A 71,416-nucleotide genomic window follows, 5' to 3' on the forward strand; every position below is an offset into this window, starting at 1 on the left:
GGAGACCGTGTAGTGGTGGGAAGTGGGTAGTCATCTTGCGTGACGCTGTTCTCCAGAGAGGAGTCTGAAAGGCTGTTCTGAACATTTGGGGCACCTGCGGCATCAAAATCCTCATTGTCCCCCATAATGTGTGAATCTGAAAGAGAGGGAGGAAGAAAACGTAAAGGCTTTTCCTCAGCCAGACTAGATCCAACCACATAGTTAATTGGCTACAGTTTAGGAAATGGATTCTCCCCCCCCCAAATTCGGGTACCGTGTTTGATACACATCAGAAACATCCCCCAGATTCAATCCTGCCATCCATCTCCTATCTTTTCCCTTATTTGAAACATGCACTTTCCCCTTATATTTTGGGGTTGCTTTCCGACTTTAGAGCATCACTGTCAGAGAGGGATTAGCATGTACAGGAAAATAAATAAAGTGTTATTTTAAAGCAAGCCATATCTGCTTCCAGGAAATTCATTTCTAAATATGCGAAATGATGGCTTTAGGCCATAAAGATGACAATTAGAGGCCAGGAATTAATACTCCTCTGTGAAATGAGGGCTTTTGTGGGAAAGCCTGACCCGTTAAATTGTCACCATAAATTGCTTGGGGATATTTGCAACATTCATGAACAGACACCAGGAGAGTCATTTTGATATGACTGAAATGATTAGGCTGGAATTGGACGAGTCCATCAAAGTTGGGCAGCCATAATAAATGAAATTAAATGAAATAAATGGAACTTCCAGGGCAGTAAAGGGTTGACAAAGGGTGCAGACTGGACCCCAGCTGGCCATCTTAAGAGGGGCCTCTTCGCGTGTGGCATCTTCTGAAAAGTCCTCAGGTCGTTTCCACTGCAATCACAGCTTGAGCTAAGCCACGGTTTGTTTTAATCCTGGGTTGCTGGCTCATCCGCAACTGGCTGGCTTCCCCTATCCTGAAGCATAAACCATGGTTTGCAAAGGCGACAGGCCTCACAGGAGACCAAAACCAAAGGCCCCAGGGCTTCACACAACGGGCGAGAGCCCCATGTGGGAAGCAGGGTCCCACAACAAGCAGGGATGCAGCTGCACCCCAAGGAGCCCCACGGGCGCCCCCCTCCCCACGTCTTGGCGAGGCAGAAAGAGATCTGCAGAGCCTGCAAGGCAAACAGGCCTTTATTTTTTTTTAAAGGTACTTTCAGCTTTTCAATCAGGAGGAAAAAAAAGATTTAGAAGGGTCGACCTCAACCAGGATGGTTGTGAGGCAACAAAGGGATCTTCGACCTCTCTGATTAGTCACTCTCGGGGACTAGGCAGCAACGTGCAGCGTTATCCTGCCCCTCGGGAGCAAATCTTGCAATAATAAGGGTTATTTGGCTGGGGAGCACCGGGACAGAGAGGAACTCCAAATAAGAATTAAATCTGCATTTCTGAAACCTCTCTACTATAAACGGTCCCTGCAACAGCTCGCCGCCAAGCAGCCAATAGCAGCTTTCCTAACATCCTCCCCGGGCACGGCGAGCCAATCAAGGTCGGGCTGTTATTTCCCCTCAACTCCAACGACCAATCAAAATCCTCCTGATTTGCCTGCTTTAAACTGTCGCTTTTTCAGTGAATACAAAAAAAGGCCAAGGGACTGACGCTCGCGCCGGCGTTTGGGGGGGGGGGGCAGCCCCCCACGGACATTTGGGGAGGAGGGAACGAGCAACAGTTGGGCCGAACCATTGCAAAACCATGGGGGGGGGAGAAGGGAGCGTCAAAGAGAGTCCAAAAGGGGGGGTGTCGCCTCTTTTATATAAAGCAGCAAAAAAAAAAGTTTCCTTAAAAGGGACATAAGAAATATACATTTTATTATCCAGCGCACGTGGAGGGAAAACGAGGTTATGATAAATTGTGACTGGATTTGCCCGACATATCCAAAGTGGCATTTGAATTAACTCTCGGTGTGTTTGCACCAACAATACCCCTGAAATTCTAAACTAGCCTGAGTTTGATACATCCATTTAACTAATCCAGGTTATAACTAATCGAGCACGGCATTTTGGAGAAATGCAAAAAGCCATTTTTCTCCTCAAGAATGGGGTTGGTAGCTTTAACATACCATCTCTCTTCTTTCCTCTTTTGTTACTTTGTTCACTGAAAATCTCAACTAAGCCTAAACATTAATCAAGGGATTAACTGTGTATGCTGGCTAGTTGGGTCCCCAGCAGATGGTGGTGAGCAAAGAAGAGCAATAACTTATTCCTTTTTTTGGGATGGATACCCAGCTTCCCATTAGACACACGGAATACACATATTTATCCTTTCAGCGGAAATTGTTATCTCTCTCTCTCTCACCATTAACATTTGTAAATCCTAGTGAATATTGATATCAGCTTATCTTTCAAGGTTTATCTAAACAGGAAAGCATTAATCGTCTTTAGTCAATATTGTATAAATACCACTGTACTCAAATAAATATAAGGTACTACTTGTGTTTTTATAAAAGTACAGATAGTTCTCAACCTACAACCACACTCGAGCTCAATGTAATCGTGGCAAAATTGAGCATGAATCACTTAACAATCATCTTGGTAAACAATGGAATTTTTTATTTATTACATTTATATCCCGCCCTTCTCCGAAGACTCGGCGGCTTACAAGCTTAGCAGTAGCCTTCATTCTATGTATATGCCTGCTTATTAGGGCTTGTAAGTCGAGCACCGCCTGTGTTGGCAAACCATGCAGAACCACGTCAATTAAAATCGTAGGGGACTTTCCCCACTACTTAAAAGGGCAGGAGACGGGTTTTTTTTAAAAAAAAATGCATTACACCAGGCCTCAATTCTGATCCAACCCTCAGTGCGTCTCTTCCAAGTCCTGGCTGGAGTTTGGGGTCCTTATTCACAAGGGTGCCCCTAGTTAGAGGCAAAGGGATAGGATTTCTCTTTGGACTTCAACTGGACTGTCCTTTCACCGTCCCCCCCTCTAAGTGGGGGAGGCACAGCCACCAATTACTTCTGGGCGGCTTAAGGGGGGGGAGACACTGCAGGATCTCTCTGGGTTTTGCAGATTGACTTCACTGGTCCTCCACCCACACCCATTCGGACATCCAGAAAAATAAAATAATGATAACTCATAGGATTATAGAGCGGGAAGGGACTCGAAAGACCCTCTACCGTTCTGAACAAATGGATATCCAATCTCTTCTTTAAAAACCTCCAGTGATGGAGCACCCACAACTTCTGGTGGCAAGCTGTTCCACAGATTAATGGTTCTCACTATCGGGAAATTTCTCCTTAATTCTAGCTTGGGTCTCCCTCTGAGGAACTTCCACCCATTGCTTCTTGTCCTGGCCTCGGGTGCTTTGGAGAATAAATCGACCCCGTCTTCCCAGTGACAGTCCTTAAAAGTATTGGAAAACTGCTAATAGTTTTCTCCCCTACGTGTTTAGGCTAGAAACATACGTGTTTAGGCTAGAAACATACGTGTTTAGGCTACGTGTTTAGGCTAGAAACATACCTAGTTCCCCGAAGCAACGTGCAAAAACATCCAGGCCAGGGAGGAAAAAATATAAAGAACCAGACCTCACAACTTTTGCTACCGAAGCAGGACTGTAACTACAGCAACTAACTTCTGGGAAATCGCCTGGATTTTTTCCCACGCGGAAAAAGGCGGGAAAGTGAGAGCAAAAGTGAAACCGGAAGATGTGCGCAATGAGCGCACGCATGCTTTTCTCCTAGATCAGGGGTAGGCAACCTCGGCTCTTTTATGACTCATGGACTTCAACTGGCTCAGGAATTCTGGGAGTTGAAGTCCATGAGTCATAAAAGAGCCGAGGTTGCCTACCCCTGTCCTAGATGGAAGAGCGGAGATCGGCTCTCGCGTCGCCTGTTGAAGCGGGTGCCCAAAATAGGAAATCTGAGAAAGGAGTAAAAATAGGAAGGGGGCTGGAAGCGAAACGCTCCGGTCTGGGGACCTGCGGGAGGGGCTGGGCTTCTGAACCCCCCCCCTCCTCAAAAGAGACCTCCCTTATATAAAGAACGGTTGCACAATTGGGTGTATCGAGTCTAGTGAAAAGAAGGACTGGCCGGTTATTCATTCTCAGCCAAACCTACATGCATTCTTGTCCCCCCCCCAACTCCCCGGAATTAATATAATAACGAAGGGAAAGACAACAAAGCAAGGGCTGCAAATGCAGAAAAACCAGACCTGGCACGAACAGAAGGGGAAACAAAGTTTTCCACTATTACCTGTCCCTATAGTCCCCTCCTCTTTATCTTTTCCGGGATAAAGCTGTCAGCTAGATTGGTCAGGAACCTGCTCAATCTCCGACTTGATGCATCTCCCAGTTGACGTCAGGATGAAGTCCCCCCATCACTACTGTGGTGTGTTTCTTGCATACATTTGCTAACTGGTTAGCAAAAAGTTAACTCCCAGTTGACGTCAGGATGAAGTCCCCCCCATCACTACTGTGGTGTGTTTCTTGCATACATTTGCTAACTGGTTAGCAAAAAGTTAACTCCCAGTTGACGTCAGGATGAAGTCCCCCCATCACTACTGTGGTATGTTTCTTGCATACATTTGCTAACTGGTTAGCAAAAAAGTTAACTCCCAGTTGACGTCAGGATGAAGTCCCCCCATCACTACTGTGGTATGTTTCTTGCATACATTTGCTAACTGGTTAGCAAAAAGTTAACTCCCAGTTGACGTCAGGATGAAGTCCCCTCATCACTACTGTGGTGTGTTTCTTGCATACATTTGCTAACTGGTTAGCAAAAAGTTAACTCTTTATTTTTTTTTTCTGCTTTTCCCAGGCATATACAACACTAATGGGTACCAGTGGGCGGGGAGAACAAAAAGGGTAATCGGTGCAAAGTGCAAGATATTTGCAACAGATCCGAGCAAGGCTTGAGGTTGTTATGCCCAGAAGGTCTTTTGCTAGCTAGAATGCAGATCAGAAACCGAACGTGGCCAGATAATCTCGCTCGCTACAAAGCTGCCGAGAGATTTGTGTTTTCTGCCCATGCTCTGAATGAACCTGGTTCCTTTCAGCTGAGCTGAGAAGCCTCCAGATTAGTGGGGCCACCAGGATCCAGCGGTTCATTTCTTGGAAGGCTGCGGGCGCGCGCGCGCGTGCGTGCATATTTATGGACTTTGCGGGCATCACTCCAAGGATCGCAGCCAACCGCAGTTGGAGGCAAGTCTCGCCATATGATGCAACTTATAAATTCCCTCCCTCCCTCCCTGCAGCATTTAAAAAAAAACACAAAAGTCTTTAAATGACTTAGATCAGGGGTCTTCAAACTTGGCCCTTTTATGACTTGTGGACTTCAACTCCCAGAATTCCTCAGCCAGCCATGCTGGCTGAGGAATTCTGGGAGTTGAAGTCCACAAGTCATAAAAGGGCCAAGTTTGAAGACCCCTGACTTAGATCAAATACCGGGGGCCACGCAACCCCTATATCAAATGCTCGCGTCGTCTATATCCACAAAAAGGGGTGGCACGCGCGGGTATGTAGAAGCCCGGAAACCTCTACGCGTGCAAAGCACGGTGCAAAAGATCAGACTCTCGGGGTCGTGAAGACGTCTCTATCCGATAGCCGTCCGGGGGGGGGGGGGTCATCATCCTGGCAGGGACCCTGCGCCCTTCAGAGGTGCTTAACTCGCTTGCGGCGAAGTCAGCCGCTTTCCGGGAAGCGAAGAGCCCGGCCAGCTTTCTTTGCTTTCGCTTTCGCTTTCGGTTGTGGCTGCTGCAGCTCTATAAAACCCCCGAGGCGAGCGCAGGGGGGGGGGGAGAGAGAGAGAGAGAGAGAGAGAGAGTTCTTAAATGAATCACTTGTTAAATTAGTAGCATGTTTATTGTTTGAATTTGGCCTCCCCCCCTGTTGACTTTGCTTGTCAGAAGGTCAACAAAAGGTGATCACATGACCCCAGGATACTGCAACCATCATAAATAGGAGGCGGTTGCCAAACATCTGAACTTTGATCATGTGACCATTGGGAATGCTGCAACGGGACGTTAGGTGTCAAAAATTGTCAGTGTCTCCTTTTTCAGTGCTGTTGTAACTTTCAGTGGTCACTAAATGAATTGTTGTAAGTCGAGGACTACCTCGAAGCTTTCTTCAAAGAGGGTTTTCAGCAGGAAACAAGCCAACTGAAAGAGGAGATCCAGCAGCTCAAAAAGAAAAGTGAAGCCATGGAAGAATCAAGTTGGATCACCTCAGCTTTGGAAACTCTGGGAAAGGCACTCACTGACGCAATGCCCATAATTTTGGATAAAGCTGTTGCGGCACTTTCTAAATCGATCAAGCCTTTCTAATCAAAACAGATTTCAAGAAGTTCTCCTAGGAAGTGCCTCTTGCTTCCTAGGTTCTCTTCCAGGAAGTGCCTCTTACTTCCTAGTTTCTCTCCCAGGAAGTGCCTCTATTTCCTAGTTTCCCAGGAAGTGCCTCTACTTCCTAATTTCTCTCGCAGGAAGTGCCTCTACTTCCTAGATTCTCTCCCAGGAAGCACCTATACTTCCTAGAAATGACCTGGTTGCATTCTTGCTACACTTATTTTAGACCCGTTCTGTAAATTTAAATTCATGCCATTCAAAAATCATTCTCAGACTTTAGGGACATTTCTTAAGAAGCTTGAGATTTGATTCCAAAGCTTCATCGGCTTCTTGAGATGCCACAAGTTAAGTTCAGGTTTTATGTTGAGCTCCTGTTTGTTTTAATCTTGATGTTTTAAATCAGGTCTGGAGGGGTTTGTTTATGTCACAAAGCCCAAATTGAGCCAATCAAATGCTAACAGACCGGCTCTTTCAACACCCACCCAATTTAGCTTCTACATCTGAATGCTCTTTGCCTAATTTATTTTACTTTCCCTGGCAATATTGATCAACCTGGGCAACATTAAGACATCTGGACTTCCACTGCCAGAATTTCCTGGGCACTGATAACGGATTTTGAAATATTTTCTTTAATAACAGTTTTATTGTGTTCATTAACCAGAACTTCCAAACTCCTAGAGTTCTGATTTTTTTATTTTCACTGTTAACCTGTGCATTTAACCTTGTTCTTCTATTTTTAACTGTTCTCATCCCACTGAAGCATGGGATAACTCAGTATCCATGTTTTTGCATTGCAGCTGAGCCACATTAAGAAAGTACTTGCTTTAGCATATGACACCAGTGAGATTAGCAAAAATGTTTAAAAAATACTTCAAATAACTGTTGGAAATGCAAACAAAAACCAGGTACTTATTATCATATCTGGTGGACATGCCCTAAAGCAAAAAAGATTTTGGGCTAAAATACATTTAGGGTTGGAGAAAATGACTAAAAAACAAATAGAGTTTAAACCAGAATTATTTTTGTTAGGAATAATAGGAGCTAATTATGAGAAAGATTGCAGATATTTAATATTACACGTACTAACAGCAGCAAGAATTGTATTTGCCCAACATTGGAAAAATGAAAACTTACTAGTTGAAGAAGTACTAATTAAGAAAATTCTAGAGTGTGCAGAAATAGATAGATTGACTTTAAAGATAAAAGAGAAAGAAAACTTAAGTGTACTTTAGAACATGGGATAATTTCTATCAATGGCTAGAAAGACGAATTAGAAAGGAATGTGATATGTAATTTTGAACATATATTAGCAAGAAGGCTATTGAGTGATTATTTAATGTATTGTTTATGATAATTATTATCTGCTATTGTTTGTTCAATACATGAACCCAGACATTATGCTGTTAACTAAATATTGAGAATGTTATTTGGAAAAAACCCAATCCTAACCCCAATCCCAACCCCAACCATGACCCCACCTTATTCCTAACCCTATAATAACTAATAAAATCTATACCCAAAAAAAGTTGCTTTAGAACTACAGTTCCAATATATATTTGAAAGACAGGTGGACATTTTTGACAACCCATCATAGTGTTTTCAACACCTGCTCAACCTCCTAGTCTGCATCTAGGCAGAAAACCCAAAGGTCTGCCATCCGGATTGATGGGAACCACAACACCATGGAAGGATCTGGTTGAAATCAATATTCCCACGTGGGTCAAACCATGAATTGATCCATCAAATGCTGGATTAGTTTTTTCCTGGTGCGATAATAGCCAGTGATCACACAAGGGAGGAAACTGCAACCTGTTTATTCTGTACAGGGCAAAGATTAAATCACATAAATTGAGAAAGCCCTAATTGGCATAGCTGTAAGCGCTTTTGAAAAGCCAGGGATCCTGATCATTAGCAAGCAAGGGGCGACAAGCAATAAAGTATTAACATATTGAGGGTGGCCCTCCCAGAACTGGGTTCAGTACTAAAATACTACAGTCTTTGCCCTGTACAGTATAAAGTCCGCATAAGTTGCCTGCCTTAGTTTTTAAATTCTTGTTTTACATTTCAGAAACAAAAGTAGAACAAAAATAGCAGTTTCAAAAGCGATTCAGTTATTTCTCAAAGCAAGGCACCCATTTTTCCAAGGCTTCTGCATGGATTTTTTTAAAGACGTCTCTGCTTTTAAGAGTTGTTACTAAAGGAGTCTTAGTTACTAAAAGGGCTGGAAGAGCAAAACAAGATAATTAGGACAAAGTCCCAGACATTTGCAATAAATTCACAAATCAGCTTGGGTTGGGTTGCCCAAGAATCATTTAGAATATAGATAAGAGATAGAACATGCCCAGATAATGATCTAACACCCCCCCCAAGAGATTTATGTTTCCTGCTTGTACTCTGAATCAAGCTGGTTCCTTTTAGCTGAGCTGGGAAACCTTCAGATTAAGGGGGTCACCAACATGTAGCAATTCATTTCTTGGAGGCTGGATGGAGCATATATTTATAATAAATATATTATTTGCTCTTTGTTTATATATTAGTGGCTTGCTCTGTCAGTGATAGTGACAGTGTTGGTGGTGGCTCCACTCCTTTCTAGCACTGATGCTGTTACCTAGTTGGGTAATGAAACATCTGTAAGAAACAATGAAGCTCAGAGAGCAACAGGGACCACACCAGTTGTAGGTTGTTGGTGCAAACCCCATGTAGCTCATGGCTTTCCACAACTCTACCAGTAACATGCTTAAACATATAAAGGTAAGGTAAAGGTTCCCCCGCACATGCGTGCTAGTCGTTTCCGACTCTAGGGGCCGGTGCTCATCTCCGTTTCAAAGCCGAAGAGCCAGCGCTTGTCCGAGGATGTCTCCGTGGTCATGTGGCCGGCATGACTAGATGCCAAAGGTGCACGGAACGCTGTTACCTTCCCACCGTAGTGGTCCCTATTTTTCTACTTGCCTTTTTACGTGCTTTCGAACTGCTAGGTTGGCAGAAGCTGGGACGAGTAACAGGCGCTCACTCTTAAACATATAATGAGATCCAATAACCCCAATTCCCCCCCCCCACTTTCCAGCCTTTCCTCCAAGTTATGGGGTGACAAGTGGTAATTCCTTCCCAACTTTCAGAAATTGTCTAGTAGACCTTGGTGGTGCCACACCCATCTTGTCTCCCTCCCTCCCTGTGTTTTCAATTTGTGCACTTTTTAAAACTATTAACGGCTTAGGTACAATATTACATTTGTATTAGGGTTTTTTTGTAATTGCAGTGCTTAAAATATTTATCAGCAACATTGGGTTTCAATGTCTAATTTACTAATACATATTAAGTTCCTTTCCCTCTACCTCATTTATCTAACCAATTATAAAAAGTATTCCATGTTCTAAACTAAACTGAATCTTCTCTCTCTTTCATTATCGATGTCAGTCTAGCCATTTCTGCGGCACTCTTTAAGATTTTTTTAATTAACACTTCCTCCGCCGGTAATTCTTCATTTTTCCAACATTGAGCAAATGCAATTCTTGCTGCTGTTAATATATGTAAAACTAAATCAATTCAGACTTTCTCATAATCACCTACAATTCTACCTCCTAAAAATAGTTCCGGCTTAAACTCCATACATTTTCCCCCCTCATTTTGGCTTAGGTACGATATTGTAGTAGGGGGATCTTCTTCAAACGTCTTGAGCAAGTCAACCGCGAGGAAGCAACCAACGCAAACTGCTAGCCACGACTCCACTCCGTTTAAAAAAAAAGTGACAATAAAGGTTATCTAAATCTAAAATCTCCACCTAAGACGCTCGTGTCCGTTATATTCACACGTACGGGTGGCACCGGCGTTCGTACAAACCCCACCCCCCTCCAAACCCCCGACGCGTGCAAACCACGGTGAAAAGTTCAGGCTGGGGGTTCAGCCGATCCCCCCTCCCTCTCTCTGCACCCCTCCCATCCCCAGCCAGGTTTAATTCCCCGTAGTTGACACGGGGAAAGGTCTTCAGGATTTGCCCCGCCTGCCCGAGAGGTTGGCAGCTTCTTGATAAGCGAGGCGAGCACGGGAGGAGCAAGGTCGCGGGAGAGCTGCGAAGAGAGCCGGAGGATCCCCGGCTGATCTCCTTTGCAAAGACGGGAAAAGGGGAGGGAGACCGGGAAAAGGGGGACACGCTTTTCCCCACCTTCGCGTCCGGGCTCCGGTCCTTCGCCGCAGCTGTAGAGACTTTCCGGACTTGAGGTTGGATGGGACCCCCCCTTGCGGGCTCTAACCCAGCAGTTGGGAGGGATGGGGGGGAGACCCGGGAAACAGAGACGCCCCCCGGGAATTGGGGTGGGGGGAGTGGAGGGCTGGCGGGAGGGTCCGTTGAGGGCCAGAGGGGTTTCTCCGGACAGGTGCGGGCGGGCGGGAGGGGTGGGGTGGGGGGGCTCCCGGAGAAGAAATGCTTCTGGGGAAGCTGCAGGGAAGGTGGTCCCGTTTGAGCCCCGGGGAGTTTGGGGGCCAGACAAGTCAGGGCGTGGGTCGGAGGCAGCGCGGGGTTCCGAGGTAGCTGCGGGGAAGGGGACTTGGGGACCCCTCACTCCCTTTTGGACCGGGTCTGTCCCCGGGGGTCTGGCTTGGCCCGGGGTCTGGCTTGGCCCAGAAGACCCGCTGCCCTTCAGCCGAGTGCCTTCTGGAGGTCTGGGGGAAGATGGCTTGAGAAGGGATCTGTTGGGGATTACAAAGCCCATCCGCTCACTGGCCTGGGATGGGCTTGATGTCACTTGGAAGTCATGGACTTGGGGAAGGGTCTTTGATGCTCCTCCTTTGGGAGCTGGCTGTGAAGAAAGTGGCTGCAGCTGCCCCCATCCTCTCTGCAGCTGCATCTCCCTCAAATCCAGGATGGAGGCTCCGGTGTGCCTGGTTGAGAACAGGAAAAATCGCCTCCGGGTCTGTTCGGAGGCCCTTGACTTGCTGTCGGAAATCCGGAAGCCGGTGGTGGTGGTGGCCATCGTGGGACTCTACCGCACGGGCAAGTCCTACCTGATGAACAAGCTGGCTGGCAAAAGTTCAGGTGAGAAGGGCAGAGGTGAACCAGGACAATTTGGACAAGGGGTGGGAAAATGAGCACACACCCCCAGCCCCCCAAATCTGGGGTTTTCTGCTCCGATGGACAGGTTGCACTTTCATTTTCCAAAATACCCTTTGTGAGTGATCCAGTGCCCTTCTCCCAAGGTCTTTCTCACCTCCCATTACAGCATGTTTAGATTGTCATTTTAATCACACTCTTCCTCTGGTGTGTTTTTAGCTTCTCAGAAATGTAGGCCCCTTATCTTTTGAGGATTCTTGTGCTTTTTCTTATATTGCAAAATGAAATATTTTTGAGGACTGTTTTCACACGGCAAACTACACCCTTGCATAACTTCCTGTTTCAAGGTGTAAAAGACAGGTGAACAACCTGTCTCTTATTATTAACCGTAGCTCACACGTTGCAGGTTGACCGTTTTAGATCTAAACTGTATCCCATTTTTTTCCTTTTGTAGGCTTCTCCTTAGGCTCCACAGTGCAAGCAAAAACTAAAGGAATCTGGATGTGGTGCATTCCCTATCCAGATAGGCCTAAGCAAACCCTTGTCCTTCTGGATACTGAGGGATTAGGTGATGTGGAAAAGGTGATTTTTATATTTTTATATTTCTTTGCATAAAAGAATTCAATGACTTCTGTTTTTCTCTTTGCTGATTTTCATATTATTTGTCTGGCATTCCCGTCCATAAGATGATTTTGCAGTTTCTCAACTGTACTTGCTATCAGTGCCTGATCATCTGCAAAGAGAAGTTTGTTCATATTATTTCCATTCTTGGGTTTGGCTGTGCTTATCCTGTCAATGTAGGTGATAAACAATAGTGGGGATAGTTTTACTATAAAGGGTTCAGATGTTCGTTGGTTTGTTCTGACTGGACCTCCGTAGTCACTGTATAAGCTTCTGCATACTCTAATAAGATTTTTTTTTGAATAGAATAGAATAGAATAGAATAGAATAGAATAGAATAGAATAGAATAGAATAGAATAATATATGACTGGACTACACTAGATTAGAGAGTGGAGTGGAGTGGAGTGGAGTAGAGTAATGGAATGGAAGACCAGATAGACTAAACTAGACTAGAAATAGAAATAGAGCTGAAAGGGACCTAGGAGATCTTCTAGTCCAGCCCCCTGCTCAAACAGGAGAACCTATACCTATGTTTACTTACTCCATATTGAATCAATGTTTGCCATAACAATTTCCTATCAACTGTTATCAAATGCTTTCTCTTGGTCTACAAATGTGAGAAGGGGATTTTTATTGTATTCCATATTCTTTTTCTATGGGTTGTTTAAGCACAAAAATTGTATCTGTGCAGCTTCTAGCTCTTCTAAAATGCATCTCCTCTTCTGCTAGTTCTGGTTCTAGAACTGGTCTTGATCTTGTTTCTATTATCTTACCGTACATTTTCCCTACATGGCTCAAGAGTCAGAGGCCTCGATCCATTTACAATAGCACTGGAAAAAGTGTCTTATATCTGATATCTTATATCCTCACACTTATGACCATCACAGCATCACCATGGTCATGTGATCATAATTTAGGTCCTTGGCAACTGGCATGTATTTACAACAGCTGTAGGTTCCCTGAGTCATTTACAGCCTTCCTAGCCAGCTTCTGACGAGCTAAGTAAGTGGGGAAAGCTGTTTACTTTGCTTTTACGTCTCCCTTCCCAACTGTTATTTGAAACTCCTACAATGCATGGCCTCAAATTTTCCTAAACTACAACTCCCAGCACCCTGCGACTGTCCGAATAGATGAATGACTTGGTGAATAAATTCTGGAGTGGTGAATGAATGGTACAGTATGCTTATTAGAAATTACTTTGTAATAGGCATAGATAAACTCAGCAGAAGTGAGAAACAGAACATAACCTATTCTTGTCCCTCTCTAGGGCAGCTCTCAAAACGATGCCTGGATCTTCGCTTTGGCCGTGTTGTTAAGCAGCACCCTGGTCTACAACAGTGTGGGGACCATTGATCAGAATGCTCTGGACAAGCTTCAGTATTCTTTTCAAGAATAGCTCCGTTGTGCTATTGCAGAAGTGGGGAAACTACAGCCACTTTATGACTTGTGGACTTCAACTCCCAGAATTCCTGAGCCATCATGGCTGGCTCAGGAATTCTAGGAGTTGAAGTCCACGAGTCATAAAAGGGCCATAGTTCCTCACCCCTGTTCTATGCAGTTAGAGTTCAAGTGAGGTAGACTTCAGGAAAATCCTTGTCTATGTCCTTGGTGGAGCAGTGGGCTAATGCCTCCTTAAGTAACACCAGCTGCCTGCAATTAGTGCAGGTTCGAGTCCCACCAGGCTCAAGGTTGACTCAGCCTTCCATCCTTCCGAGGTAGGTAAAATGAGGACCCAGATTGTTGGGGGCAATTAAGCTGACTTTGTAATAATGCCGCTTGGGGGTGTGTGTGAAAGCCCTAATAAGCAGGCATATACATAGAATGAAGGCTACTGCTAAGCTTGTAAGCCGCCCTGAGTCTTCGGAGAAGGGCGGGATATAAATGGAATTAAAATAAATAAAATAAAAAAAAATTCCAAACTTGCCCACTGCATTTCCCCAGCGTGCTAAACCTAGATTGAATATTGACTGCTTTACATGTTGGGGTATTGAGGAGGCATAGAAAATGGGTTGAGGCAATGAATAGGTGAAGTCTGTTATTGGAACCACATTGCTTTTCAACAGGGATAATTTTCTTTTGCTTTATTAGAGTTTTATTAACAGTTTTAAGAAAGAAGGTAAAAGATTAAGGGGTATTAATACAGAGTAAGAAAAGGGGGGGAAAAGAGAAAAAAGAGGAAAGGCAAAAAAGAAGCAAGAGAGAAAAAAAGGAAGTCATTTTTTTTGTGTGTGCTTTAAATAACCATAATTGGCTCAGGAATTCTGAGAGTTGAGATCCGCAAGTCATAAAAGGGCCATGATTCCCCATTCCCGTTCCGTGCAATCAGATTTGGAGTGTGGTAGACCTCAGCAACATCCTTGCCTACGTCATTTCCAAACTCATTGCCTACATCATATCCAAACTTAGCTGTTTCCCCACATGCTAAGTGTATTCACTGCACATGTACATTTCTCGATTCCTAAACCGGGCCAACAGTTTTGTGACGGAGTTGTCAGAATATATCAAGGCCAAGGCTTCCTCCAGTCCCGGAGATGCAGACGACTCTTCTGAATTTGTCGGCTTCTTCCCAACGTTTGTCTGGACTGTGCGAGACTTCGCACTGCAGCTGGAACGGGATGGGCAATCCATCACGGAGGACGAATATCTCGAACACGCTCTGGAATTAAAAAAAGGTAACTGATGACAATTGCAACGTGAAAATCTGTGTGACCACTTGAATAAGGAATAGAAGCATCAGGCCTACATTTTCCTTCTTTAGGGAGGTCCCAGAATAGACCTCAAGTGGTAAAAAGTATCACCCAAGCCAGTTTGATCTAGAGATGAAGACACCACACTAGAAACCAGGAAATTGTAGGCTCTACTAATTTGGGCAAGAAAGTCATCTGGGTGACAGAGCATTGTAAAATAAGAGTCAGCAGATATGGTATAATAAAAAAGTAATTGAACTTTGAAACAGGCTAAATCGACAACAAAAATAGCCAGTAGGAAGCTGTTTTTCTCAGGAAGCCCATTTCAGTCACAGTACTCGTGGCACTGGAACAAAAGCTGAGTTGTCTTCCTCAGTTGTTCCCTAACCAAATTACTTGTACACTAAGCAATGGTGTTGTTTCTTCAAATGCTCCTTTTTCTCGATTAATTTAAATCAGGGTTGCAATTGCCTGGAATTTGGGATTCAATTTGCATATACTTCAGTGGCTGAGCCTACAGCAGACATGTCAAACACAAGGCCCGGGGGCCAGATCCGGCCCACGAAGTGATTTCATGCGGCCCGCAAAGCCATCCTGGAAACAGTGAGGGAACGGCCCCCACTGCCTTGGCCCAGAGACCCTCCTTCTGCCAGAGACCCTCAGATCTCTCCCACTCCTGCCCAGGCCCCCATAGGCACCCTTGGTGCCAATGATGTAGAGCTGGCCACGCCCACCCAGTAGGCCATAGGCACTCTAGCCATGCCCACCCAGTAGGCCACACCCACCCTGGCCACACCCACCCGGCCCCTTGAGGGCAACCGCAATGCTGATGTGGCCCTCAATGAAATTGAGTTTGACACCCCTGGCCTACAGGTTAAAAGACTACGTCACCCTTAATTTGTACATTTCCACAAAATCCTTCTGGGTAAATCCCAGTGCAGTGTGTTAAATAAAGGCTATCCAAAACCACTGACTTGGTAACAAGAAAAACTCACATTACAGATTTGTGGCCTCTATAAGAGAGAAAAGGTGGATGAAGTAAGAGGAGAAATCTGTACTTGGTAAGGATAACAGTGAAATGGCACTAAATAATAGAGATGGGAGCTTTCCTCCCTGAAACGCCCACGGGCAGATGCAATTCAGATTTACCTGCAAGGTGGACATGTTGCTTTCTAGGTGACAGTCAGGAGAAGCAGATATTCAATCTGCCACGGACATGCATCCGACTATTTTTCCCCACCTGGAAATGCTTCGTCTTTGATAGCCCTACTAAAAGTAGGAACTTGCGCTATCTGGAAAAGATGGTGGATAATCAGCTGGAGCCTGAATTTGTGGAACAAACAAAGAAATTTTGCCATTATATTTATGAGGCATCCCAAGAAAAGACTCTTCCAGGCGGACATGTTGTCACTGGCAACTGTGAGTCCTTCTAGCTTGATGATGATGATGATGTTTGGTTGTATACAGGTAGTCCTTGATTTACAGCAGTTCATTTAGTGACTGTTTGAAGCTACAGCAATACTGAAAAAGGTGATTTGTAACCATTTTTCACATGTCCAAAAGGGACTTTTGACCATTTTTCGCATTTAACGACCGTTGCAGAATCCCCATAAGGTAAAGGTAAAGGTTCCCCCGCACATGCGTGCTAGTCGTTTCCAAATCTAGGGGCCGGTGCTCATCTCCGTTTCAAAGCTGAAGAGCCAGCGCTTGTCCGAGGACGTCTCCGTGGTCATGTGGCCGGCATGACTAGACGGCAAAGGCGCACGGAGCGCTGTTACCTTCCCACCGTAGTGGTCCCTATTTTTCTACTTGCATTTTTACGTGCTTTCCAACTGCTAGGTTGGCAGAAGCTGGGACGAGTAACAGGCGCTCACTCTGCTACGCGGCACTCGGGATTCGACCCGCCAAACTGCCAACCTTCTGATCGACAAGCTCAGCGTCCTAACCCACTGAGCTGTTCTGAACCAGCCCTCTTCTCGCAACCCCTATTCAAAAAGAAGAGACTGGAAAGCGTCCAAGGCTAAAAGGCTTCTGCCAAGATTTAATTACGCAGTTAACAAAAACACTAGAGCTTGTCTTCTCAAGCGGAAAAGTTGCTTTCAGCAACCAGCCCCTCCCCAAACACTCCTTTTATAGAGAGCTCAGGGCGTGGTCTCCCTGTGCCTCCTCCCGAGGAGTCCTGCAGCCTTTCTTTGTTTGTTCCTGCTTGACTGCCTCCTGCGTCGGGCGTCCTTGAACAGGGCCAGCTGTGGGTCATCATCCTCCGCACTCTCGGGCTCATGCAGCTGAGAAGAGGTCCCCGGCTGAGGACTCTGCAAAGCCTCCAAACCATCATCAGCCGGTTCGTTTCCCTCCTCCAAACCATCATCAGCCGGTTCGTTTCCCTCCTCCCCCTCAGAGTCATCCGATACATCAGAGCCGGCTGTCGGACCCACAGGCTGGCCCTGAGTCACAACATGAGCCACCGCGTCCCTTAGAATCCCCATAGGTGATCAAAATTCAGATGCTTGGCAACTGGCTCATATTTATGACGGTCACAGTGTCCCGGGGTCATGTAATCCCCTTTTGCAACCTTTGGTCAACCAAAGTCAGTGGGGAAGCCAGATTCACTTCACAACCGTGTTACTAACTTAAAAAATTGCAGTGAGTCACTTAACAAGTGTAGCAAGAAAGGTTGTAAAATGGGGCAAAATACATTTAAGAAATGTCTCACTTAGCAACAAAAAAATGGGGCTCAATTGTGGTCGTAAATTGAGGAATAACTATACTCAGCCAGATGTTTATATCGGATTTGGCTCCAATTGAGTTCTTCTCAAGGACCTGAGATAGGCAGATGTGGTTGTTTGATGATGTTGAAGGTAACGTCACAGGATGTCAACTAGTCTGAGTACAGCTGCCTTTTGCAACTGATGGAGATTTTGTCATTGCTGATGGTGTTCAAGTGGTGCTCCAGTTATTTTGGATTTGCCCCCCAGGTGCCTATTACTATTAGTTCCATCTTTGTTTTCTTTTGCCACAGCCTTTCTATTTTGGTAGGGACGCAGTGGCTCAGTGGGTTAGGACGCTGAGCCTGTCGATCAGAGGGTCGGCAGTTTGGCGGGTCGAATCCCGAGTGCTGCGTAACAGAGTGAGCGCCTGTTACTCGTCCCAGCTTCTGCCAACCTAGCAGTTCGAAAGCACGTAAAAATGCAAGTAGAAAAATAGGGACCACGACGGTGGGAAGGTAACAGCGTTCCGTGTGCTTTTGGCGTCTAGTCATGCTGGCCACATGACCACGGAGACATCCTCGGACAAGCGCTGGCTCTTCGGCTTTGAAACGGAGATGAGCACCGGCCCCTAGAGTCGGGAAACGTGCGGGGGAACCTTTACCTTTTAACCTTCTATTTCTATTTGCAGGTCTTTGTATTTAGTTATCTTCTCGAGTTCTTTCTCTTCTGTTCTGCTGTCTCCAGGTACTGCCACATCCACTATTCAGACTTTTTTTATCTTTCTTTTCAACAATTGTTAAGTCTGGGGTGTCATTATGATAAGCCAGGGAGAGCTGGAAGATTTGCATGCATTATGCCTCATTCTGTTGAATGAATTCTCCTCCAGAAAGCCATGCAGGCTGGACCATCTATCCCAACTGGCAAGCATGATGCTTTTTCAACTGGACTTTGTTCGTTTTCTCTGAAGATGTTTTGCGTCTCATCTAAGAAGCTTCTTCAGTTCTGATTGGATGGTGGAGAATGGAAGGATTGATATTCCCTGCGGTCATCTGGCCATTAGCACTCTTTCTGAGAGTCCTTCAGTCCGAACTGAAGAAGCTTCTTGGATGAGAGGTGAAACATCGTCAAGGAAAAACCAAGAGAGTCCAGTTGCCTTTTGAAAAAGCACCTTTAGGACAACCATGACCTGGGTGAGTGAGAATCAACGTAGACTATTGGCAAGCATGTTATGGCACAATGCCTTAAATTCTTGAGTCTGCACCACAATGAGCAACGATAGCTGAATATGTCTGGCTGATGGTTCAACGATCTGTGTTATTTTTCTCCATGCAGTATTAGCAAAGTTGGTTGAGACCTATGTGGATACTATCTCTAGCGGGAATATTCCCTGCCTGGAGAACACAGTCTCGGCCTTGGCTGAGATTGAGAACAGGGCAGCCCTACAGGAAGCTGTTGCTCGCTATGAGCAACTGATGGACCAAAGCTTACAGCTACCCACTGATAGTCTCCAGGAACTTCTGGACAAACACAAAACATGTGAGGAACAGGCTCTCCAGATGTTCATGGCTCGTGCTTTCAAGGATGACACACGTCAGTACCAGGTTGAACTCATGGTAGGTAATCTTGTATGACACTAACCTTTATAGACAATATTGAAAATATGGAATTGACAGAGATGGCCAAACAGTTTTAATTAAAGAGAAGAACTCTTCTCGTTTTGTTTGTGTCCGGAAAATGCTCCTGACCTTTTTGCTCAAAGTTGAAAAAAATAATAATAAAAAAGTTTCTTTCTGCATTTTTATCTTATAATAAAGTTAAAAAAATATTTTAGAAAAGAATACAAAAGATAGTATTCTTGTTCTAGCCTCACACAAGTGCTGTAGATGTTCCTAGTCAAGATATTGGTGGATGGCTATATCACCAGATGTGCCTGATTGCAGTGAAGGACAAACGATGGATGTGGGAAGGAACATCCAGGAGAACTGACAGGATGATGAGGGATGTCATCATCAGCTCTTTTGGAAAATTCTGGTCCTGTTCTAAGAATTAAGGATCCTCTACTTCAGTGTTTCTCAACCTTGATGGCTTTACGTTGTGTGGACCTCAGCTCTCAGAATTCCACAGCCACCAATACTGGTTGAGGAATTCTGGGAGTTGAAGTCCATACATCTTAAAGCCCTGTTGCCCTGAAGAGAGACACTGCTCTAGTTAAATTAAAGCAGGGGTCTTCAAACTTGGCCCTTTTATGACTTGTGGACTTCAACTCCCAGAATTCCTCAGCCAGCATGCCTGGCTGAGGAATTCTGGGAGTTAAAGTCCACAAGTCATAAAAGGACCAAGTTCGAAGACCTCTGAATTAAACGAAGAGCATCTACCATTTCAAATTGGGATGAAAGTCTGTTTAATCATGGGAGACCACCAGCATGTATACAATGTACAAACGTGGATTTGTTTGTCAAATCTCACTTCTTGCTTTGTTATCTTTTGTTCCTACCAGAAAACCATGGAGAGCAAGAAGGAAGATTACTGCAAGAAAAATAAAGAGAAATCCTCCGAAATCTGTTCAGCTTTATTAACCTCACTATCTGAGGGCCTGGAGCAGAATATCAAGAACGGAAGCTACTTCCGAGCTGGTGGCCACCAGGAATATCTTAATGACCTCCAGAAAGTGGAGAAACAATTCTATGATACACCTAAAAAAGGAATCATGGTACAAAATGATGAGGTTTGCTAAATTAATACTCACAAAGGATGAGGTAATTCTGTTAGGCCAGACTCTGTAACGTTGGATAAAGCTGTTGGGAAAATGAAGCATGTCATATCTAGGTTGGCCTAATGGCTCCGTGGTTAAACATGGTGAGAGTTTGAGACCTGAGCACGGCACAACGGGTAAGCTCCCGTTCCTTGCTCCAGCTCCTGCAAACCTAGCAGTTCAAAAGTAGGCAAATGCAAGTAGTTTATTTATTTTTTTTTATTTTTTTTTATTTTTTTTTATTTTATTTTATTTTATTTTATTTTATTTTATTTTATTTTATTTTTTTATTTTATTAGATTTATATACCGCCCTTTCCCGAAGGACTCAGGGTGGTTTACAGGGCATTTTAAAATCACATCAATACAAAATACAAAAGTTAAAAAAACAATTAAAAAGATTAAATTATCCCTGCAAATAGAACAGTTAAAATTCTCAGCCTGGGCTAGAGAGCTCAAAGAGCCAAGTCTTCAGGTCCCGGCGGAATGAACGCAGGTCAGGGGCAGTCCTGAGCTCCATGGGCAGCTGGTTCCAGAGGGCAGGTGCACCCACAGAGAAGGCCCTCTCCCTGGGTGTTATCCGCCGACAAAAGTTAAACAGGTACCACTTCGGTGGGAAGGTAACAGCATTCCGTGTGCCTCAGCTATAGCCATGCTGGCCATATGACCATGGAAATTACAATGCTGGCTCCCTCGGTTAAGAAATGGAGATGAGTACTGCCCCCTAGAGTCAGGCACAACTCTGTTATTATTATTTCCAATCGTGATAACAGATGTCTGGAGGGAAGAAATGGATTTCCTTTTTTGGTAACATTCCCATCATTGGCATCAAGACTGTGCTTTTGCATTTAAGATGTCCTTTTGATGAGCTACGGGAAGCCAATTTCCCCCCAATCCAGCATGAGATTTCACTTCTTGTCACCCATTTGATAGCAGTGCCATCCTCCAGGAAGATCTTTCAGTGGCTAGCTTTGACAAAGCTTCCTTCTCATCGCTGTGGCATCTCTGCATCACTCCAGATGACTCTTTCTTTTCCTTCAACCAGGCATGGAGGAAGCTGAACGAATTCCACCGCGGCAAGGAAGGCATCACCAAAGCCATCCTTCAAAATGACATAGCCCTTCAACTGAGCGAGAAGGAAAAAGCAGGTAAAGGTGTGAACAAGCTGTCGGATGTTGGTTCTGCTTTGAAGGCGGGAACCGACTTGCTTATCCTTAAACTCATTGGGAAAATGCTTTCCTCTCCCCTATGAGTAAGCACCTGGTAATGAAAGATGGTTTTCTGCAGCATTATCCAATATTTGTAACTGCATTCATTTATATCCCAATAAATGAACTGCAAAACGCTGAGCCGGAGGGCCCAGGACTTCAGGAAGGAGCTGATCCAAGATTTTTTTTTTTTTTTTAGAAAAAAGGATTCTAGGGGAAATAATTGTCTTTCCTAAAATGTTCGTCTAATTTTTTTAATGCTTCTTTGGGCAATATTCTTGCAATTCCCCTACGGCAGCCTATAGCCTTCTCCTGTTCCAAACACCCTCGTTACGGTGAGGCTGGAAATGTGTACACCTGGTCCTCGACTTACAAGAGTTCATTCAGTGACCATTCAAAGTTACAACGGCACTGAAAAAAGTGACTTAACGACCATTTTTCACACTGATAATTATTGCAGCATCTCCATGGTGACATGAATTCAGATGCTTGGCAGCTGATTCATATTTATGACGGTTGCAGTGTCCCAGCATCACGGGATCCCCTTTTGCGACCTTCCGGCAAGCAAAATCAGTGGGGAAGCCAGATTTGCTTAAGGACCGTGTTGCTAACTGAACAGTTGCAGTGATTCACTTAACGACTGTGGCAAGAAAGGTTGCAAAACGGGAGGAAAGCTCACTTAACAAATGTCTCGCTTAGCAACAGAAATTTTGGGCTTAATTGTGTGGTTGTTAAGTCGAGGACGACCTGAATTGCACTTTATGGCTCTGATCATAATTAAGGAAGGGCTGCCTGTGGGCCAAATCTACTTATTTATTGCAATACAGTAGTGGCCAAAATTGTGGAAACCTTTTGGGAAAAGTATATTTTTGAGGTTTGATGGCTAATAACACCACTTTTTTTGGGGGGGGGGAGAGTAGTACCATAAAATTATATATCAATGGAAAGATAACTTAATCAAGAATGTAGTGTAATGAAGTTTGTTCAATTATCTGCACTGTACTCTATGAAACGTTATAGCCAAATAACCAGGAAAAGGAAGCACAACTTGCTTAGGTTAATATCAGCTTTCCTTCATCTGAATGTAGCCAATGAACATGAGCGTTTAGGGAGCCAATCAGGCGTCATCTTGTTTTGGCAATGAGCCAACCAGATCACGGTAGGATCCAGTGATTGATGTCATGTATCGAAGCTGAGAGGAGGGCATTTGTCGGTGTGTTATGTGATCAGTATGAAGTTGGTCGGGTTTTTTGTGTTCTTTCATTTAGTGAGCTTGCAAAACATAATAAAATTAAAGTCACGATGCAAAGAGTTGACGGGTCGCCCAGAAAGCGATGTAAAATAGTATTATTAAGTGAGCAAGGCTACAGTTATAAAGAAATTAGAAGAAAAATGGGTGGAAACTTAACCAAAGGTGGCATTTCTACTTGTACACGTTTCCCAAAAGGTTTCCAGAATTTTGGCCACTACTGTATTTGCCGACTTGCACATCACCTGCAGTTGTTTATGTCTCTCCCCTCCTCCCCTCCCCCCCCCCCCCCGGTTTAGATGAACAGATGAAGACCAAAGCCAAAGAACTAGAGAAGAAGGTTCAGAAGCAGGAAAAAGAAATGTCAAAACAGAAGTCGGAGGACCACAAACAGAGTCAGGAAATGAACTTTCATATGCTGAAGAAGAAGAGGATGGAAGAAAAGAAGAAGAGGCTGGAAGAGTATGAGAAGATGATCGAAAGCAAACTCAGGGTAACACGATAATCTCGGCAAGGGCTTGCTGTAGTTGGGCGGTAGGGTGTCAACAAACATGCAGACTTCCAAAACTGAAAATCAATGGATTTAGGACAAGCGTACTGCAGGTTTCTCTTTCACGAAGGAAGGTGAATATACGTGTTCCAGGAAAATGCTGCAGGATCCAATCTGGGCTGGTCATTAAGCAAATCATCCCGTCAATCAATTTTGCAGCTAATAAGATTGTTGGACAAGCAGGTACAAAAACAGCCAGGGCAGTGATTGAAACCTAGGAAACAAGCCTCTCGTCAATCAATTGGAATACTGATTTTTCCACCAGCTTATCAAGTATTTAGAGGGCTGGGCAGCACAAGCAAATGATGACCGCTGACTTAAAAGCCAGTCATCAACACACCCCAGTCAACATCTAAAAAGCCACATACAACAGGCGCCATAAAAATACACACAACAGCACACACTCTGCCAGAGAGAAGTTTTCCTAAAGATGGGCTCCAGCATAAGTCAGCAAGCTCAGAAAGACAATACCGCTGGTCCCAGTGATGGATGCAGATTGGATCCTGAAGTATCTCTTTTGTCACAGTCCTTAAGCGAGACAACCCATGACTATACTGCCACTGCACTGATGTATGATGTCAGCTCTGGCAGTGATCTGTTAGGAGTAACAGAAGAGGAAATGAAAAGAGGATTATTTTCCCCCTCCTTAAAGTGCAAAGAATCTTTCGTGATTTGGGGAATGAAGATTTCTGACACACAGATGGCTTTGAATTCCCATTTTCTATGCAACTTTATATGCTAACTGGTCCAGAAGCCACGTGAATTGTTCACTGCAGGACACACCTCACCCTGGCCAAGAGAGTAACTGAGCTGAACTATAGGGACCTAATGGGATGGAGTCAGTGGTGGGATTCAGATATGTGAACAACCGGCTCTCTGTGTGAATGCCTCTTCCAGAACTTAATAATAATAATAATAATAATAATAATAATAATAATAATAATAATAATAATAATAATAATAATAAGTTGGAAGGGACCTTGGAGGTCATCTAGTCCAACCCCCTGCTCAGGCAGGAAACCCTACACCATTTCAGACAAATGGCTGTCCTGTCTCTACTTAAAAACTTCCATTGTTGGAGCATTCAGAGCTTCTGAGGCAGGTTGTTCCATTGATTAATTGTTCTAACTGTCAGGAAGTTTCTCCTTAGTTCCAGGTTGCTTCTCTCCTTGATTAGTTTCCATCCGTTGCTTCTTGTCCTGCCTTCAGGTGCTTTGGAGAATAGCTTGACTCCCTCTTCTTTGGGGCAGCCCCTGAGATATTGGAAGGCTGCTATCATGTCCCTCCTCGTCCTTCTCTTCATCAAACTAGACATACCCAATTCCAGCAACCGTTCCTTATACGTTTTAGCCTCCATTCCCCTGATCATCTTTGTTGCTCATCTCTGTACCCTTTCTAGAGTTTCGACATCTTTTTTACATCATGGTGACCAAAACTGGATGCAGTATTCCAGGTGTGGCCTTACCAAGGCCTTATAAAGTGGTATTAACACTTCACGTCATCTTGATTCTATCCCTCTGTTAAAGTGGTGTGAACTGGCTGAATTCCACCACTATAGTCCATGTGAGGTTATTTCCTGCTTTTGTCCTTTACACAATTATAGTTTGACAGGAATTGACCAAGTCGATCTTGAATCTTCTTTCTTTTTTGGGTACATTCTTGGACACGGTCTGTGTCAATAATCACGTCTTTTGCTTTCGGTCTCATAACACTGACGTTTGCTGTGTCCGCAGGAGCAAAAGGCTTTATTGGAAGAGGGATTTGAGAAGGAAGCGAGCCAGCTGAACGAGGATATCGAGGAGCTCAGAAAGAAAAAACAAGAAGTGGAAAACCCAAGCTGGATCTCCTCAGCTTTGGAAAACCTGAGAAGTGCCATCCGTGAAAAATTTTCAAAAATTCACGATGCGATTGTTGAACCGGTTGTAGACCGGTTCAAAACTCTAATGCATAATAGAACTTCAAAGGATTGATCAAGTTGCTTTTACATCCTGAAAATGACCTGGCTGCATTTCTTACTAGAGTTGGTTTAGATACGTTCGGTCAATTTAAATTCATAGTGTGCAAAATCATTCTCAGACTTTTAAGTACACATCTTTAAGATATTTATAATAATAATAATATTTGAGCTTTAGCATTTCAAGAGGCTTCATTGGGTGTCACAAGCTGAGTTCAGGCTTTATGTTAAAACTCCCGCTTGTTTGTTTGTTTTCATCCTGATGTATTAAATCATATTTTGGGGTGGGTGGGTGTTATATTTGACATCAAGGCTAAAAACTCTTTGCTTTCCTTGGCAATGTAGTTCAGTGTATCTCAACCTTGGCAATTTTAAGATATGTGGACATCAATTGCCAGAATTCCCCTAGCTAGCACTTATGCAGATTTTTAAGTACTCACTTTAGTGTTATTGTGTTACCAGATGGGTGAGGAGCCAATTTCCACTGCAGGAGCTTCATAAACCAGAACTCCCTAAGCATAGTTCAGATCCATATTTCTGAAGGTTTTAAGCTTTGATTTCCACTTTTAACCTGTGCCTTTCAATCTTGTTTTTTTAATCCTGTTTTGGTCATGTGTTTATAGTGGCTCTTGTAATCTGGCCAGAGTCACTTAAGTGAGGTGAGCAATTCAGAAATGTAATAAATAAATAGTTCATTTAATTAGCCCAATCAGCTGAGTGTGCATATTGTATCCCATTCAGCCATCACATCATTACATATCATGTTTTTGTATTGAAACAGACTGTTTCAAGGTTTGCGGTGCCATCTTGGGAATGTGATGAAAAATCCCCCCCCCCGTGTTCTTCCATGCAGCTTCAAAAACCGGTTCCGAAATAGGTGGCAGGTAGCTCCTTATGGGCACAATGTACATCTGGTTGTAACATTTAAAGGAAATCCTCTGGGAAGCGTTTGCTATCCACTGTGATGGCGGGAAAACAGGGGTTTGCAAGCGATTGGGATCGGAGGCAATACAAGAAGGACAAAAACCTTTAGTGGGGAGAGCAAGCATCATCCTCTGCTGATTCCAGGTGGGGGAAACAGCAGCAGCATAAGAAGAGCTGTAAATAAATATACTCTTCATTTTTCCTTTCCTCCGTATTTCCCCCCCCCCCCTTCCTTTATTGGCTGCCCAGCTTGGGTGTAATCAGAGCGATTGGAAAAACTTCCAAAAACTTTCAACTGCTTTTTTTTAAAAAAAACACAAAACAACAAAACAAAATAGCAAACACAAGCTCAGAGGCCCCGAGTTCTAATCCCACCTTAGGCGTGAAGCCAACTGGGTGTTCTTGAGCCAGCCTTCTCTCTCAGCCCTAGGAGGGAGGCAATGGCAAACCACTTCTGAACAACCTTGCAATAAAAATGCAGGAATTAGCGTAGGAGGTTGTCAGAGGTCAACAATGATTCAGAGACAAAAGAAAAATAATAATGTGAAATTGAAAAATAAAGCAGACAAAATTCCTATCCTGCACTGCCCTCTGCTGGCTGCAGATCAATTGGTAATGCTGTCTATTACATTGGGAAACAAAATTGTACATAGGTAGTGTTATTTCAAGGGTTGTTATTATCACTTTAAAACAGCTTCCTCCCTGTCGATACTCCCTTTGTGTGCAGGGTTTAAAGGCCAGCAAAGGCGGTAATCCAAAATATTTCAAGGGCAGAAAGTTGGCTGCAAGAAATATCACACAGATAGTTCTCAACTTACAACCACAATTCAGCCCAAATGTTCTGTTGCTAAGTGAAACATTTGTTAAGTGAGTTTTGCCCCGTTTCATGACCTTTACTGACACAGTTGTTAAGCTAATAACACAGTTGTTAAATGAATCTGGCTTCCCCATTGACTTGGCTTGTCAAAAGATCCCCAAAGCTGATCACATGACCTTGGGCAGTGCTTTTTTTGTAAAAGAAAAAGGTGCCGGAACTCACACATGTTGTAAAGTCGCGTGCTTCACATAGAGACGGACACAGAGCTGGGGTAAAGATGAGTTTATTCTGAACAGAACGAACTGGGGAAACAGGGAAGCCTGGCGTCTATTTGTACCTGCCCAGGTGGATGGCATCCAATCAGTTCAAACCTGGGCTTCCTGCCAGTGCAGGTGACAATGGGTGTAGATCCTGGCTTCCCACCAGGCTGACCATGCCTGGGGCTGTCAACAGCTTAAGTCATTAGGCTTATCCTGAATGAGCAGTCATCGCCCGGAGCTGTCCAGCCCCTCTGCTGATCTGCACCATCAGCCTCCTGCTGTGCTGTCCTTTGTGTATGCTGGGAGGCATACACTGCACATCTCATACAACCCACCTTGCCTACCCTACAAGGTTCCATCCAAAAAAAGGTGCCAGAACTCCGTTCTGAGCGTTCTATGAGAAAAAAAGCCCTGACCTTGGGACATGGCAACCGTCATAAATACAGTAGAAGCTGGTTGCCAAGCTTCTGAATTTTGATCACCTGACCAAGGGAAGGCTGCAATGGTCATAAGTGTGAAAAACAGTCATAAGTCACTTTTTTTCGGTGCCGTTGCAACTTTGAACGGTGACTAAATGCACAGTTGCAAGTCGAGGTCTGTATTGGGTGGGGCAATCATATCAAGGTGACAATTCCCTTGAGGGATGTTGGATCGTTACCTCTGGACTGGCTTGATTGCAGATTTGTCCACCTTTTGAAGGAGGAGGCATAACCCCAATTGCATAAGTCCAGGATATTCTGGGAGTTGAAACCCGCTTCCTTGGAAAGTGTTCCAGTTGAGAAAGGGCGGTGGAAATCCTTGGATAAGCTCAAGTTCAACACAGTGTTTGAAACATCCCTCCCCAAAATCACCGTCTCCAAAGGAGAACAATCGGAGACCCTGTCATAGCATGTGGGACAGATCTTAGGAAAAAAGAGCCAAGAAAAGCTGTCTAAGAAACAATCAGATAAGAGACACCATCGCCCACAGCTGCGTAGTGGATGGAGCAAGCTGCTTAGAAGGGACCCTTCCCCTAATTTCTTAGACTCTAAAAGAGGAGACAGGAGAATTATCTTTTCAGACTTGCAAGATTCTGTAGCTTTGCAATAAAGCAGAATTAGGACAACTAGTCATGTTTCCTGTCTGCTCCACCTAGTAAGGCTGAGAAACTCCCAGTGTTGCGGGTCACCTGTTGCGGGTCAATGCTGTTAAATGCTGCAGCCCTCTATATCCCAAATACAATTCTGTTGAAGAGAAGACAGTTATCTTGAATTCCCCCTCTCCTGTGGGGTGTACGTTTTCCTGCTCTTTAAACATATAGAAAGTTGAGAGCCCAGGGTTTTGAGATCTGAACGCCGCACGATGGAGTGAGCTCTTGTTCCTTGCTCCAGCTCCTGCCCACCTAGCAGTTTGAAAGCATGGAAACACAAGTAGATAAATAGGTACCACTCAACTCGGAAAATAATAACAGCATTCCATGCGCCTCAGCTGTAGCCACGCCAGCCACATTGACCACAAAATTGTCTTCAGACAACACTGACTCCCTTGGCTAAGAAACAGAGATGAGCACAGCCACCTAGAGCCGGACGCTACTGGACAGGGCAAACCTTTTATCTTTAAATGCATCGATGTTGTATATCCCATGATCCTCTGTCACTTTAGTGCTCTCTGCACAGCTCACAGCCAAGAAAGGTAGCCCATCCTTTTAAAGTCCCTTCCTCAGGGCTTTTTTTCTCACAGAATGCTCAGAATGGAGTTCCGGCACCTTTTTTGGATGGAACCTTGTAGGGTAGGCAAGGTGGGTTGTATGACATGTGTGAGTTCCGGCACCTTTTTCTTTTACAAAAAAAGCATTGCCCTTCCCTACCGCAAGGGGAAAAAAGCAAACTGGAAGAACTCCAGTCTATGATCCCGCCTGCAGTAAGCCACTGGTGACACGGAGAAGTCCCTTATATATGTCTCTGATTTTTCCCCCCCCCCACACCCTTTAATCCATGCAGCTTGCAAGGAAAGTCTCCGGAGGACTGTTGCTATTATTTGTAAAGCATGCAAGAAGGCCCTCCACCCATGAAATCCTAATATATTCACGATGAAGCCATAGGCATGGGAATTATGGAGAAATTCCCCTCCACCCTTTCTTTTCACTGCCAATTTTGGTAGTGGGATTATCCGGCTGATTCTAATTGGTCTCCTGTTTCTCGGAAAGGCAGTTAGCAATCTGTGCAGATCTGTCCACCTCCAGAATCTTCCTAACAAGCTTGCCTTAGATTTTAGTGCACATTTTCCCCGATGAGCTGTATTTTTCCTTCAATAATTAGGAAAAAGAGCCAGAATGCATGGGGGTTTCCAATTTAGGCAGGCACCTGATGTGGGGGAATGGCCATTAGGGACGTGCTGAATTCATTTGTGGAAGGGAAGGCATGCCAAAAGCAAGCCGTCCATTTCCGCAGTCTGCGCCTATACTAAAAAATAAGCAGTTAACCTGAATCTAATGAGAGAAAAAAATAGAAACTCATTTACACCTGGAGAGTGCCATTAAGCAACATGCTTTAAATGAAAGGGGAAAAAACCCCCCAAAACAGAACAGCTTTATCAGACAAGGGACCTTCTTTAGACCACCATCGTCTCCCTCAAGACCAGCAAGTTGCTTCTGGCGAAGCCACAGCCAGATGTTGATTTTGATTTCCTACATCTTTCTTTTGCAGAAGCTGATTTTTATTCAGCAGGAACTGGGTAGGTCTAGTTTAATGAAAAGAAGGGAAAGGACTAAGGGTGACATGACAGCAGTCTTCCAATAATCTCAGGGGTTGCCCCAAAAGAAGAGGCAGTCAAGCTATTCTCCAAAGCGCCCAAAGGCAGGACAAGAAGCAACGGATGGAAACTAATCCAGGAGAGAAGCAACATGGAACTAAGGAGAAACTTCCTGACAGTGAGAACAATTAGCCAGTGGAACAACCTGCCTCCAGAAGCGGTGAATGCTCCAACACTGGAAGTTTTGAAGAAGAGACTGGACAGCCATTTGTCTGAAATGGTATAGGGTTTCCTGCCTGAGCAGGGGGTTGGACTAGATGGCCTCCAAGGTCCCTTCCAGCTCTGTTTATTCAGTTTCATAAAAGTAGATGATTTGCTGGACACCTTCTGGATTACACACACACACACACACACACACACACACACACACACACACACACTGTGTGTTATTTTGAGCAATTTTCACTCCTCATTTACAAAAGGCAAACTGAAATTTTGGTGTTTTTTTTTTAAAATTACTCTCAGAATCCAAAAGTGGTAAAAAAATGAAGAATAAAAATGGGAGGAGAAAGAGAGGTACATAAAGGAAAGAATGGATTTATTCTTTTTTTTTAATCCTGCTTTTCTAAGTTATATAAACAATTCAAGGTGGCAAACACACACCTAACACTCCTTCCTCCCCTTATTTTCCCCACAACAACAACAACAACCTTGTGAGGTGGATAGTCTGAGGGAGGAAGGGACTGGGTCAAAGTCATCCAACCAGCTTTCATGCCTGAGGCGGGCCTAGAACTCACCATCTTCTTGTGATTGGCCCAAAATCACCCAGGCGGATTTGGACTAGAACTCACAGTCTCCTAGTTTCTTTAACCACTACTAGACCAAGTTGCCTCTTAGAAATAAATGGACAAAAGATGGCGGCAAAAGTAAGACTGCTTAGGAAAAAGAGATAATGGTATGGGGCAATAGGGACCAAAAGGAACGGTCTACCAAGCCAAGATCAATGCTCCTCCTATTTTTATGTGTTGCATATAAATGAGAGGAGCTTAGTTCACATCGTGATGGCTGCCACCTTGACTTTTTGGAACCCCCCCCCATCCTCCAGAGACCCCTGGAGTGTATCTATCACTGCATAGAAACAATAGGTCATTTGAAGATGGTAGCAAGCCAGGATCAATTCCTGCATGGTTTACCAACCTTGATGTTATCGGGCAATTAAACAAGGCAGTTGCCCAATTATTTTGCGCTTATTTACACACTCACACCCACAATTCTAATTTTACTCTACTTTTCTCATTGGTTATATCTGAAAGGTAGATGTTTAATACAAGGGAAGTTTTAATCCCAGAATTGGCGTGATAACCTCCCCCTGCAAATTATATCTTTCAGTTCAGGTTGTTTTATTATCTCTAGCTCTGCCTACCCCAATCCACTTAAGCTCTTACATTGATTGGTTTACTCTAGAAATACATCTCTAATACACGGAGGTTAATGCACTATCTCACATGAAAAGCTATCTCGTGCCCATGACAGATCTGATCTATGGGTTGGCAATGCACTCAGCAAACAGAGATCGGTCTCTCTTATTGCTCATGGAAAGCAAAAAGCTAAGGTTTCACACTGCAGAAGTCAGAGAGGTAGGTGGATGTTGACGGGCCTTTTGGATTTAAGATATTTGGATGGAATAGATCAAACTCTCGGCAAGAACAAGTGACCTGGCCGTCAGATGATCCCCAAGAACAAGAGCTGCCATGGATATTGGTTTTGTGGTCCTTGAGAGCATCCTGGCCATGGCCATCATCACAATCAACCTGCTGGTGTGTCTCACCATCTACCTGCACAAGGAACTGCGCTGTATCACCAACTATCTGATTGTGTCCTTGGCGGTGGCTGACCTGGGCGTGGGTGCTGTAGCCATCCCCTTCTCCATGGTGCTCAGTATGGAGTATACCTTGTATTTCTACACCTGCCTCTTCCTCACCTGCTTCCCACTGGTCACCACCCAGTTCTCCATCCTCCTCTTGTTGGTGATAGCCATCCATACTCACTTGAAGCTCAAGCTACCCAACAGGCAAGTCATGTTCTTGGATCGGAATCCCAGTGTGTGAAGCTTGAATGTGTGTGTGAGAGAGATAGAGGTCAGCCACAGTCACGGCTATCTGGATGGAGATTCTGCAGATGCCAGTGGAACATGTTTCAATCAATCAGAATAGAATAGAATAGAATAGAGTAGAGTAGAGTAGAGTAGAGTAGAGTAGAGAAGAGAAGAGAAGAGAAGAGAAGAGAAGAGAAGAGAAGAGAAGAGAAGAGAGTTGGAAGGGACTTTGGAGATCTTCCAGTCCAACCCCCTGCTCAGGCAGGAGACCCTATACCAAGGCTCCCCAACCCCTGGTCTGTGGGCCATAGGATGCCAGAAACTGGGCCACACAAACAAGTGAAGCCCCATCTGTGGGATGCAGACAGCATGAGAAACCACACACCCCTCCAGTCCATGGAAAAACCTTTCTCACGGAACCGGTTCCTAGTGACCAAAAGGTTGGGGGACCTCTGCCTTATAGCATGTCAGACAAGTGGCTGTTCAGTCTCTTTTAAAAAGCCTCCATTGATGAAGCATTCATTACTTCTGGAGGCAAGCCATTCCACTGGTTAATTGTTCTCACTGTCAGGAAATTTCTCCTTAGTTCCAGGTTGCTTCTCTCCTTGATTAGTTTAGCATGGATTTTCATCTTGGATTCAAAGCACCAACATTAGCGAGCAGGTTTGCCTATCGTGGCGATCCATGTTCTCTCCTTTGATTAGTTTCCATCCATTGTTTCTTGTCCTGCCTTCAGACGCTTTGGAGAACAGGTTGACCTCCCCCCCTCTTCTTTGTGGCAGCCCTTCAGATATTGGAAGACCGCTATCATGTCACCCCGTCACCCTTCTTTTCTCTAGATTAGCCATACTCAGTTCCTGCAACCGTTCTTGACATGTTCTCAAGAACATACGTTCTTCCCATGTTTTTACTGTTCAAGTAAAAACATGGGAAGAACGTATGTTCTTGAGAACATTCAGGTGAAGAAGACAGAAAACAGGCCTTTGGAAATACCTGACCTTTCTCTAGGTTGGAGTACAGGTAGTCCTCAACTTGCAACCATTTGTTTAGTGACCATAATGACAATGGCACAGAAAAAAGTGAGTTACGACCGGTTTTCACACTTTTGATCATTGCAGCATCCCTATGGTCAAGTGATCAAAATTTGGACACTTGGCAGCTGGCTTGTATTTATGATCGTTGCAGCGTCCTGGGGTGGTGGTGGTGGCGTCACGTGATTCCCTTTTGCAACCTTCTGACCAGCAAAGGCATGGGGAAGCCAGATTGACTCAACAACCGTGTTACTAATTTAAGAATTGCGGTGATTCGCTTAACAACCATAGCAAGAACAGTTGGAAAATGTGGCAAAATTCACTTTACAGCTGTCTCGCTTAGCAATGGAAATTCCGTGCATAAATTTGGGCTCATCGGAAGCTTTTAAGAAGAGACTGGACAACCGTTTGAAGACTAGAAGACCTCCAAGCTCCCATTCAACTCCTTTATTCTATTCTGTTCTGTTCTCCATGTGGTCGTAAGTCGAGGATTCTGTAGTGAATCTTCCCTCTCTTTCTGTTTAGAGAATTGAGGGCAACTCATCTTGGTTTGCTTGTTTTCATAGCTGAGATCATTCTGTGCGACAAAAAAAGAATGGCTGTGCCCGAAGAATATTTGGTCTCAAATCAGTTCTCTCTTTTTAACAATGCCATTTATATATTTTATCATCTTGTATTTTGGGACAATAACAAGATTGTCTTTTTCAGGATGAACTGTCTTGAGGATGGGAAAAAGCTGTTATCCACCCAGTAAACATCATCTGTTTTTCAGCCACTTAAATTGGTCGCTAGCTATTTTATTGGGTATCTGCCTGGCTTGTAAGGGCAGAGGAAAGCTTAATGGTGTACAACAGTGATAAAAAAAACCCTACAAAACAGTTTTCTAAGTGGCTCTCCTTTGGACAATTGCATTCTTGTTTTAATTTAAGAGAAGGCAAGAATCGAACTAATTTATCAGCACCAGTTCAGACATTACATTGTCTAACCATGATTTATGAACTAGATCACTAGTGGCTGGAGGACAAGTCGCTGGGAGTTGAAGTCACGTGTGGACTTCAACTCCCAGAATTCCCTAGCCAGGACCTGGGATAGGCAGATGTTGTTATTTAATATTCTTAAAAGTAGCGTCACAGGATATAAGTTGTTCGAAGTAAAGCTGCCTTTTGCAATTGACTGATTGTGATATTAATTATAATTAAGAACTAATTAATTTAGTTTATATTGCCACCTGATTACCAGGCACCCTGAGCAGTTCTGTGTCTGCTGGAGGTTTTAACAATGCAGTTTTTTTTTAACACTGGAGGCTTTTAAGAAGAGACTGGACATTGATTTGTCTGGAATGGTGTAGGGCCGTGGTGGCGAACCTATGGCATGCGTGCCACAGGTGGCACACAGAGCCTTCTCTGTTAGCAAGCATGTTGTTGCCTCTAGGCCTTCAGCTGGGTTTTATAAAACCTTTTCGCTTTAAGCCTCAGCCACTGTGTGCAAAAAAATATATATGGTGATGTCCATTTTCGTGTATGAGTTCATGGGGACCTAACCCTAACACTGGAAGTTTTTAAGAAGAGACTGGACAGCCATTTGTCTGAAATGGTATAGGGTTTCCTGCCTTAGCAGGATGACCTCCAAGGTCCCTTCCAACTTATTATTATTATTATAACCCTAACCTTAAGTGGAATTTTCTTCCAATGGGATTTTCCCATGTATTTTACCAGGAAAACTAGATAGGGCAGCCTAGAAAGGTAAGTGCCCTCCTAACCATACCCAAGCACTCTAAGTTTGTTGGCAATGTCCATTTTCCTGTATGAGGCCATGGTGACCTAACCCTAACCCTAAGTGGAATTTTCCTCCAATGGGATTTTCCCATGTATTTTACCAGGAAACATAGATAGGGCAGTCTAGAAAGGTAAGTGCCCTCCTAACCATACCCAAGCACTCTGGGTTTGTTGGCGATGTCCATTTTCCTGTATGGGTTCATGGCGACCTAACCCTAACCCTAAGTGGAATTTTCCTCTAGTGGGCCACGCCCACCTTGCACCCTGCGATACATAAGTGGGTTTTAGGTCGCAGTTTGGGCACTCGGTCTCTGAAAGTTTTGCCACGATTGGTGTAGGGTTTCCTGCTTGAGTAGGGGGTTGGACTAGAAGACCTCCAAGGTCCCTCCCAATTCTGTTATTCTGCTTTCTACCCATCCAAAGATCCTCATGAATGTCTTTCATTGGACAGCTACCCCTTGCATGTGAAGAAGCGCTGGGTGCTGATCATCGTAGCCTTCTGCTGGTTGCTGTCCCTCTTGATTGGCCTCTCCCCGATGATGGGATGGAACCAGTTTCAGCAATATGGACAGAGCGGAAACAAGACGATGGCCATCGACTTCCAGAAAGCCGTCTTCGTTTTTGTCATCCAGGATAAGCCTCCCAGAGACCTTCTCTCTGAAGCCTATCGCGATCCTGAGACTCTGAGCTACAGTCACGGCCACGTCGAGCATCTGGGCCGCTGTTCCTTCACCTCCATCTTTAGCCCCGAGTTTCTGGTTTATTTCATTTTTTTAGTCTGCACCTTGCTGCCCTTGGCGGCCATGCTGGGTATCTATGGCGACATCTTTCGTGTCGTCCGAGGCCATTTTCAGTCGCGGCCCCTGTGGCCAGCCAAGAGGAAGGAGATGCAAATGGCTTGCACCCTTCTGCTCCTGGTGGGCGTCTTCTTCATCTGCTGGATGCCGCTGCACCTGATCTACTGTATCCAGCTGCTGTGCCCCAGCTGTGAACAGTACGAGTCTCTGGAACATCTGGCTGTCTTGCTCTCCCATCTGAACTCTTTGGCCAACCCGCTGGTCTACGCTCTGAGGAAGAAAAATGTAGGGCTGGCCCTCCGGTCGGTGTTCCTCTATCGAGTCTTGCGCTGGCCTTCCGTGAAGACCTGCTGTGGTCCGAGTCCCAAAGTCCATCCTCAGGCCGAAGTGAGAAAGCACCATTCTTGAATGAGTTTTAAAGGATGAAACTAACAGCGTTGTGCATTCCTTGCGGTGGTTCCAGGGTGAAACAAGAAGAAAGATACCGTTTGCTTGGAAGAAGCTGAGATGCCCAGACCTACGTACCGAAACAGGAAAAAAACAAAACAAAGCCAATTTGATTTAGTGGTGAAGCTGTTGGCCTAGAAACCAGGAGACTGAGAGTTCTAGACCTGCCTTAGGCATCAAATAGCAAAAGCCCTTAGACTTACCGCTTCACGGTGCTTGACAGCCCGCTCTAAGCAGTTTACAGAGTCAGCATCTTGCCCCCCAACAATCTGGGTCCTCATTTTACTGACCTCGGAAGGATAGAAGGCTGAGTCAAAGCCAGCTGTTTGACTTTGGGCCAGTTGCCAGGAAGCTGTGAGTTCTAGTCCTGCTTTAGGAATGAAAGCTGGTTGGGCAACTTTGCGCCAATCCCACTCTCTCAGACCAATCTTCCTCACAGGGTTTTTTGTGGGGGAAATTCGGAGGAAGGAGGACTGTTAAGCATGTTTGCCGCTTTGAGTTACTTATAGTAACTTAAAGGCAGGTTAAAAAATCTCATCGATAAATAGATAAACTTAATAAACTCAGCCCACATGAGACATCTACTTCCTTCCGGAATCTTCAGCAGCCAACGCTTGCCCATGGAGCAGGCATGCTTAATTGTCACAGAACAGAAAGTATCCGTTGGAAAATAAAAATAAAAATGGGGAATTCTGTACAGGTCGTCCTCGACTTACGGCCACAACGGAGTCCAAAATTTCTGTTGCTAAGGGAGACATTTGTGAAGTGAGTTTTGCCCCGTGTTACAACTTTTCTTGCTTTGTTGTTCAGTGAACCACTGCGGTTGTTAAGTTAGTAACACAGTTGTTAAGTGAATCTGGCTTTCCCACCGATTTTGCTTGTCAGAAGGTCACAAAAGGGGATCCCATGGCCCCGGCAACCGTCATAAATATGAGTCAGTTGCCAGGCGTCTGAATTTTGAGTTGTAAGTCTGAAAAATGGTCATAACTCACTTTTTTCAATGCCGTTGCAACTTCAAATGATCAGTAGACAAATTGTTGTAAGTCAAAGACTACTTGTATATGTTATGTGTGTGATATCCTAGAGCATGTTGTGTGAAATGTTGAACAAAAGCACTCCTGCCAGGGTGTGTCAATACACCGCAACATGTTTTTTATAAGTGCTGTCCTAGTTATCCATCCAAGACAAAATTCATCTTGAAAAAGCCAAAGTTGATAACCTGCATTTTAATTCTTAATTAGTTAATATGATGGTGACCTGAGATTTTACATTTAGTTCTTGGTGGTCAAAGCATTCAGATTTTGTACCTTTTGCAATCCACAATTGAAGCCCACCGTATAAAAAAGGGTAAATATGAAATAGAGGAAGGATCCAAGAAATACATTCATTCTGGTTTTCCCTGTCTTCGTTCTCACGCATTGGCAGCATCTGATGGGAACAGAGCAATTCAGAGCCTAAGACTCAACTCCATTTTGTTTTGCAATGTACTGCTGAGCAAAAAATAAGGAATAGCCTAAAATATTTGCAGCGCTCAACGATAATTGAAAAGAGACAGATCAGCAATCCCTTGAAAGCCTAATTAAGCCTGAAAAATATGTATTTGTTTTATTCATTAGAAACAATTACATTGACCAATTAACTAAATGAAAACAAAATAACAATAAGGTACATCAGATCCAATTGTGTTTGCTTATATAGTATAATATCTTTTGCTAGCCAGATTAATTCTAACCTTATTTCTTTTGGGGTCAAGCTATAAATTATGTTAAATAGGTGGTCACTGTGTAGCTAGCAGATATACTCATTGGAGTAATACAGATGTTGCCTGTTCCTCTCTTGAAAAAAGCAAGATTTATAAGCAATAGATCAATCCAGTGCTGATTAAAATTTTTGGAAGAGCTTGCCTCTTGAACCTAAGATATCTTTGCCGAGCAAAAGAAGGAACAGTAAGTGATTGGTCCCCCTCCTAATCCTTAGGGAAGCAAGTACAATAGTCCTCGGCTTACGACCGTTTGCTTAATGACTGATTGAAGTTACAACAAAACCCGAAAAAGTTACTTACAATCCAGCTTCAAAGTTCCAACAGCTGGCCTCCCCCACATGCTCCCATGACTGTATTTGGGATGTATTTGGCAACCAGCCTGCATGTATGGCCATTAGTGGTATCCTATGGTCATTTGGCTGTGATTTTTAATGGTTTTTCTGGAAAGTGGAGTTTACTTCTGGTTTCTGGCAAAACGTTCCCCCTAGTGAACAATGGGTTTGCTTAACGACTGTGCCCTTCGCTTAACGTTCAAGGCATTTGCCCCAACATGTTTGCTGAACGACAGTGATAAAAAAAGTGTAAAATTGGGCGCAATCATACGATGACTCGCTTAATGATCGTCACGACTTCGGATCATAATTGCGGGCTAGATCACAGTCATAATTTGAGGACAACTTGTAAATAGAGCAACAGCAAAGTGGAAGAGAATGTACGTTGCTCAAAATTTATTGACAATGAGAACAACTGATCAGTGGAACGGCTTGCCTTCAGAGGTTGGGGTGCTCCATCACTGGAGGCTTTTAAGAAGAGCCTGGACAGCCATTTGTCTGAATTGGCATAGGTTCCCCTGCCTGAGCAGGGGGTTGGACTAGATGACCTCCAGGGTCCCTTCCAGCTCTGTGATTCTGTTATTCTGAATAGCCCTGATGCTGATGCCTGCTGATGCTAGCTCTGAACAAGCTAATGAGGACAAAATAGCCCCACTTTTCTAATGGTGCAGAATGTATAATTTGGCTACCCCTCCTTTACCCATTTCTGTCTGTGTGCTTTGTCTGCTTCGGGGTGTCGTCAGCTGAATGCAATAGACCAAGGCCCACTTAAGACAGCAACGGGAAAATCGCTTCCACCCACAAAGCAATTATTGAAAGCGAGGGAGTTGAACTGCACAAAGCTATTGAATATTGCGACATTAAGGCACATAATGGACATCAGTGAATGTCGATAAGCCCATTATTTAAACAAAGGTGGTAGCTTGGCCCCTATTTTTAGACCCTTAAATAAAGAGATGAAATTGATTTGGTTTAACATTCGGTGCAATAAATCTTATCGTTATCTTGGGGACGTAAAAAGGAAGGAAGGGAAGGAAAGAAGGAAGGAAGGAAGGAAAGAAGGGAGGGAGGGAGGAAGGAAGGGAGGGAGGGAGGGGAGAAGGAAGGAAGGAAAGAAGGAATGCAGGGAGGGAGGGAGGGAGAGAGGAAGGAAGGAAGGAAAGAAGGGAGGGAGAGAGGAAGGAAGGAAAGGAAAGGAGAAATAAGTGCCAGAAAACATGCATTTGAATTATTGATCTCCAGTTCTTACAATGCTCGGGATACCCTGCAACTTTCATTCCACAGATAATTTACCACCAGCATTTTTGGCTTGTGATGTTGTTCTCCCTATTAACTTTCTACCAACAGAGGCTGCGAGCCTCCCAGGGCTAATAGGCATAAATCAATAATGGAAGTTTAGCTGGCCAGATTTGCCTATAGATTTCCATCTGTTGCAGCTGCCCTTAATAAAGCTGGTTTCAGGCAGTTGCTAGGAAAAGCTATCAATCCTCAACTACTTCCATTTCACCCTCAATAGCATAGATTCTCCTGGCCGGAGGTAATTCATGGGGCCTTTTAGATAACTCAACCACTCCAGTTTTTAACTTTCCAACCTGGGAACAGGGTGTTTACATATGACCGGGCAGCTTACTCCAAGATCTTCTGCTTCGTAAAACAGTCCAGATATGCCTTTCATCCTCTCTCCACTGCACTGTTCGGATACCAATGTCTGCCTTCACGTGCACAGGTAGTCCTCAACTTACAACAGTTCGTTTAATGACCATCCAAAGTTAAATTGGCACTGACAACTATGACTTATGACACTATTTCACAGTTATGACCGCTGCAGCATCCCCAAGGTCCCATGATCAAAATTCATATTTATGACCGTCTCTGTGTCCCGGGGTCATGTCATCCCCTTTTGCGACCTTCTGACAAGCAAAGCCAATGGGGAAGCCAGATTCACCTAACCGCCGTGTTACTAACTTATCAACTGCAGTGACCCATTTAACAATGAAGGCAAGAAAGGTCGTAAAATGGGTCAACATTCACTTAACAAATGTCTCATAAACTTTGGGCTCAATTGCAGTTGTAAGTTGAGGACTACCTATATCCCCAACCCTACGTCACTTACTTGGGTGCCTTCCAAAGCAAAGAGCTGTGTGGGGGTGATCCAGGGGACGTCAGCCTCACACCAAAGAGAGGTCTTCCTCAAACAGAGGCCTTAGGCTGCCTGAGCCATTTGTTACAGGGGAGGAAGACGACTGCTTGAAGAACACCAGCAATCACTTTCATGCTGTTGTGTTAACTAATGTACTGAAATGTAGAGACTTTTAGACTGCCCAATCGCTTTACAAAGCCCTAGTAAGACCACACCTGGAATACTGCAGCCAATTTTGGTCACCATATCACAAAAAAGGTGTTGGAGAGTTTGGAAAAAATTCAGAGAAGAGCAACTAAGATGATCCAAGGCCTGGAGACTAAAACATACGAAGAACGGCTGTGGTACTTGGGTTTGGCTAGTTTAAAGAAAAGAAAAAATAGGGGAGACATGATAGCGATGTTCCAGTATCTGAGGGGCTGCCACAAAGATGAGGGGAGTCACGTTATTCACCAAAGCACCAGAGGGAAGGACGAGAAACAAGGGTTGGAAGCTGATTAAGGAGAGAAGCAACCTGGAATTAAGGAGAAACTTCCTGACAGTGAGGACAATCAACCAGTGGAACAGCTGGCCACCAAAAATCATGGATGCTCCATCACTGGAGATTTTCAAGAAAAGACTGGACAATCACCTGTCTGAGACGGTATAGGTTCTCCTGCTTGAGCAGGGGGCTGGTCTAGAAGACCTCCAAGGTCCCTTCAAGTTCTATTCTATTCTATTTCTTATTCTTTCCTCTGAGTTCCTTGGCAATCTTCAGTCCTTTCTCTGAAGGGGTTTCCAGCTGGGGCAACATTCTTCTTTGTTATCTTTTCCTTTGCTAAACAGCCACTTCCCGTTCATGGATCACAGAAGAGTTCCTCTACAAATTAGAACAAAAAACTCCTGAAGTCCAAATAGCTGGCTCAGGAATTCTGGGAGTTGAAGTCCACAAGTCATAAAAGAGCCAAGGTTCCCCACCCCTGGTTTAGGAGAAGTCAAGGTTCACATCCAAAGGCACGGCAATAAAATCACAATCTTCTCTGCCCTTCCCAATCTGCAGCTTAAGGCAAGGGCCTCACTCTGTACCTTGGATAGTCTAGCCATGTTTAGAACTTGACATCCTTATTCCCCAAATATTAGTAGGGTAAGAAAATCTCTTTTTGCACCAATTTTACCCTGGCAGCTGCAAGGAGAAAAATTCTAAACAGATTTTTTTTAAAAAAATAATAATTAAGCAATCCTACTTTTGGAATGTGGGGAGATCTTTAACATTTATCACAGAACCCCAGCAACAATAGATCCCATTGCTTAGAAAAGGAAGATCAAGGGAATACCAACCCAGATAAACAAACAGAATCAAGAAACTTATTATCCAGATTAGGAAAACAGGAAGAAGAAGAAGAAGAAGGAAAAAAAATTGAATCGACTTCCGCCCTTCGATGGGCAAATTGCCTCGGCGACTTCCGGCTTCGCGAGCCGTTCTCGTCGTCTGGAGGGAGATCGCGCGGTCACTGCCTCTCCCCGCCTTCCACCCGTGATTGGGCAAGGCCCAAGTCTCGCAGGTGACCATTGGCCGAGAGAAACCTCGCGACGCTTGGAGCCCTGCGAGGAGCGGGTGGGCAGCCCCGTGCGTTCTTTTTCCTGCCCGGTAGCGCTGAGGCGGCAACACGGTGAGCGAGGTGGCGGCTCGTGGCTCGTCCGGGGGTCCGGCTGACACCCCACCCCCCACCCCCCCAATGGGGCCGGCTTCGGCTTCTCTAATTTTTCTCGGTGCTCCGGCCTAGCCTCCCTTGGGCCTGGCCTTTGGGCCATGTGGCAGCGTGGGAGGGAACCGAGGAATAATAGGGGGGACGCTTGGAAATGAGAAAAAAAACACGTGGGGAGACGAGAATCAAAACCTTCGTTTGACTGGATTTACTGTACATCAGTCATATTTTATGTTTCTGCATAACTGCGAGGAAAGATCATTTTTATAGATCAGAAATTTTAATATTATTGACATTCGTCTTTTTTTTTAAAAAAAAAAACACCTTGGGGAAGCTTAGCATCTTAAATATCACCACTATTCCTGATGGTTGTTTCTTTGAAGCAGCTACTGAGAAGAAAATTACGTATCTATTTGAGCAGTCTGACCTGGTCTGATGGGTTAGGGTTGGGGTTTTAATACATCTTAATTATTGTTTTAACCTTGGGCATTTATTTAATCGCTTTTAACTTTTGTATTCTGTTTTTGTATTTATTGCCCTGTACACCGCCCTGAGTCCTTCGGGAGAAGGGCGGTATAAAAATATAATTAATTAATAAATAAATAAATAAATATATCTATATCTCTTATCTCTCTATCATCCATCTAATCTATCTATATCTATCTCTCTATCTCTCTATATCTATCTCTTTATATCTATCTATCATCTATCTATTTTCAGTAGTATTCGATGCCTGGACCCTTAAGAAGTTAACAAAACAGGGAAAACAGACTTCGTAGGTCGAAGACAAAAAAAATATTATTAAAGCCCGATGTTTTAGGTATCTTCGAAAACAACCCCTAAAGAATCTGTTACTTTTAAGTATATATATATATATATATATTTCTGATTAAAAAGTTGGGGTGGAAACGATACTCGCAGAAATTGAAACCAGAAACGGAGGGACTTGGACAATCTTAACACAATCACCAAAATCATATTTTATGATGCGGTGTTTTGCTTTTCTGTGGGAAGGAAGAGGAATAGATAAGGTTTTTGATAATAGGGACAGTATGATCTGCTGTAGAGTAATGTAAAGAATAAAGAGCCTGCACTATAGACATTCTACAGATGCTAAAACGTCTAAGCTCATTGTAATAGAAGTCATATAAATAATGGTTCTTACTTATTAATTCCAGTAATAGCAGATGTAGGATTCAGAATTACAAACTGCAATCCTTGGTCACCTGTCCAAAATTCTTGTCCCTTTCGCTCTGAAGCCAGTTGCCTCAAAGTGGGGTTTCTGGGAAAAGCAAACTTACATTTCTTTTCTGAACCTTAAGATAGGGCAATATGGGTGTCCTCCAGCTTGGGATACTGCTGGCAGTGGAGCTGTCTATTTTTGCTTGGTTGCTCCAATATACTGTTTATTGGGGATGCTTTATTCCTCCTGGTAACTGCCGAGCGGCCTTAGGAATTATAATATTAATAAACAGGTAATAAACAAACGAGGGGTGCTGTCCTGGCCTCTCCTCAGCAGTGGTGGTTCAATAGGAAATAGGAAACTATGATTATTATTTTTAAAATTGGAGAGATGATATATTTTCCCCCCTCTGCAGATGCCTGGAGTAACTGTAAAAGACGTCAACCAGCAGGAGTTTGTACGGGCCCTTGCAGCCTTTCTCAAAAAGTAAGTTGTGTGAAAAATTAATTAGCACGTACAAATTGGACTTCTGATGTAGTGAGTTGAATTTTCCCCAAAAAGGTAGCACTCTCTTCTGAGTCTATATTAATCTTTAGAGCATTCTTGCTTAGCATATTTTAATGGTTTTGATGGAAAAGTCACTTAAGTAAAAGAAAAAAGTTCTTTTGCAATAGCAATCACTCAGGCAATGGGGTGGGTGTTAGAAACCATGATTCCTGTAAAGCCAGGCAGGAAATGCTTAGGGACTTGGAAGCACCCTCTAATTTTGGTGGCCTGTGAATAGGATAAATAGTTGGAAGAAAAGCATATTTCTTCTCACTAGAATCAGATTTATTGGTGGTTAAAAGTATACTTCCATGCAACTAATCATACCAGAATGGAGCTGGTATGCAAATACGAGTTTGTGTCCTGTTAATCTGCTGTGGGGTTAGTAAAAGGATTATGTTCAATATTTGCACCTGTTATTTCCAAACAAAATGTTTTTTTATAAATTTGGTTTTCTAAACAAAAACATCTTTAGGGATTGGGTTGTTGTTGTTGTTAGCTGCGAAGTCGTGTCCGACCCATCGCGACCCTATGGACAACATTCCTCCAGGCCTTTCTGTCCTCTACCATCTTCTGGAGTCCATTTAAGCTCACGCCTACTGCTTCAGTGACTCCATCCAGCCACCTCATTCTCTGTCGTCCCCTTCTTCTATTGCCCTCGATCTTTCCCAGCATTAGGCTTTTCTCCAGTGAGTCCTTCCTTCTCATTAGGTGGCCAAAGTATTTGAGTTTTAGCTTCAGGATCTGGCCTTCTAAAGAGCAGTCAGGATTGATCTCCTCTAGGACTGACCGGTTTGATCGCCTTGCAGTCCAAGGGACTCGCAGGAGTCTTCTCCAGCACCATAGTTCAAAGGCCTCAATTCTTTGGCGCTCAGCCTTTCTTATGGTCCAACTTTCACTGCCATACATTGCAACTGGGAAGACCATAGCCTTAACTATACGCACTTTTGTTGACAGGGTGATGTCTCTGCTTTTTAGTGTGCTGTCTAGATTTGTCATGGCTTTCCTCCCCAGGAGCAAGCGTCTTTTAATTTCTTGGCTACAGTCCCCATCTGCAGTGATCTTGGAGCCCAGGAAAATAAAATCTGTCACTACCTCCATTTCTTCCCCATCTATTTGCCAGGAATTGAGAGGGCCAGATGCCATGATCTTGGTTTTCTTAATGTTAAGTTTCAACCCAAGTTTTGCACTCTCCTTCTTCACCCGCAACAAGAGGCTCTTTAGTTCTTCTTCACTTTCTGCCATTAGAGTGGTATCATCTGCGTATCTTAGGTTGTTGATATTTCTTCCGGCAATCTTAATTCCAACTTTTGATTCATCTAGCCCTGCCTTTCTCATGATGTGCTCTGCATATAAGTTAAATAGGCAGGGCGACAGTATACAGCCTTGCCGGACTCCTTTCCCAATTTTGAACCAATCAGTGGTTCCGTGTCCAGTTCTCACTGTTGCTTCTTGGCCCGCATATAGGTTTCTCAAGAGACAAATAAGATGGTCTGGTACTCCCATCTCTTTAAGAACTTGCCACAGTTTGTTATGATCCACACAATCAAAGGCTTTAGCATAGTCAATGAAGCAGAAGTAGATGTTTTTCTGGAACTCCCTAGCTTTCTCCATGATCCAGCGTATGTTGGCAATTTGATCTCTAGTTCCTCTGCCTCTTCGAAATCCTGCCTGTACTTCTGGTAGTTCTCGATCCACATACTGCTGAAGTCTAGCTTGTAGGATTTTAAGCATGACTTTACTAGCATGAGAAATGAGTGCAATGGTGCGATAGTTTGAACATTCTTTGGCACTGCCTTTCTTTGGAATTGGAATGTAAACTGATCTTTTCCAATCCTGTGGCCACTGTTGAGTTTTCCAAATTTGCTGGCAAATTGAGTGTAGCACTTTTACTGCACTGTCTTTTAAGATTTTGAATAGCTCAGCTGGAATACTGTCACCTCCACTAGCTTTGTTGTTGCTCAGCTTTTCTAAGGCCCACTTCACTTCACATTCTAGGATGTCTGGCTCGAGGTCAGTGACCACCTCATTGTGATTATCAGGGACATTAAGCTCATTCTTGTATAGTTCTTCTGTGTAATTTTGCCACCTCTTCTTAATCTCTTCTGCCTCTGTTAGGTCCCTGCCATTTTGGTCCTTTATCATGCCCATTTTTGCATTAAACGTTCCCTTCATCTCTCCAATTTTCTTGAAAAGATCTCTGGTCCTCCCTATTCTATTGTTTTCTTCTATTTCTTTGCACTGTTCATTTAAGAAGGCATTCTTATCTCTTCTAGCTATTCTCTGGAATTCTGCATTCAATTGGGCATATCTATGTTTTTCTCCCTTGCCTTTCGCTTCCCTCCTTTCCTTAGCTATTTGCAAAGCTTCCTCAGACAGCCATTTTGCTTTCTTGCATTTCTTTTTCTTTGGGATGGTTTTGGTTGCTACCTGTTGTACAATGTCGCGAACCTCTGTCCATAGTTCTTCAGGCACTCTGTCTATCAGATCTAATTCCTTAAATCTATTTGTCACCTCTACTGTATATTCAACAGGGATATGATTTAATTCATACCTGAGTGGCCTAGTGCTTTTCCCTACTTTCTTCAGTTTAAGCTTAAACTTTGCAAGGAGAAGCTCATGGTCTGAGCCACAGTCAGCTCCTGGTCTTGTTTTTACTGACTGTATAGAGCTTCTCCATCTTTGGCTGCAGAGCATATAGTCAATCTGATTTCTGTGATGACCGTCTGGTGATGTCCATGTGTAGAGCCGTCTCTTGGGTTGTTGGAAAAGAGTGTTTGCTATGACCATCGTATTCTCTTGACAAAATTCTATCAGCCTGTGCCCTGCTTCATTTTGTACTCCAAGGCCAAACTTGCCTGTTATTCCGGTTATCTTTTGGCTTCCTACTTTAGCATTCCAATCCCCCATGATGATAAGGACATCATTTTTTGGTGTTAGTTCTATAAGGTGCTGTAGGGCTTCATAGAACCGGTCAATTTCATCCTCTTCAGCACTGGTGGTTGGGGCATAGACTTGGACTACTGTGATATTGAATGGTTTGCCTTGGATTCGAACTGAGATCATTCTGTCATTTTGAGGATTGTATCCCAGTATTGATTTTCCTACTCTTTTATTGACTATGAAGGCTACTCCATTTCTTCTGAGGGATTCTTGCCCGCAGTAGTATACCTGGTGGTCATATGAATTAAATTCACCCATTCCTGTCCATTTTAGTTCGCTGATACCTAAGATGTCGATGTTCAGTCTTGTCATCTCTTGTTTGACCACGTCCAGCTTTCCTTGATTCATGGATCTTACATTCCAGGTTCCTATGGAGAAAAAATCTTTACAGCATCGGACTTTCCTTTCACCACCAGACACATCCACAGCTGAGCGTCCTTTCGGCTTTGGCCCAGTCGCTTCATTCTTTCTGGCGCTACTAGTACTAGCCCTCTGCTCTTCCCCAGTAGCATATTGGACGCCTTCCGACCTGAGGGGCTCATCTTCCAGCGTCATATCGTTTTGCCTTTTGGTACTGTCCATAGGGTTTTCATGGCAAAGATACTGGAGTGGGTTGCCATTTCCTTCTCCAGTGGATCACGTTTTGTCAGAACTCTCAGCTATGACCTGTCCGTCTTGGGTGGCCCTGCACGGCATAGCTCATAGCTTCATTGAATTACGCAAGCCCCTTCGCCACGACAAGGCAGTAATCCATGAAGGGGAGGGATTGGGTAGGGATGTGCTTAATATGGGCCTTCCTCTTCATGACTCCCAAAATGACATGTCCTTCTCTTTCTTCTCAACAACATTGCTGATATCCTATAACGGGTAGGCAACCTTGGCTCTTTTATGATTCATGGACTTCAACTCCCAGAATTCCTGAGCCAGGCCCCCCCCCCCAATTTTTTTCCCCAGCACCTGTCTCTTGCTTCTCCTTTACTGCCATTGCTGAATGCTCCTGGCCTTTTCCTGCCTTTCCTCTCCAGTCATTGTTTCTTTCCAGAACAGTTTGTTTCAGTATAGAAGTTGAAATTCTGTTTCATTTTGGTTTCTGGACCAAACACGCTTCATTTTGAACCACCAGAAACTAGCTGTTTTGTGTGTGTGGAATAATTCATGCTTCATGTGTAGACTAGTTCATGCACAAACTGTTTTGCACATCTCTAAAATACTAATAACTGCCTTAAGTACATTCTGGATAGTAACATGGGGTACAAATCGCATATATGTGTGTGAATCAATTATTGACAAATAGCAATGCAGTAAAATTTATAGTGAAACAGGCATTTAAACCAAAGCATCCTGTATTTTTTTAAAAAATTGGGTAAACAACTGTGTACTTTTGTTGGTATTTCAGTCCACAAAGCATTGTCTACATTGGGATTTGATTGGTCAGTGTGGTAGTTGCCATACAAGTTGAGTAATTCAAATTTTAAAAAATCCTATCTTAGAACATGACTGCCTTCTTCCAAGTAGTAGCTTTAGTGCATCTGTGCTTCAGCTGTTTTCCCTTTGAATTATTTCATGAGTATATTCGGATTAATAAGTTGCCTAAAGACACTCATTGTATGTTTGCAACCCTTTAAAGCAGTCCTCTCCAATCACTCTGTCATCCCAGAAAAAAGTTACAGTATTGTGTTTGCATCCCATTTGCTTTGAACCACCTTTTTGGAAACGAGAAGGAAGCAGTTCACAGTCCTCATAACTGATATTTGAATTGTTTTGCAGGTCAGGTAAACTAAAGGTACCTGAATGGGTGGACACAGTCAAACTAGCCAAGCACAAAGAATTGGCTCCATATGATGAGAACTGGTTTTATACCAGAGCTGGTAAGGAATGAAATAATTTCAGTGCCGTGCTAATTATAATTTTTGTACAATGTGTTCTTTGTGTAAAGGTAAAGGTTCCCCCGCACATGCGTGCTAGTCGTTTCCGACTCTAGGGGCCGGTGCTCATCTCTGTTTCAAAGCCGAAGAGCCAGCGCTTGTCCGAGGACGTCTCCGTGGTCATGTGGCCGGCATGACTAGACGCCAAAGGCGCACGGAACGCTGTTACCTTCCCACCGCAGTGGTCCCTATTTTTCTACTTGCATTTTTATGTGCTTTCGAACTGCTAGGTTGGCAGAAGCTGGGATGAGTAACAGGCGCTCACTCTGTTACACGGCACTCGGGATTCGACCCGCCAAACCGCCGACCTGATTGACAAGCTCAGCGTCCTAACCCACTGAGCCACTGCGTCCCTTCGTTCTTTGTGTAAGAAGGGCCAAAGTGAACTTTATTGTTGAAATTATTTATAGGTAAACGGCGCAATGTGCTTCTCATGGGGCAGTGCTGGCTCAGGAATTCTCGGAGTTGAATTCCACAAGTTGTAAAGTTGCCATAATTTACCCAGCTCTGCATTAGTATATAAGTTCATCCTCCTAAGAAACTTACAGCGGAAGGGTAAAGACAAGTAGAATGAGAGATGAAAGTAGGCAAATGTAGTAAAATTCATGACTTAGTTTCACTAGCTGGTTAACATGCAACGACAGGCCATACTGTAAATTGTTGGGTGTTTCACAAACAAAGGCAAATGTTTGGTTTTTGACTAAGCCTGGCATGCAAATCAGCCATTGGTGATTTTAAAACATGGATCAGTTGCTTAGCACTTTATATGGATCTGTGGTACAGTGGCTTGTTCAAAACTCTGAGGTGAGGTGGATGGGCGGTTTCAAAATTGGATAAATACTATTGTTTTGTATATGTGAACTGCTCAGCATCTGTGTGTGGCAATAAATAAAACCGTGATTGTGGTTAAAATCATGGCTTACTGTAACCACTGAATTCATCTAGTACATCATTCATCCTATAAAATGGGCCCATGGTACTGGCAATAGTACAGGGGAGCAGTTGCTGTGGGGCAATGGTGAATAGTGTCTGGTTTTGAGGTGTTTCAGTCAGTGTTGACTTCTGGTGACTGGATGAAAACCTGCAGTTTTCTTGGCAAAATTTTCTGAAGTACTTTGCCATGGCCTTCTTCCTTGGCCTGAGAGACTGCGTGACTGGCCCAAGGTCACCCAGCAGGCTTTGTGCCTAAGACAGGGTTAGAACTGGTTTCTGGCCTGGTGCCTTAGTCATTATATCAAACTGGCTTTAGTGTTAGCCTTCACTTGTATTAAGCAATAACATTGGTTTACATGCCGTTGCTAGAGTAAGTCTATAAATAATGGTTTTGGAAGAAACTGCTGGACAGAACGCTGCAATTCCTACTTTTCTAATCCAGCCCCTGGGAGTGTCTTTTTGCCTCTGCCTTCTGATGATACTGCAGGGTTTGAAGCAACTCTTTACTGTTAAAAGAAGAGTGTGTCTTTTGGGACAACAGACGGTCCTCTATGCACAACTGCCTGGTTTAGGCCCTGGTCTGTGCGTGGCCTGGGAGGGATGAAGAATGAAAGGAACAGAATCCTTTCTCATTTTCCCAGGAAATAATCTCTACCACTGGATATATGTGAAGCAAAGACTTCAGCTTTACAGTAAGCTCTCTGTGGCTTGCTAGCAATTGGAGAGTTTGCTAATGGTATCAATCAAGAAGATAATTGACTTCTCTGCCCATAATTATAAAGCATTTATAACTTGGGGGCCAATCAGAAACACAGATGCTTTGTTGGCCAGCTCTTTAATATGATGTCTCATAAAAAGCCTCAATTAATTCTAAAATATCTTTGTGGCTTGTTTTTCTGTCGGCCCTTTAATCTATTACCAATCGCTGCTAGATACTTTGGACAACCACCATCCACATTGAGTGGGCAGCACTCTTGGCTAGTATGGAAATCTTTTCCCCAACAGGCCTCAAACCCTTTGCATTTGATTTGCCTGCCTATAAAACGGGGGATGGGATGCAAGCAATCGCTTGGTTGTCTACCAATAGTCTGTTCTGTCTTTTGGCGGCCTCCATCTCATCCCACGCAAGATGGCTTTGTTCGTGACTTCAGATGGTTCTGCGTCCATTGGAGAGCCCTGGAGATGCTCTTTGTGGAGATCTCGCTCTTGTTATTTCACAGGGAACCAAAATGCCTTCTCACATCTGTTTGCATTCGCAGCAAATGACAGCTAACCAAATATTCTTGCTTTTCAAACGGCCCCCTGCGGTGGCAAGAGTTTTGTTAGATGCCCTGAAGTCCAAACCCCGCCTTTCTCCCTTTCCGTTATTGCTGTCAGGATGGCTGTTCAGCGTGGCTAAGTTGCTGTTCTCACTGCTCTAGTGAAATGTAAGGGAGAGAAGTAGGTTTCTGAGTTGCAGGAATATCTCCTCAGGGTTTCTCCTTTCGTCTGGGCCTGTGGAGTAGCCTCAAAGGAGAAAGCAGGCGGTGCGTATAAAAGCTGCCTGCTGGTGAATAGCAGCTACGCCATTTCTGCAGAACTCGGTTCTAGGTGAAAATTGAGAGCGCTTAATGCAGTTTTCTTGTTTTGTCTCCAAGCGATGCCACGCTGATACATCTTCAGTTGGAGGTGGCGTTGGGCTGACAGCAGTTGATGGTCCTGTGCTCATTAATTTTAATTACTTTCATTAGGGCCTTTCATTGAAGGAGCATAATTTATTTGGGCATGCAACTTCTTGGCAGGCATTGAGAGTTCTTGTCTTTAGCAACCTTCAGTATGAGAAGATGGGCTTGGCTGTTTTGAAAATGCTGTTTTTTGGTACGAGATGGCTCACGTTAATAGATTGGCCCAGGGTGGGTTGGTTGAGGCAGGGATCCTCAGAAAAAAGGCACTGGCAAACCACTTCTGAATGGTTACCCAGAAAACTCAAGAGCAGCAGTCCAGCTTGGAAAAGGTAAGATACTTTGAGTCCTGTGAAATTTTGGAAACGGTTCAGTCTTTCTTGTGCCAGAAGGCTGCGGTTGAGATGACCAGGTAAAAAGGTCCTCAAGTGATGACTTCTTTTGTTTGCAGCATCCACGGCCCGTCACCTTTATCTTCGGGGTGGTGCTGGAGTCGGCTCCATGACCAAGATCTATGGGGGACGCCAGCGCAATGGTGTGATGCCCAGTCACTTCAGCCGGGGTTCCAAAAGTGTGGCCAGGAAGGTGCTCCAGGCTTTGGAAGGGCTCAAAATGGTGGAGAAGGACCAGGATGGGTGAGTTCCTACCAGATGCAGAGAACGTGGAAGCCTCAGTAAATACACGTGTATTGTGTCAGGCTTACAAGAAGCACAATTGTGGACAACACATCGGATGCCATCTTTGGGAATCTGTTTATAAAGACCATACTGGGACCTCTGTGTTCAGAGGCAATGTGACTTTCAATATCTGTTGATGGACAATTATAGAAGTCTTTTGCCTTTGTGGCCTACGTGAGGGCTTCCAAAGACAGTCCAAATAATACTAGAGTATTATGGCCAAGCAACAATGTCCCTTCCAATGTTAAGGGTATGTTTTCCTGTGTGGTAGAATGCCTTCTTAAATATTGATACTGTTGGTTGCATGGCATGTGTGGGTACCTTTGGATGATGACCTTAGATTCAAATGTGCTCCATCTTAACGAACGCGCAAGATCGTTAATGGGGATTCTATGGCACTTCTGTATTGTTTAACTGTAGCTTCCTGTGTTCTTCACTGGCTGTAATTGCTCAGGGTTACATTTAAGCAACATCTACATGGCCTCCGATTTCCCCAAGTAGTGTGGAAGCCTTGGGAAACTTCAAAATTCATACAGGTGGTATGAGAAGGAGCACCCTTTGAAGGATGATCTTAATTTAGGATTGCACAGAAATTGTGATGTGCTGTGATATAATACATCAGCTTTAAGAATATTCTTAGTGAATGCTGGGTGCTGGACCACATGTTTTGAATCTTTTGAATTGTGATCTTTGCACAGCTATATTACTTGCAACCAAAACCCGGAATGATCCACAGTGCGTGTTAGTAGTTTAATTTTAGAAGATTCTGATCTTTATCCCTGGTTTCTTTCAGAGGTCGCAAACTTACTCCTCAGGGACAGAGAGATCTGGACAGGATTGCTGGACAGGTAACATCAATTGCATAAGACGTTTGACAAGAGGCTTAGGGTTACTGCAGCAGAACATTAATGCTAGAATCTTGCCCCTTAATGTAGATTTAGAAGTGACAGCTTTCTTGTGGCATTTAAAATGGCCATCCTTCCCTTCTCCCTCCTTAAAATTACAAATAGCCTATTCATTCATGGGCAGACTGAATAAAAGGAATCTATTCTTTGCAGAGAATGGACTGATGGTGCATTCTCATTAATGACAATTATGCATTGATCGTATTCTGCAAATGACTTCATTATGTAAATAATGTGAATTGTCATGGGTGAATTCTCTCCAATTTAAGGGGCGTGCATTAATAAGCATGCCACCCATTAATCTTTTAAAATGAGTTTTCACTTATATTGGAAGTATTGTTGGATTAAATCAATTGCCTTTGATGAGGTAAATTTTGACTTAGGTAATCCTACATTTAGGCACAGGTGCCGGTAGATTGTGTCAAGATTTTTTTCTTGCTTTTTAAAAATGAAGCAGCAGAGGAAAAAGTGCAAAAAACGATACAACTAGAATTGCATAAAGGCTTCTGGTACATGTACCCATATATATGCAGATTGTTACACTGCAATGTTAGTAGAGGGTGACCATGATTCACTGTAATCATCCGTACATAAATCTGTGGTCTTAAAGCAACTCATTCATATGTTGCAAGAAACACCAGGTCTAAAGTCCACTGAGTAACAGGCCATAAGTCTATTTTAATGAAAAGAAGGACTAGGGGTGACATGATAGCAGGTCTGTAGTTTGTGATTTAGACCAGGCAGGAGATGAGGATAAGAGGAAGAATTATCTTGAAATTAATCTTGTTATATTTTCTCACTCCCCTTGATTTAAAGCAGGGCTTAGGCTACTTGAGCATTCATCAAGGTTTTTTTTGAAATACACATTCTACAGAAGGTTTTTTTTTTTTAAAAAAAATCAGATAGGATGACTGGAACTCAGGAAATAAAAATCAATAACACTTGAAGGCCAGCAGATTGCCTCTCTTTCCCCCCCCCCCCCAAGGAAAGACCTTTACTTCCTAAAGAATGGTACAGCCTGGCTTTAAAAGCTTTGCGAGCAAAAGCAAAATAGATAATAAATGAGTTGGAATCAGCAACTTGTAGGAGTCTTTCCGAGCAGCCTTTGCTGGGGCCTAAATGAACCCCCAAAGACCCCCACTCTATGAATCTCATTAGAAGAAAGAGCTGCATGTTGCATCACCGGTTTGCTCTCAAAGCTTGTGCTTGATCATCTGCCCCCAATAAAACACTCTTAACAGCCCCACTGCCATTTGATAAAGTGCTGAGGTGATTGCACGTTAACTTGCTCTGTGTACAATGTACTGTTGGCGAGTTATTTCCTACAAATGAGTCCCTTTACAATTGTACGGAGCATGTTCAACAAAAACCAGAATATAGACTGTGCATCTCTCACACTTAGCAGGTGTTTCTCGCAGTGAATGGTTGAGCTCAAATGTCAAAACATCTTGACGCTTTCTTGATCACTCTTGAAAATTAACTGCAGCGGCCCATATCAAGAAGAGCTACTGTGGCTTCCTTTATTGGACACGGCAAATGAGCGTTTGCAGGACTGTGGAAGAGGACATTTATGTGTCCTAAGAAACTTGGCTTTCTTTCCAGCATGATTCACGAACAACATAAGAGTTCACAAATGACTCCAAGATTTAATGTCAGAGCAGCAATCATGTAAACAATACTCTAATTAAGGAATTGCCAAACAAGCTAGCAGTAAACAGCCTGACCACCAAACTTCTAAGACAGGGGCCTTCAAACCTGGCCCTTTTATGACTTGTGGACTTCAACTCCCAGAATCCCTCAGCCAGGCACGCTGGCTGAGGAATTCTGGGAGTTGAAGTCCACAAGTCATAAAAGGGCCAGGTTTGAAGACCCCTGCTTTAAGACCACCCCCACCAACATTCACAGGGCAAGCTAATAGAATATAAACTTAGAATAACACTCCTTACTAGCAACGATGACGTTACCTAGTTTGGGTAATGAAATATCTGCAAGAAGCACCCAGGACACCAAGTAACAAAGCCAGAATTTAGTTGGTTCACTATGGCTTGGTCAACAAAGCGTGATTCAAATTCTTGCTTTGAACTAGGTGTCAGTTCAGTCAAATATGTAACCAATATGCATAGTTAGACTGTTACCTATCTTGGTGAATTGTGTTGCAAGCTGGTGGGCGATGGTCATAAATTAATAGGGTGTTCTCGGCCTGTGACAGCACATTTTTCTATTTTCCCTGCAGTATATTGTCTGAAATGCAGTGTTGGTGACCTTTTGTCAGTCTGTTAATCAAAAGCAAGGCGACATAAAAAACAGATTGGAATTAAAGAATTCTTGCTTTAGATGCATGGCATTTGAATTAAGGCAGTGTTCTTAATGGGAGAAGAGGCCCTCTGAATACTGGGAAGTTGTGTACATGTTTTTATACTTACTCATAAATCATTTGAATATGCAAATAGATGTAGAATAGCTTTTATTCTTCTTTCCTAGGTGGCAGCTGCGAGCAAGAAACATTAAAATGGAATTCAGTTTAAAAATAAAGTTCTTTATTTACTGAAGCTGAATATATTCTTTTTTTTTGCAAAAGACTGTTTATCCTCATCTTGTACTAATCCTAGCATTCTTTTGTATAATTAAGGTGTAATTATAAATGGCCTTCCTCTGTTCACATATTTATTTGGCACCACAAGGACAAGACTTTGAATTCGGAGTGTGTGTGTTACTGTGTTACTGTGAGTGTTTTACTGCTCTTTTTAAAATAATTGCCTCCTTGGTAACCTGAGAGATCAGCACTCTTCTGTGCATCAGTCTTTAATTGGTAGATTAACAGATAAATTGTTTGTAAGGCAATCTTAACTGGAGAGGGCAAAATCTAATTGGAACTCTGGCTTCAAAGGTTTCTGTCTTTCAAAAGAGCTTGGAAAATAAAGCTGGTATTTCTGCACTCAAAAGAGGCAGGTCAATATTTTCTTGCCTTCCATCTTGCGAATCTAAACAATCAGGAATTCAGAAGACCTGTAACTTTTTAGCTGAGACTCCTATTTCTGATGAGCATTTCTCAACTTCGACAACGTGAAGAAGTGTAGACTTCAATTCCCGTAATTCCCTAGCCAGCACAACTGGCTGGGGAATTCTGGGAGTTGAAGTGCGCACATCTTTAACATTGTCAAGACTGAAAAACATTTGTTTCAGATAATTCTGTATATTGCTGTTTGGAAAACTTGATACCTAAACCGGTTTATTAAATCATTATCAAATGGGATCTCTAGTCCACCATGCAGTTCTCAATTTTGTTTGCGTAGTCTTTTTTTTCTTCTTCTTCAGAAAAAACCCCTCTTTTGTTAGTAGCATCACCCACTGTGGCAGCTACTTTTGAGTCCTTTCTGACTGCCAAATTTATCATTTCTGTCTTCTGGTTTGTCAGCTTTCTTTTTTTTAAATGGGGACAGAATGACCCTAATCAACTCTTACCCTCTTCCTTAATTTCACCCCCTCTAAATGTAGCACATCTGTATATTCTTGGCATAAACTTGCTACTGGTTTGGAGAACATGGTGGATAAGAGGCTGTTTTGGAATTTTAAAAGACCAGTTTCATTTTTCCTCAGTGGCCCTTCCAAGGGAAAGATATCTGCTTTCAGCATCTGTTTTCTTATCCCATCTTTACAGAACAGCTCTTGGCGCTGGCTCTTTCAAAGAAAATAAATTACCCTCCCTTGGAGACTGCATGAGTGTGTGGGGGGGCTAACCCCGGGGTTTTCTTCTCTCCCCCCCATGTTTATGAATGATTTAAGACATCTGATTCTGGAATCAAACTGCCATTTCAGCCTTAACTGTAGCTTTGAGGATGGGGCTGAAGCCCCAGAGTGTTCTCCGTAGCTTGACGCTAATGCGTTCTTTCAGAATATCTCTCAGGAGCTCAGCATTTTACAAACTCAATTAAGAATTTGTGTCCCTCCTGGGAAAACTGAGGTACCTCAAGATGCTGTTGCAGTCGAGATGGGATAGACGGAGAAATTGGGTCATGTACACAAAAGCTTGCTGCGTTGGTCAACAATGCATTCGGGTGAAAATGTTTTTAATAAGCAAACCCGAAACGGCATACAGATAGTCGTCGGCTTACAACAGTCCGTTTAGTCACCATTTGAAGTTACAACAAGCACTGAAAAAAGGGACTTGGGACCCTTTTTCACCCATTACCATTGTACCGTCTCCCTGGTCACGTGATCAAAATTCAGATACTTGGCAACTTGACTCATGACGGTGGCAGTGTCCTGGGGTCACGCGATCCCCTTTTGTGACCTTCCGACAAGCAAAGTCAGTAGTGATCAGATTACCAACCTAACAGCCCGCATCGATTCACTTAACAACTGTGGCAAGAAAGGTTGTAAAATGAGGCAAAACTCGTTCAACCAGTTAATGGCAGAGCTTGAGCCATTGTAATTATAACTGCTTAGTAATGAATCCCACTCTTCTCAGTCATGGAGAGTAACTGGGCAAAACAGTCCAACACTCCTTGGAATTTGGGGAAAACATAGGAGGAGAAACGCTCCGTTATTGTTCTGCCTCAGTCTACGTGAGTCCTTGTAATGCTCGGAAGGAGAAACCTTCCAAGAAACAGGCAGGAACTGCAAGAAAAAACCAACCACTTTTATTTTCACAGACTTGAGTCAATGTCCAAGACAAACAAACAGTCCACAGAAACTTGATCCTCAACACGGCTGCCTTCAGCAACCAGCACCTCCCACACCTTCCCTTTAATAATGTAGCCAAGGCGTGGCTTCCTAAAGCCTTCTCCTTTGCCTTTGGAGCCGCCCCATTGTATTCCTCTGTCCTACTCGCTTCTCTTGCCTGCGCTTTCGTGCATCCTGGATTTGTCCCAACTGTGCTTCATCATTGTCCAACTCAGGCTCCCAGCACAGCTGTGTCTCAGCATGAGTGCGAGTAGAGGGTCAAGGCACCTCATCCGACTGTAAGTCTTGGTTCTCCGAGCCTTCCTCTGATTCTAATGTCGCTCCAGGCCCCTCCTCCTCCTCATCTGATTCCTCAGACTCAGCTGCCAGATCCACTGGCTGGTGAGGAATCGACAGTTATCTACTAAATACACACAGCCAGTAGGTTAACTCCCCATTTCACATTACAAAATACCATTTGGGAATAACTGGAACTGCTAGGAGACTCCACCAGAATGTCATGTGACATGGGGCTCTCGGCTTTTGCTCCCTTGTTCAATAGGATAGAATTGTAAGCAATTAGGTGGCTTGCAAGGGGAAAAAAGTAAGGTTGGGTAAGGTTATTTACCAACAAATGCACATCAGAGTATAATTCTACATTAATAGAATTGTTTAATAAAGAATCTGGGTTCCAGATGTAGGAACTTGGGCTACAGAGATATTTTAGTATTGCGGGCCTTACTCTTAATTCTAATTACATCTAATTCTTTCAAATCCAAAACAGTTTGGGGAAGAAAATGCAAAGAGCCTCAGACTTCCATATTGTCTCTCAGTGGAATAACTGTCCGGTTTTGGGTGGGGAGAAAAGCCAGGAAAAATAAAATAATCCAGGCTCAAAAATGGGCTGGATCCTGACAGGCTGCAGTGAAAAATAATCCCCCCCCAAAAAAAAATTACCAATGAAATCCTGCAGAGGAAAAATTGGGCCTCAGCTTGAAATGATACCTTCCGCTCCATTATATGCCTCCCTTCCTCTTGGTCATGGGATCTAGAACAGAGCTGTGATTAAATTACCTTTTTACGGCCCTTAATTTCTGCATTAAGTCGGAGAGACTGGATGGAGCTGAGCATTTACTGACCAGGTGCCCTTCCTGACACCTACAAAGAGACTGCAGCAAAAAAAAAAAATTTTCCTTGCACCCTAAGAAAGAAACATTGCCGCTACCTAGGATTGAACTCTCAACCTTCCGAGTAGGAGGTGAGCGTTTTCACCACTAGGCCGCCACACCAACTAGAGCAGAGCTATGATTAAAGAGTGGGAAAGAATTCACATGGTTGGGGTTCTGTAAGCTTTCCCGATCCTGTTTGGCTCCCACTCTTCAGCTGAAAGGGATTCCCTTGTTTGTCTTCAAGGATGCCGCCAAAACTTTTTCTGGCTAACACAATTGACAAGCGGGGCAGAAGGACGCCGAAACGGCAGGAAACTTGTGGGCAGAAGAGCCTCTGCCTGCAGCTTTGCAGCAAAACCGACTTCAGCGAAGCGTCAAGAAGAGGAGGAAGGATGTGAGCTTGCTGTTATTAGAAAGTGTTTGTCATTTATTTCCATCAGAGACCGCTGGAGATAGACTTCCGATCCTGGAGCTCCGGCAAAGCTAGGGTTTAGGCACCTCCCGGCTTTAAAGGGTTCTCAGTAAAAAGCACTTTGGGTTCCATGAAAAATCGACTCTCAGAGGCCTGGACAAGACCTGCTTGTTAAAACGCTGAATGGGATCCCTCTGCAAGCCAGTCTGGAGATGCTTGTGCAAGGGAGTGAGAGGAAATTGTGTGGAACGGGTTTTTTTTGTGTGAATACGCTGCAGTCTCGGCCGCTTTTGGAGAGCCCCTTCTGGAAATAATTAGAGCTGCTAAGAACGGTTAATTCAATATACCTAACAGCGGGGGCCCAATAGGCCCTTTCCCCCACCTGTCGCTTCTTTGCAACCCATAAAGAGGCATGAAAATGGGGAGATTTACAGCCTTCAGCAGGCCGGAGCGTTGCAAATTTTTAAAATGGCGCCTTCCTTCCTAACAGCTACTGCAGCAAAAGTCATGCCTTGAGAATACAGTGGCAGGGAATCTGGAAAGGGACGCAGCAGCAGCTGTTTACCACTGCATGGCTTGTGCCTGCGGGTGGGGGTGGGGGTGGGTGGGTGGGGTGGGGACTGTTGTGGCCGAGATTTATCTCTAGGAAAGGCAAAACAGTTCTGCAGGAGCCTTCGGGGTGATGCCTTTAAATGATATCCTATAACTCTGGGATGGGCCTTGAGTTGACAAGGTGGCCACACTTTTGCCTTCCATTTAAATCAGATCGGGGCATTTTACGGCCCTCCAAGTACATCCGGTCCTTTGCCTCTCCCTGTCCACGTGAAGTCAATCAGTAATTAGAAATAAAATGTCAATGTAGGTAATCCTCGACTTACAACAGTTTATTTAAGTTACAACAGCACTTAAAAAAAAAAGTGACCTAGGACCATTTCTCACACTTACAACCGTGGCAGCATCCCCATGGTCACGTGATCAAAATTCAAATAAATAAATAAATAAAATAAAATTCACACGTTTGGCAACTGACCCTTATTTATGACGGTTGCAGGGTCCCCATAGTTGTGGCGTTACCTTTTGCGACTGTCACATCGGATGTTCTTGCTTTGACAACAAATGGAGATGCAGCCATTTTCTTTAACTTTGTTTTACTCTTAAGAGTTAGAATTAGATGATACTGGGGGGGGGAGGAGGAATGTGCATGGGAGTTAGAAATAGCAATATTGCAGTTGTGTGAGAGTCAAGGGTTTTTGTAATAAGACATGATAAGAAATGGCAGCGTTGGAGAACTGGAGGGAAAGACTGCATTTCACATTAATTGGACAATGTGATTGATGACTGTTAATTAGAGGAGGGATTTGCACTAGGTACTACGTGTTCAGGGGAGGGGAATTTAGATTTTGGCTTCACCTACGTTGGTGCTGATGTTGTGCTACTCCAGGGGTAGGCAACCTTGGCTCTTTTATGACTCATGGACTTCAACTCCCAGAATTCCTGAGTCAGCTGACTCAGGAATTCTGGGAGTTGAAGTCCATGAGTCATAAAAGAGCCGAGGTTGCCTACCCCTGGCATACACCATGCACGCAATGCGACTGCATCGCTTTCAATTTGAAAGCGACTGTTATATTCCCCCCCCCAATTTGCCTGTCGCCGTGTATGCACGCCCGTGCACCTTCACAGCCCTCCAGGTTTGCCTCTCCCCCCCTCCCCACAACAGTCCCAGTTTTTGATGTGGCCCCTTAGGAAAATTAATTGCCCACCTCTGATTTAAATAATTAGAGCTGGGAAGAAGAAATGAGGAATCGGGGATAAATCTTCATCAACAAGGCAGGACCATGATTCATTCCGTGGTTGTAGCCATCATCAGCACTTTGAGCAAATGGCTGCAATGATGTTTTGAGCATCATTACGGTTTCATTGGGATTAGTCTGGCTTAAATACCAAGGTGGGAAGGATGCAGGAGAGATTTCAAATGAGCAAATCTTCATGTCAACGGAGCTCGGGCAAAATCGGAGATGCTTCCTGCATTTGGATTGGGGAAAAGTGCGCTTCCGAGTTTTAAAATATCACAAGGTTGAAAAATTTGGTTCCTGGTGATTAGGAACTGCCCAGCCAAAAGGAGACATTAAGAGGTGAATATTCCTCCGCTTAAAAAGACATGTTTTTTTAAAAAATTTGACTTTCACATTGTCATGTTCAAGGCCCAAATGTGTGCGGCTTGAACCTACATGCTTCTGATTTCTGACGGAGCTACGTTTAATAAGAGTGAGCACGACACATGTACAAGCTGGCTTGTGAACACATGGTTGATTTTCAAGACAGTTCACTCTGCAGAGATTTAAGACTGTGGCGCTTGATGTGATCCACCAGGTGGCACTCGAGTGAATCTTTTTGGGTCAGCTTACCCCAAAGAGGAGATTGTAACCCCCAGTGGTTAGGGCAGTTCTTCCGGCTGCGGGGTAGCAACCACAATGAGAGAAAGCTATTTCCACAACTTCTGTTGCTGGTCTCTAGTGGCGAGACAGACCTGCCATCAAGAAGGAGATCTGGCTGAGAGCAAAGCGGAGAAAGATGTCACTCCTTGGAAATCATCCGAGTAAAAATGATCCCAGAATTTTCGTTGCCTGAGGCTGAGTTTAGAGGGGAAAAAAGACTCTGAAAAATCACCATTGAGTAGGGTTGAACTCAGCTGGGGAAAAACTGGAGGCTGTGAGCAGCCATGAATGATGGAGACTTGAGGGATGTTCAGGCAGATGAATTCACCTTGGCACAGAAAAGGAGTCAAAGGTAGCAAGGCTTTCAAGATTTTGGGGCCAGCCCTAACATTAGCAATAGCCACAGCACTTAGCCTTAGATATCGCTTCATAATACTTTCACAGCCCTCTCTAAGCGGTTTACAGAGTCAGCGTATTGCCCCCCAACAATCTGGATCCTTGTTTTACCGGCCTCGGAAGGACGGAAGGCTCAGTCAAACCTTGAGCCAGTGAGGATCGAACTGCTGGCAGTGGGCAGAGTTGGCCTGCAATACTGCCTTATAACCACTGCGCCACCAGGGCTCATGATTAGATAGGACACGGCAGCTACCCCACATGGCAGGGGCTGCCTGGTTGTTCACATCTGTAGGAAGACACAGGCATCTGGGCTACCAAATCTGTCCTGCATCAGTTGCCCACGTCCAACAACATCCACAGCTAGTTCTCAACTGACAAACATTCGCTTAATGAACGGTCAAAGTTAGAACGGCACTGGAAAAGGCGTCTTATGGCCGTTTTTCGCACTTAACGACTATTGCAGCATCCTCATCAAAATTCGGACGCTTGGCAACCGGCATGTATTCGTGACGGTTGCAGTGTCCCAGGGATCACAGGTTCCCCTTTTGCAACCTTCTGACAAGCAAAGTCAGCGGGGAAGACAAATTCACTTAACAGCCAGGTCATTAACTTAACATTTGCGGCGATTCATTTAACAACTGTGGCAAGAAGTGTTGTAAAATCACTTAATCACTGCCTTGCTTAGCGACGGAAATTTGGGGCTCAGTTGTGGTCGTAAAGTCAAAATAAAATAAATAAAATTTATAAATGAAATAAGATTTAGTTGCAGTAGTCCACTTGGCTGTTGTATTTGGCACGGATAAAGGAATTTCTCCTTGTCCTCGTCCTTGGTCCACAAAATTTCTTCAGCTATCTCATTCAAACGCTCACATTTCTGAACCAACTGTAATTTTTACTATATCCCCAGGAGATAAATCTGTAATATTATCCCCTCTATGGTAGAGACACTCATTTGTATTAATATATGCATGCTTTGTTTAATTATTCTTGAGAGTTTTTTTTTTGCTATGGTAGTTAGACCTCATGTTTGAATATGTATAATTTATTCAAAGAGTGCTGTATGAATTTCTGTTTTCAATTGATCGCTTAGAGGATTCCCCTGAGGATGGAGCCAAAAATGATATTCATACTTAATAAATATTAATTAATACATTTAATATTAAGTGATAACATTATTAGAAGGGACGCGGTGGCTCAGTGGGTTAGGACGCTGAACTTGTCGATCGGAAGGTCGGCAGTTTGGCGGGTCGAATCCCGAGTGCCGCGTAGCAGAGTGAGCGCCTGTTACTCGTCCCAGCTTCTGCCCACCTAGCAGTTCGAAAGCACGTAAAAATGCAAGTAGAAAAATAGGAACCACTACGGTGGGAAGGTAACAGCGTTCCGTGCGCCTTTGGCGTCTAGTCATGCCGGCCACATGACCACGGAGACATCCTCGGACAAGCACTGGCTCTTCGGCTTGGAAACGGAGATGAGCACCGCCCCCTAGAGTCGGAAACGACTAGCACGCATGTGCGGGGGAACCTTTACCTTTACCTTTAATAACATTATTAGTTGGTATTTTTGGAGAGCCGGTTTCTGCTCCCTTCTGGGAGGGGAGGTGGTGGCGGTTGCATCTTCCTGTACATTTGTTTTATACATTTTCAAAATTATTTTTTAAAATGGGATTCTTCAGCAACTTTGAAAACTAAATACAACACTCTGCTGCAAATGGGTACTGTTTGTGTTGAGTGTGTCATCATTCACACTGAAGACAGAAAGCTACTTTGGCTCACTTTCCCTTTGTTTAGTAATTTCTCCTTGTAGAAAGCTTTGCTAATAATTGTGACATTTTTCCTCTAAATTTTTCTCAGTGGAGTGAGGAACATGTCAGGCTAATTTTTTAAAAAGCATTTTTCCATTCACGCTGCCTGTCCGTGAATATAAAGTCTGATATCCTGAATGAACAGTCTTTAAATCTGAAAAGGCGTGATAATGGCGCTTCTCACAAGCACTTTTGTGGATCTGAAGTAGTGAAATTAAACCATGTAAGAGCTCTGATAGTCATGGTTGTATCTTTAAAAGGAAAGAGAGACAGAGAGAGAGAGAAAAAACCCCACTGGATGCTGTTTAAGATTTTCAGGTGCTTCTAAGCTCCTCAATATTATGCATTTAATGCAGTTTCTGTAACGGAATATTTTAAAATGTATGTCCATAATTTGGAGAAAGACTTGGGTTTCGAGAGAAGATATTTCTACGTGTTGGCTGCTGAGCGTAATTTTTAAAATGCACATAATTTATAAAGGCCACAAAGGTAATCTGGAGATGTTTTAGATCAATTTCACTGGGGAATGACTCAAGATGCAAGATTTAACTCTCGGGCTAGCCTTTAGCAACAGAGCCAAGCGGGAAAGAAAGATAACTCTGCAACAAGCCATGATCTGACCTTGGTTGTTCAAAGGTGCAGGACACAAACTAGCGGTCTTCTGTTACAGGAAAGTGGATGTGGATTAAATAGTAGGAATAAAACTTCAAATACAGATAGTCCTTTATTTACAACAGCTCGTTTAGTGACTCTTCAAAGTTACAACGGCACTTAAAACAGGACTCGTGTCCGTTTTTCACACTTATGACCGTTGCAGCATCCCCACGGTCCCGTGATCAAAATTCAGATGCTTGGCAACTGACTCATATTTATGATGGTTGTTGTAAATCGAGGACAAGCTGTAGTAGCAGCAGTTGTAACGCTTCCTTAAGGAAATGGGGAGTTCAGCTTCATTAGATATGTCAATACTGGATAGACAATTGTCAGAGTTGTTTTAATTTGAAAACTTCACTAACCCTGAGCAGAAAGTAGAACATTCTCCGTGTCCAACTCATCTATCATTCTAATCCAGCAGGGATTCGTCTTGTGATCAAGTACCTGCAAGAAGCTGTATAAGAAGAGACAATGTGCCTATAGATTGATGTTCTGCTTAGTTAGTGCCATTACTATGTAAAAGTGATAGACTTATCTCTTTTCCAAGTCATATAAGCCAGAAGTCTCCAAACCTGGCAATTTTAAGAATTGTGGACTTCAACTCCTAGAATTCCTCAGCCGGCATCTCAAAGGCATCAAGGTTGAGAAGCATTGAGGTAGAGATTGATGAGGATTCTCTTTTTCTCCTTCCCCCCTCCTGGTGCTACGATGAGTCCGCCCATGGGGAATGCAGCGGGGTCCCCAACTTCACCTGTTTGTGTGACTTAGGCTGGACCACCGAACTCATCTCCGGGGCGACCCCTCCACCCAGCGGAGTGCATTGCAACCTGGATTGTGGGGTGCCATTTCCACGGCACCTGCAACATCAAGGGCCCTGGTTTTTCTGATGATTTATCCCTTTTTCAAGTCATCTAAACCAGGGGTCTCCAAACTTGGCAACTTTAAGGCTTGTGGACATCAACTCCCAGAATTCCTCAGCCAGTCCATAAGTCCTGAAGTCGCCAGATTTGGAGAGCCCTGCTCTAAACCAAGCTTTCTCAATCTCAGCAGCTTTAAGACGTATGGACTTCAATTCCCAGAATTCCTCAGCCAGCCAGAATTCTGCAAATTGGTCTCCACCCACCTTAAAGCAACTGAGGTCGAGAAACACTGACACAAACTACTAGTCCTCAGCGCATTCTCTAACAATGAAAGGTCAGGTGCTTTTTGAAGAATTCTGCGAGTCGAAGTCCTCCCATCTTAAAGTTGTTTAGGTTGAGAAACACAGTTATAGAATAACGCTTTGCACTGTAAATCAGCTCAGGGGAGGCCCTTGGAATAATGGAAGGTTCTGGAAAATTTGTCATCACGGTACCAAGTGCCAGAAACAGGAATGGTCTTCTCTGGTTTGACTTTAGTGCAAAACAGACTGCCCTTTTTAGTCCTGGGGTGGGTTTCCTAATCAGGGACCTGACTTTTGCATTTTGCATCTGCGGTTTTGCATTTTTGCAGACTTTGGGTTGTTTACATTTTGTACCCTGTTGTGGGGTCTGATTGGTTCTTCTGCTGCCTGCTGTGTGCTGATTGGTGAAAATTGGAAATTTTAAATTCATGGAAGAACGCGCAACTAAGGGGGAAAAAACAAAAAGAACTCTCCGCACACACAACGAGAAGAACTAATATGTTCACGCTCTTGGTTTACATCTGTTTTTATTTGTTTGGCTGGCACGAGCGCACTCTCCATGCTGCTCAAGGTGGATTAATGATCTTGTAAGCACACAGACTGCTCAGTTCTTACAACCGGCGCGGTTAAAGAGTGTTAAAATAAATGCCATCTTTCCCACCCACTTCCTCAATTTATGCTTATGCGTGCACGCTAATCCTCCGAGATGCTTCGGAATTGAATTATTCTAGCTTAAACTGTAGAGGTGGCTTGTCCTGCCCAGCCTGTTGGCCTGTATGTTCAGTAGAAGGTGTGTGTGTGTGTGTGTGTGTGTGTGCGTGTGTGTGTGTGTGATCATCTCTTCTTGGAGCAGCCAATGAAAAGTACAAAATGAGGTAAATATTAAAATACAGGTAGTTGCCGACTTACGATGGCAGCTGAGACCAAATCTTCTGTTGCTAAGCAAGACAGAGGTTAAGTGGCCTTCGCCCCATTTTACGGCCTTTCTAGTCACAGTTGTTAAGTGAACCACTCCAGTTTCAAGTTAGTAACATGGTTGTTCCATGAATCAGGCTTACCCACTGACTCTGCTTGTCAGACGGTTGCCAAAGGACAGGGGTAGGCAACCTTGGCTCTTTTATGATCCTGTTGCTCTTTGTCACACAACTGAGAATGCAGAGCTGCCACGGGAACTCTCCTTTGTTGGTCCAAGTCAATGATCAGGTCTCCGAGACTGGGTGACCTCTGGCATGGTTGCCAAGGACAGCCATTAGGATTGTTGGCAAGCTGGTTTCACAAGTGGCAATCCCCTTGGCAACCTGGGGGTCTTTCCCTGGCCCCGAGATCTCACTTGGCCCTTAGAATAGAGTAGACTAGAGGAGAGTAAAATAGAGTGTTTTTTTAAATTCCATTTATATCCCGCCCTTCTCCGAAGACTCAGGGCGGCTTACAAGCTTAGCAGTTGGAAGGGACCTTGGAGGTCTTCTAGTCCAGCCCCCTTCTCAAGCAGGCAAACCTATACCATCTGAGACAGGTGAATGTCTAGCCTCTTTTTAAAAACTTCCAGTGACAGAGCGTCCACGATTTCTGGTGGCAAGCTGTTCCACTGGTTGATTGTCCTCAGTGTCAAGAAGTTTCTCCTTAATTCCAGGTTGCTTCTCCCTTTGGTCAGTTTCCAACCATTGTTTCTCTGGTCCTTTGGTGAACAACCTGTCCCCCTCTGCCTTGTGGCAGCCCCTCAAATACTGGAACATTGCTTCTGTGTGTCTGGAGTGCCGAGTGTCATCCACGCTCTGCACTGGCCTGGAGGAGATTTAAGACTCTCATTTGCAATTAGAGGCGCTGAACCTCTACTCAATACAGAGGACAAAGTTTGCTCTCGTAATGGTTTTCTAAATAGGCTTTCATATCGAGAAAGCCACTGCTTCCGTGCCAGGGAATGGGGTCCCCAGAGCGCTATGCATAGAGCTGAGATGGCTCCGGCGAGCAGCTGATGACAAGACCTCGTAAAGGATCAGAACGGTTGCTGATTCCAGCTTTTGGAATATATATTTTTTTTCTAAAAAGAGCTTTCTATGTTTAACCTTTACCCCTGGAAAAAGCCTTTAAAAATCCCTTCTCAAGGATAAAGGCAGCCTGTTAGTGTGTTCCGAAAGGGAAAGTGAGCAGTCCGTGGTAGTTCTCGATTGACGACCACAATTTAAACAAAAAATTTCTGTTGCTAAGTGAGGTTTGTCTCATTTTATTTCCAGGCTCCAAGCTGTTAAGTTGGTATTTCCAGGCTGCAGTTGTTAAGTTGGTAACCCGGTTGTGAAGTGAATCTGGCTTTTCCATTGACTTTGCTTGTCAGGAGGCCACCTGTCTGAAATGGTACTATAGGTTCTCCTGCTTGACCATGGGGCTGGACTAGAAGACTTCCACGGTCCCTTCCAGCTCTATTTTGACTGATTGTGATGGAAAATCCAGAAAGTTTCAGAAGGCAACAGGGATTGGAAGGGGCCCTGCTAAAAACTCAAAATAAATGGAATAAATAAATAAATAAATGGAAAACTAGGTTTCTCTCTGGAAGAGGAAAACAAGGCTACTCACAAGTAGCCAGGTGAAAATTAGGTTCTGCAGGAACGTGTAGCATTTAATCCCGTATTATTTTTATTAGGTATATTACCAGAAAAGACTGATAAACAAAATACATACTTGGTTCTACATATCATAACCGCAGCAAGAATAAGTTATGCACAATGCTGGAAAAAATGAACAAGGACCATCAGAAGAAGAGCTAATAAAGAAGATACTGGAATGCGCAGAGATGGACAGACTAACTATGAGACTAAAAGACAAAGAAGAATCAGAATATTATGAAAGCTGGAATTTATTTTATAAATGGTTGGAAAAAAGAACCAAAGAGTGAGATTTGTATATGTATTAATGAATTATAAACTCAGTTCGCATGTATGGTTTTCGCGGGTGTTTGTATGTAGATCTTTGGTCATTTGGGTTTTTTCCCCATGTAGAGTTGGAGGTATAAGAACAACGTTTTGACGAAATCTCATCCATCATCCTCAGGCTGGTGGCTTCTGCTTCGTTCTTCTGGGAGAAGTGTGTGGTAGTGCCTGTTTGTTCCTCTTTTTTTAAAACTGCCAGAGGGGGTGTGTTCTGTGGGTGGAGGTGTGCTCTGATTGGGTGGGGGGTTAGCTGTGTTCTGATTGGGTGGGAGTGTGTTTTGAATGGGGGCTGTGTTCTGATTGTTTTGAGTGGATGGGCTGGTCTCAGCTGCCAGCCTTATATATATGAATTTACACAAATATGAGCTGTCACTGTTGTGACTACTGCCTGTCGATGGCCTTCGGTTAGGCTGAAACAGGAAATAAAGATTTGTCCCATGTTTGGGGCCTAGCAAGGTAATCTAAATAGTCAAGAGCGTCCGGATGACCTTGCTCTAGCCCTGTCAATAGATCCCACAACTGTGTCCAAGCTTCGCTGAAGGAAAATAGCAGATCTTCAGACATTTAATTTGTAAAAAAATACCTGCAAATAGGCCTCTTCTCATGCCAAGGCATATAACCTGAGGCTTATATTTTCTCCTCTAATTATACACTGATGGAATTTTTTTTGCCATCTGCTCTATTTATTTATTCTTCAAGAGACAGTGCTGTGGTTTTACAACTAGGATGTGTACTCTTTCAGTTAAAGTTTATGCTAGAGGGTGAAAAATAAATAAATAAAATGCCCTGGCACAACTCCTCAACAGCACACAAATCAACAGAGGCATGGCAGCACAACCTCCTATGCAGCAACGAGGAGCGCTTAACCAGCAAACTAGCTTCTTGTACACAGCAAGCCATGGCTGGTTTATCGCGGATTCAAAAGCACAGTTGGCTGGATTTATCTGGCTCGCTAAATCGTAAGCCCTGGTTTGTAAAAACAACAACAACAACAACAACAGCAAAACTACAACAGATGGCATCCCAAAGGTGCTTTTTTTCCCAAAGGCAACTGGATTTTCTTGTTTTTTCCTTGGAAGACATTTCGCTTCTCCTCCAGGAAGCTTCTTCAGTTCTGACTGAATGGTGGAGAATGGAAGGATTTATATCCCTTGCAGTCCTCTGGTCGTTAGCGCTCTTTCTGAGAATCGTTGAATCAGAACTGAAGAAGCTTGGATGAGAAGCGAAATGTTCTCCAGGAAAAAACCCCCAAGAAAGTCCAGTTGCCTTTGGAAAAAAGCATCTTTGGGGCAACAGAGAATCTCCCTAGACTAGAGAACCGCTGGAGACATACTATGTCCTCAGTGAGATACAAATATCTCGGAGTTTAGCACGATAGAGGAAGGATGGCAGAAGGAGCCGGGCCTCTCTCTCAGAGCTATACATTTCATTGACACAACTGTGCAATTAACTTACCTGTAACCTAGCTTGCAGGTAATCCTTGAGTTATGTCCATAATTGAGCCTGCAATTATAGTTGTGAGTCATGCTGGTTGATAAATGAGTCATCATGTGACCTCGCCTGATTTTATGACCTCTTTTTGCAGGGGTTATTAAATGAACACCATTGTGTCGTAAAGCGAAGCCATTGTTTGCTATGGGCTGGGGTTTTTTTTGCTGGAAATCGGAAGCAAATGGTGGTTTCCAGCAAAAAAATGTTGACAATTGTGGATGTGTGACCACGGGAAGTTGCAAACAGCCATGAATGAAGGCTGGTTGCTGAGCCCCAAACATGGTCACTTGACTGGGGAGTGGGAGGGGGGAAAGCGTCTGAATCATAAAGACCATTTTCAGGGTCCATTGTCACTTTGACCAGTTGCTAAGTGGCTGGTGGTAAATCAAGGATTACCTGTTCCAGATTGGGATGTATCACCTCCCATACATGGTGCAAATGGGGGGAGGAGGAGCGGTGGTGGGATTCAGCCAGTTCACACCCCTTCGACAGAACTGGTAGCTAATTTTTTGTTGCTCAGGCCCAGATTGGACTTCCGGAAGTGGCATCCACACAGAGAACGGGTTGTTCCCATATTTGAATCCCACCACTGGGGAGGAGAGAGGGGAAAACAAAATGAATTCCCTCTCTGGCTGATGTGGCATGCCAGCCTGCAATGAAGAGGGACAGTTTGATCTAGTGGTTAAGGCACCAGGCTGGAAAGCAGGAGATCATGAGTTCAAGTCCCGCCTTAGCCATGAAAGCCAACTGGGTTGTTTTGGGCTAATCACCAGAAGACTGAGAGTTCTAGTCCCGCCTTAGCCACAAAAGCCAACTGGTTTGTTTTAGGCCAATCAGCAGGAGACAGTGAGTTCTAGTCCCGCCTTAGCCATGAAAGCCAGCTGGGTTACTTTGGGCCAATCACCAGGAGGCGATGAGTTCCAGTTCCACCTTGGCCCTGAAAGCCAGCTCGGTAACTTTCATTCTCTCTTAGCCCAACCCACCTCACAGGGTTATTGTTGTGGAGAAAATAGGAGAAGGATGGTGTGTCGGTCATGTTTGCTGCCTTGAGTTATTTCTAAAAATAAAGGCGGGATACAAATTAATTAAAGAAACACACACACATATGTATATACATACATACATACATTCAGGACTACAACCACATACCTTAAAACAGGGGTCCCCAACCCCAGATCTGTGGACCGGTACTGGGCCATGGCATGCCAGCAACTGGACCACACAAACAAGCAAAGCCCCCTTAGTGGGATGCAGGCAACACACAAAACCACACACCCTCCGGTCCACTGAAAAACCTCTCTCCACGGAACCGGTCCCTGGTACCCCAAAGGTTGGGGATTTCTGCCTTAAAATAATATCATATGTGCAACGTGATGTGCCTAGTGAAGACCACCTCTCAGCGCTGACATCCTGCACCCAGAGTCCTCCCTTGATTCTAATAGCAAGGTTCTCATTTGGTTAAAGATAAAACAACACAGCGTAATTGGGCTTTAGGCTAGGAGCAGTTCAGAAATACACTTCAAAAGGAAAAGTGCATTAATCCTTCAGAGATACAATCCATCTTCTTTGTATAATAGGAACTCAAAGCAGCATTTGCTGAATGCCACTTGGTGGGCAGCTTCCCACTCAGTACTTACCAGAGCCCAACCTGATTAAGATGGCCACGCAATTTTGTGTCATTTCACACA

At 43.9% G+C, this 71,416-nt stretch overlaps 3 protein-coding genes across 4 annotated transcripts; all 3 read left to right on the top strand.

Annotated features, from left to right (window-relative positions):
• Positions 1-11,141: 11,141 nt before the first annotated feature.
• On the top strand, positions 11,142-25,073 carry LOC308671854 (guanylate-binding protein 2-like; the record flags this gene model as incomplete). Its single annotated transcript, XM_081334337.1, has 10 exons — positions 11,142-11,313; positions 11,783-11,910; positions 13,218-13,327; positions 14,426-14,622; positions 15,814-16,056; positions 18,678-18,958; positions 19,843-20,055; positions 21,142-21,244; positions 22,853-23,046; positions 24,837-25,073. 10 exons carry the CDS (start codon positions 11,142-11,144, stop codon positions 25,071-25,073), a joined length of 1,878 nt encoding a protein of 625 aa, XP_081190463.1.
• Positions 25,074-31,539: 6,466 nt separating this feature from the next.
• LOC308671855 (adenosine receptor A1-like) lies at positions 31,540-35,894 on the top strand (the record flags this gene model as incomplete). Its single annotated transcript, XM_081334338.1, has 2 exons — positions 31,540-31,859; positions 35,141-35,894. The coding sequence occupies 2 exons, from the start codon at positions 31,540-31,542 to the stop codon at positions 35,892-35,894; spliced, it is 1,074 nt and encodes a 357-aa protein (XP_081190464.1).
• Positions 35,895-41,723: 5,829 nt separating this feature from the next.
• On the top strand, positions 41,724-55,174 carry RPS19 (ribosomal protein S19). 2 transcript variants are annotated; one of them, XM_081335150.1, is made up of 6 exons: positions 41,724-41,816; positions 43,451-43,521; positions 48,292-48,392; positions 51,495-51,678; positions 52,514-52,568; positions 55,107-55,174. In XM_081335150.1, the coding sequence occupies exons 2-6, from the start codon at positions 43,451-43,453 to the stop codon at positions 55,131-55,133; spliced, it is 438 nt and encodes a 145-aa protein (XP_081191276.1). In that variant the 5' UTR covers positions 41,724-41,816; the 3' UTR covers positions 55,134-55,174. The 2 variants fall into 2 exon arrangements, with proteins under 2 accessions (XP_081191276.1, XP_081191277.1); XM_081335151.1 differs by lacking the exon at positions 41,724-41,816 and adding an exon at positions 42,589-42,672.
• Positions 55,175-71,416: the final 16,242 nt, after the last annotated feature.

Source organism: Vipera berus (genome assembly GCF_964194415.1).
Source record: "Vipera berus genome assembly, chromosome: 9".
Lineage (NCBI taxonomy): Eukaryota > Metazoa > Chordata > Lepidosauria > Squamata > Viperidae > Vipera > Vipera berus.

Bases quoted from the DNA above. Each gene is read 5' to 3' on its own strand.
- RPS19 (XM_081335150.1), top strand. From the start codon at position 43,451: ATGCCTGGAGTAACTGTAAAAGACGTCAACCAGCAGGAGTTTGTACGG. The intron at 43,522-48,291 runs GTAAGTTGTGTG...ATTGTTTTGCAG, and splicing joins CTTGCAGCCTTTCTCAAAAA to GTCAGGTAAACTAAAGGTAC. The intron at 52,569-55,106 runs GTAACATCAATT...CTTCTTTCCTAG, and splicing joins TGGACAGGATTGCTGGACAG to GTGGCAGCTGCGAGCAAGAA.